We start from the raw sequence: 72,089 nt of genomic DNA, 5'->3' as shown, positions 1-72,089 counted from the left end.
AGATGAAGTGGCTCACAAAATGTAGGAAAATAAGTATCCAGTTAGCTCCAAATTTCTCTCCTAGGGTGGCACTCTAGGTTCACCGAAAGGGAGTTGGGATTCTCCGCTTGGAAATCTCTATGCTAAGCAACACTGGTTGATTTAGCTCAACAGCTTAAGCAAACCTTTCAATTCAAAAATGAAATGCCAAAACCAGAATGATCAAAATGAGGCTCTAACCTTCCTTTTATTTATTTTTCCCTTCCTCATACCGTGGTTCAATTTATTTCACACTATGATTTGATACCATGGTTTGATTCTTCCCATGGTTCGATTTCCATGCTTGTTTACTTGACTTCAATTTTTTCTTCTTTTCCTAAGTCCCAACCATTGCCTTTTCTTCAAAATTTATTAAATATCTCCGCAACTTATTTCTCCTAATTTTATTTATCTAAATATATATTAATCGCCAAAATTGCAAAATCGGGAATTTCCTTGTAAATTTTTTTAATTGGGGACATGACAGTCCTCCCATCACAAATGTTGGTTGTTCTCAAGCCACTGTAGTGCTGGACGCTGCAAGATTTGTTCGCCCTCCCAAGTGACATCTTCTTCAACTAAATACTTCCACCTGGCAAGGAATTCTCTAATGATCCTGCTCCTCAACTTCCTTTCCCTCTCCTGTAAGATGGCCTATGGTGTCAAAATCAAATGTCCCTCATCATCTAATGGTGGGAACTCAGTGGCAGTCGTGACTCGTCCCAAAGCCTTTTTCAGGCAAGAGACATGGAATACATTATGCACTGCTTCCTGGTGGAAGCTCGAAATCAGAAGCTACCTCTGCCACTCGTCAAATCACCCTGTATGGCCCATAAAAACGATGTTGAAGCTTCTCAACTCCCTTCTGCTTTAGTGTGGATTGCTTGTATGGTTGCAATCTCTGGAAAAACAAATCTCCCACCTCAAAATGTTGTTCTACTTTACCCTTGTTTGCATATAACTTCAATTGGTTATGTGTGAAAATTTGGAAACCCGAATCCTATTGCAACAACTGGAAATTACTGAATAACACACACTACAGCCTACACAAATAAAATTGCGGAAGAATAAACGCTAGAAGAAATGCTAGCACACACATAAATTTACACAATTATTTTTGGAACAGTGTCCCTGAAAAAACCCAACTTGGGAAAATCGGTGCAACAGTGAGTATTATGCAGCAATGAAATTTGAGTACATCTATGTATGCCCAAATAGCAATCCAAACAACAAGAAAATTTGAGTAAAAAACTGAAGGGAATTACCCTTCTCCCAGAGGAAATCTCTAGCTGGACTTTCCCTATCAAAAAAAGCGGCCTCGTGGAGCACTGTGTCAGCCTCTGCGCTGCTCTCTGTAGCTGGCTGGAGGACTTGCTTCGGACTAGGCTCAGATGAAGTCATTCTGCGTCTAGAAGCTGAGAAAATTGTCTCTTTGGCCCTCTGAGACTCCTTCTTGGCCTCTGAAACTGAGAACGAATTTCCTTCTCTCCAAATCGATCTTCTTGACTAAAGCACTATGTAGTGCCTCAGCGCTGCCTCTCTGAGTTAATTCTACTCACTTGCTGCTGCCTCTTCGAATCTTGAAGATCTCTCCTACGGATCACTATCACTGCTTCGATCTCATTGGCTTTCTCTTCGACAACTGACTGTTGCTACTCAGGAAATCGATCTGCCATGAAATCGAACTGCTCAAGTGTCTTCTCCAAGTGCCCATCGACTTCTTCTTATAATCCTCTGTTGAGACTTCAATGACCAAGATTAGATCTTAATCAATGGCTAGGATTAACTTGAATTTGATCCAAGTGAGTTTATAGAACATTCACACCTTGACTTAATTAATTTTGATTAATCAGTCATATTCCCTAAGTTTAACTTTAGACTTAGGAAATATTTAAAAATTGACTAATAATCTAATTAAGGCATTTCTATCAGAATTTCCAGAAACGATTTATGGGTTCTGGAGAGCTCATGCGTTCTAGCCTCTCCACAAAATTTCGTGGCTAGAACACATCTAATGCTACAAAACTAACACATCCTCTTAGCGAGGAATGTGTTCTAGTGCTCTACATCACATCCTGTATCAGCACCTTGTCCCTGCATCTGATGTCTGCCGTACTTCCCACCAACCACTACACAACTCTGATATATGCTGCATTTGTGTTGCTGCTGACCTTGCTGTACTGCTGTCAACACTGCATTTGCACTGCAACTCCCCTCTGCATCTGTTGCTGCTGCAACTGCAAAATCTGCAACTGAAAAGTATCCTAAATACTGAATCAACTGTGATCAGTATGATGCATCTGTCACCCGAGTCTCTGACTGCTGCTAGTATTTGCGTTCTCACTGAAGCATCTGCGTTGCTGCAGACTCTGTAGTGCTGCCAACTCTGCACCTCGCTCCCCAACATTTGACTGCTACTAGTCTCTGCAACTGTCACTCTGGCATCTAATTGTATCTACTGCCACTAATCCATCCTATTACTGAAAATTGTGGGCTCTTGTAGCAAGGTATTGATCCAAGAGGTGGACCTCCTCAAAAATCCTGCCTATCTGTAGCACTCTGGGGCTACAACACCAAGTTACCCCACTTTACTCCTGGGGGTATGTCAACAAACATGGCGAAGTCTTCCTCCAACCTGGAGGAAATTCTATCAATCTCTGCTGGTGCTGCTTCTCTTCCTTGTCATTTTTTCTGTGAGGACACTGGGTATTGAAGTGACCAAGCTCACCACATTTGAAGCACTTGACCTTTGACAGGTCCTTCTTCTTTTTACTCTGCTCCCTCTGTCCTTGTCTGGGAACCTTAGATGCGAGGGCCACATTCTCCTCCTCCTTCACCTACTTCGATCTGCTGTTGCTGCCACTGATGGAGCTCTTTAGAAGAGCTCACCTCAATTCCTCTTGCTGCAAGTTAGCCCACATCATGCCCCACTATAGTAGCTTGTCTCTGCCCAATATGATTTGGACAAAGACTTTCCAGTCCTTGGAGACACTATTGAGTGCTAATCTCACTAGCTTTGTAGGTTGAGGTGCTGCCCCAACTGCTGACAACTGGTCCTAGACCTCCTGAATCTTGGTGAGGAAGGGGTCTATGCCTTACCCCTTCTGCATCCCGGATGAGCCTCAGCTTGTCCTCTAAGTACATCTTCTGCTGCTCGGAAGTTCCCTGGTATAGTGTGGAGAGAGTCTCCCACATTTCTCTGGTAGTACCTTTTCCAACTATGTGTGAAACAATGTGATCCCGAACTCCGTATGCCTTGGGATTCCTATAGGGAGTGGTGATGATTGTGTGCACCCCCTGCTCTAGCTCAATGGTGTGATCAAATCCTCTATTTGGTGGCCTGTGTGGTGGAATCTCCCCAATACCTCTTGATGCCTCTCCAAGAGAGCCAATATGTCTGGATGTGTCTGCTGCTTTGTCCCCCTTGTCTCTGAGATCTTCAACTCTACAACCCAGTCTATGTCACCACTCCTCAAATTAGCCTCCATCCTGTGCGCAGAGACTGTTTGGGGTGGATATGAATGCATACCCCTCAACACTACTAGCTTTCCATCTGGCCCTATGAACTCCATCTCCAATTTCCTCCAATTATTAGTGACACGCCTAAGAGAATACAACCATTGAACTCCCATCACCACATTGGTGTCCGGAACGTCCACCATGAAGAAATGGTCTGTCACCAAATAGTTCCCCATGGTCACTGTCATGCTGGGAACATACCAGGTACACTGCATAGTCCTATCTCCTAGCACTTTTACTGAAATCCCTTGAAATCCTCTACAGTCCACCAACTTTGCAACAATAAAATAGTGGGTTGCCCCACTGTCCACAAACATGGATACACGTTGTCCTGCATTGTGCCTTTGACCCTCAGTGTCAAATACTTTGAAACTCCCTGAAGTGAAGAATAACTCCACCAGTGGGAAAGAAAGCAACTCCACTTGATGGGGGCAGTGGGCAACCTCCTCACGAGCTCTGAATTCCACCCTCACCTGCTTCTACCTCTTGATTTACATCCTCCTCCTCTGGCTCACTATCTTAAAATACCTCTATGTAGTGGGCCTTTCCCTTGGTACATTGATGTCCTGGTGCTCATGGCTCCTAACAAGTAAAGAAAATTTCCTTCGCCGGAGGTCCCTCCTAGTTGTATCATCCAACTTTCCCTTATGAGGGAAAGAGGGTTTAGTAGAAGCTAGAACCCTCGTCTATGGAACAATATCTAGCATGTCTCGTGCTCGGCTAATGGTATCCTTCAATGATACTGGCTTATAAGCTCGCACACAACTGTGAAAATTCCTAATCCTCAAGGAACCCCTACTGTAGCAAATTTGTATCTACTTCACCTACTTGATTTTTTAACATACATTATCAAGTTATTCTTTTGAATACTGAAGCAAATTACTTTTGCAACCTACACTAATTAAATGTTTGATCTCATGAAACAGAAAACAGAGCAAAGAACAAGATACATAGGACACACTTATTTTTGGACACAATATTCCTCGAAAAAACCCAATGGGGAAAATCGGTGCAGCAGCGCTAAGGGTTTATTATTATGCAGGAGAAATATATGAATACAAATATAGGATGCTCATCTAGCAATCTTTTACAGAGAAAACACTGGACAAAACGCTGGTGAAATGATCTCACCCTGTCACTGAAGAAATAGTGATAGATGAAGATCCTCAGTTCTAAGAGGCTCTGCGTCACCTTTTGATGGCCTCTACGTCAAAATGCGTCACAGTGGGCAGCTTTTGCGTCAAACTGCATCACTGTGGCCAGCTTCTGCGTCACCCCTACTGGGTAGTACGTTGCCTCTCTGCTCTGGATCTTTTGTTGGCTGAGAATTCGACTTTCTTGCCTCCAGTCTCACACCCTGGCTCCCAGCAACTGCAAATCGAATTCCTTCTGCAAAATTTCGAATTCCCCTCACTGACTGCATTGCCTTTACGTCAGCACTGCATAGGCCAACATCAACCCTCCTCTGGACGTCTTTCTGTCCTCTCTCTGCCTTGTATTCTTCGGAAAGTCCTCCCGGATTCTCACTGCGCTTTTGATGCTGAATGATCACCTAGTTCGAATTTCTCAGCTTCCTTGCCCTAGAAATCAAATTCCAGATCAATTCATTCTCTCCGTGTGTGTTTCCAAATAAACCCCAATCCTCCATCTTATACATTTCCTGTTGAGCCTTCAATGACCGAGATTAAGTCTCTAATCAACAACTAAGATTAAAACATGACTTGATCTGCCTTCTATTAGCGCTCGAATCTGGCCTCAGGCTGAAGAAGGCAAAATCCAAGGCAAGATCAAACCACTTAGCCTCGTAGCTAGCCCTACAAGGACAGGAGAGGGCTCTCTCCGGCTCTATCTCGGCAAAGATCTACAAAGGGCAGAGATGACCAATAAAGAACACTGATTTTAGGCTAGTAAACTGATAGAGAAGGTTTGATTTCAGATTCTTAGGGTTTTGGTGGAAAACAGGGGGAAAGCAATTTTCGGTGTGGGGATGGGACACAGCTTTTGCAGAGGTCTTTTTGGGGCAAGGTAGGAGACTGTCTTGATGCCTTTGAAAGAGTTGGGTGGATAGGAATGACTGGTGAGGAGCTAAGGAGAGCAAGAAATCACCATGAGTTCTCCTTAAACAGATGAAAACATTGATATTAAGCAAACTTACAGGCAGAGCATAGCAATCATGAGTTCTACCTTATCACTTCATTTGCCTAATTTGCAGAAGGAAAAGTGAGAAAATGATACACATAATAAAACTTACAAGTACATAAGAGAAGCACACCATCAACACAAGTAACCACAGGAATCCCAAAGAGGGCTGCAAAACCCTGGTCTTTCCTTTACCGAAATTGCAGAGATACAAAGTGTAATACAATAGAAGCTTATCCCTCAAGAGTCCAACCATGAAAATGACTAAGAAAGTACATAATATAGGCAAGCTAACACACTTCCTTGCCTCTAGGGGTCGAGCTCGTCATCCTAGGAGCTGTTTCAACCAATTCTAAACTGAGCACTACAATCTAGGCAGTCAAAACAACTTGCCTCTATAAGCTAGGAAACCAATTCATTCATTAATTTTTTGCCATTTTATGAATGAATCTTCTAGAATAGGTTAAAAAGTGTCATGCCAACATAAAATTACATCAATTACATCAAGGAGGATGAAAAATCACTCCAAAAAGTCAAAACTAGTCAAATCTACGTTTTGCTAAGCTGTAGGTGAAAATCTGGCAAATTTCCCTGATGCGTAGCGCCCCAATTCTCTACGCGTAGTGCGCCTTTGAGCCAACTTTTGAGGCACTTCCCAGCATCCAAATGAGGCAAAAGTAGGCTTGTTGGAAAGGTCTGGATGTCTACTTTCCAACCCAAGTGGAATTTCTCAATTTGGTGTCCATTTGCCCCTCCAAAATTGCAATCTCCCAAGACTGCTTCCTGTGTGTCCAAAAAGTGGCAGAAAGTCATTTTTTGCATGTTTTTTGACCTTCTGAGGGCTCAAAGCCTGATGAAATGTCTTGGCAATTGCTGAGCAAGTGTAATTTGTCATGACAAATCCAAAAATGCCGAGTTTTTGAGAAATGGACTTGCCCATCTTCAGTGTAGCGCGCGACGCGCTACGCGTTGAGGGCAAAAACCTGTTTTTTGACCAAAAAAATTCAAAAAGGACCAAAATTGCTCCAAATTCTCTGAAATTTGAGCTGAAGGTGTGTCATTTAGTGCCATGCTCCTTCAAGGAAGCCTCAGCCAAAATATGAAGGGGATCGGGCCTTTTTCTCCGTTTTAGTGCCTTGGCCAACCGTCCTTTGAGTACCTTCATTCTTGCTTTACACACATGCATTCGAGCCCAATAGTGATTCTTCATGTGTCGGAGCATGTCCTTTTCCCTGTTTGCCTTGGCCAGCAACTTCTCCAAATGAGTATTGACCCGGATGAGCATAGCCTCTCGCTCAATGGGTGTCAAATCACCGGGTCTCTTGCGAGCCAAGTTGCGGTCTTCATGGATCCTCCGCAACTCATCAAGAGTGTGCTCATCCTCTAGTTGCTTGTTGCGCTGCTCTAAGTAGGTGATTGTCCAATTTGCCATTTCCAACTTCTGCTGCAACAAGCGATTTTCAGCCTTTTGTTGCTGAATGATCTCCTTTAGCTCCGAGCTAAGAGAACTGATGTCAAGGTCAATAATGTCAATGCCTGGATCACCGGACAGTCCCTCCTCAATCATGGGCTGTTTGCCTCTCTCCGGTACCTGTGCTGCTATCGAAAGCGAGGCCCCTTCCACATGAGGTGGAGATAACACTCGCTGTGCTGATGAAGAAGGCGAGACCCTTTTCACCTGGTGTGAAGATAATACTCGCCGTGTAGATGCAAATAAGGCCCTGTGGCCTCTCTGATATGTAACAAATCGAGGGGAGCTGACATGCTCGGGCTCTGAAATGTCAAACTGATGTGAAGGCCCTCCCTCATCACGGACAACCTCAGGAGGTGGCTGTGGCACAGTGAACAAGTCACGAGAAATGAAATCCTCACCCTGTTGTGCCAACTGATGCATGACCACAATCTTGATCAGTGCATAATGATAGATGCTCTTGTGTTGCTGTGCTGGGCTCTTTCTTTGCACCAAGGGCACCATCCTCTCTATATTTCGACACATGAAGAATGGAATGTTCATCATTCGTACCCGTGTGAAATGCATCAACAAACGGATATGGTACGAATATAAACGTGAAAATCTGCCCTCGCAAGTGAAATAGCGAATGATGATCCTCATCAAAGGTGCATACTCGTCTCTTAAGAATCTGAAGGGAAAAACAGTAGTTAGGTGCCTCATATATACAGGTTTGATATATGGCTCATAATGAAATCTGTCGAACTGGTGGCGCTTGTTCCACTCTTCTCCAATATTGGGTATCCCTGTTGCTTGAGCAACAATCTCGGGTGACAATGTGAAGTCCACTCCTGCAAGATTCACATGCCCATTGTGCAAATGTAGGACAAACAAGCGGACCAATTCCCTGTGGTGTTGAATTTGGGAGATTCTCTCGCAATATTCATAACATGATTTGTATCGGGAACATGTCGCTACAAGTGGACAAGCTTGTAGATAAGCCAAAGAGGTGGGCTCCTCCCTGACATGCTGACCACCTTTACCACCCCTGTGATGCCTCCTTGGCACCTCTACCTCTGGTGTTGATTCACGGTCATCACTTTGCTCATAATCTGTTTCGGTTTCTGACATGGTTTTGGAGGCAAGTGACTGAAAAATAATGCTGACTGTGCACCCAATGAACTGCTGTTTTGACTTGTTTAAATGCTGTTACCAAGGGGACAAACACACATGGGAAATGTTAGGGAAAAGGGAACATTGAGGGGATTCTGGAAAACAAATGTGAAAGGAAATTTTAGGAAAGGAACATGGAACATATACAATCATAATTTGTGGGATTTTAATGGGAAGTAGGGTTTAGGAAATTTACATAGGGTTTTAGGAATTAGTAGGGTTTAGGGATTTTAATGATTTTTAATAGGGAAATTATATGATTGCATGGAAAAATGTCAAGGAAAATGGTGATGAAAATATGGGGAAAGAGGAATGGAAAATGGGTAACCTTGGGCAGCAAATTCCAATGAAACCCTAGCACATTTACATTTTTAAATTTTGACACAGAAAGGTAGGGTTTTTACTCCATATTAGCATGGCATTTTTTGCATGTTCATTGCTCATTCATCTTAGCCAAACCAAAATCACCATGGATTAGAGGCCTACCTGAAAAGATTTTGAGAGAGAAGTAGTTTTGGTGGCTTGCTGGCGATTTCCTGAGCAAGAAACCCTACGCGTAGCGCGCCCAGCCTGATGCGTAGCGCGCCTCCAACGCGTAGCGCCTGAGTTAATTTGCACTGGAAAATGCGCGCTGATGCGTAGCGCGCCTCCTCTGATGCGTAGCGCGCCGCTGTAATTGCCCAATTCGCCCAATGAACTTTGAAATCGACTTGACAAGTATTCTCTTGAAGTGTTGAGAGGCAAATGAGTTACCAATGAGGAGGGAGGGGCTTTTATAGGCTCACTTTTGAATTTAATTTGCCCAAAACCCACTTTAAAATGTTTTTGAAATGACACTTTTTTGAATAAACTGCTGTTGACTTCTGGTTTCCTTTTTTCAAAATAAATTGGTTGAAATGATGATTTCTCTTGAAATTTTTTGCAGGGATAGCTTCTGAGGTGTCTTGGCAAAGGAGACCAAGGCTGCATGCCATCTTTCGGAGAATTTGAACATTTTACAAATTTTTACAAAAATGAGATAATGACCTTTGTCTTCAAAAACAGGGTTTTTGAAAACAAGGTAAAACTTCGCTGTACAATGATAAGAGTTATTAAAATGATGCTTTATGATGGACATCCCTCTGGCCTGCTGGTCCTTTATGACATCTCAAGACAAAGCTTGACTCAACCCTAGACCTAAGACCTTGACATTTAAAACAGGGAAATGACCTTGTGAATATTTTATTTACTCAAGAAAACATGATCCAGCAGTGCCAAACAAGAGGGGAATAAAAGACATAAGCTTCTCCACCAGGGTTATGGCATGCCTAACGGGATGCAATATGATCACACTGATGAGACACCTAATTATGAAATGCAAAGAGTTTTGATCTCTGGTGGAGGGCTACTAGACCGACTCTAACACCTTCTAGATCATTCTCACCCATATTTTGATTAATACCCATTAATATTTTAATTTCCCCAAGTTTAGACTTAGGAACTCCATTAAAAATATTAATTATTTTAGTAAAAATACAATCCGGGTGGAATTTCACCAAACGCTTTCTGGGTTCTTTAGAAATCCGAACTTGATTTCTCTGTTTATGTGAAGTCCTTATGTTATTTATGCGAGCTTCTATATCCTGTTATAGCACCGAACCATGATCTCTGAAATCCGAACTTCTGAGATAATATGAAGCGAAGAGGTTAGACTTGTATATATAGTAGTTCGTCTGTCCTAAAAGAGCCGACATGACCATGTGAATAGGTGTGACATTGTATGAGGCCGACATGAAGATAATTTATATGAAGCTGACTTGAAGACTTTGATGTAGAGGCCGACTTGATGACTTTGCTTAAAGAGGACGACTTGATGGTGAAGTTTTTGGCCCAACAATAAATGACTTTGACAATAACCTAAAGCCTAAAATGAAGGCTTGACCTATAATTGAGCCAAGCATGAAACCCATGCTTTAATAACTCAATTCAATTTAATAATAAAATTCTTTTCATTTTCTTTTGACAAATAATGAAGACCGAACCTAGTTACATTTTCGAACACTCCCTTTAACTAGGGAGGTATTCATATTTACATATAATCAAAGAGATACATGGAAGATCTCAACACGTCATCTATGAAGAAGTTTAGGCGCGGCAATGTCATGGATTAGATTCCTGACCAGGGAAATCTATCCATTGGTCTCGCAACAATTTAGGCACCGCAATGCCATGGACTAGATTCCTAACTAGGGCAATCTATCTGGGTGGGAATAAGATGGACTCAAACTTTCAGCCTCTCTAGGCACACCATTAGGCTTACTTGGTAACCGTCAACCCTAGGATCTAGGTGCATGTCAGAGCTCAATGACCACCGCCACCCTTCCAACTTTGGGACCTAGACATCAACACAAAGTGCCTTCCAGATGTCTTCCCAGGCAATGCTTCACTCACAAAGCCTCAACACCCCTTGATATAGCAGATCAAGGACAAAAAAGACAAAAAATCTCTCCTGATCAAACTGATCGGTAACCAGCATGCTATCAAAACCTTCGAGAGATTTACTTGTACAAACACAACCCCAATCAATAATATACTTTCACATGTACATAATCAAATACAAACCTCCGGGGTCTTCCAAACAACTTGATGTTGCTTCTCAACTTTTCATAGTAGGACTATCAACTGAATTTTTGGCAGAAGATTCCTCAATCATACACTTTTCTTTTCCTACTTCATATGCAGAAACATATCCTTCAATCAGATCCTGCTTTCCTTCTTTCAACAACACCTCAAAATGTATTCTGTGATTTCCTTCTCTCACTCATGGCCTTCACTAAACTTACGATTGTTAGTCCTAGTCTAGTTCATGACACATGAAATAGAGAACCATATCTGTCACTCCCGCTTAATCAATTAGGATATATTCATTCCTATACAAGGAATATTCTCAATCATCCTCTTATCCTAGGGAGATTTTATCTAGGCTCCCTCTTAACCTAGGGAGATTTCTTCTGTCCAGACTCCCTCTTAACTCAGGGAGATCAACTTCTTCTTTTTGTCATCGGACAATATTTCATGGCTTCCAATCATCTTGTCAGAGTTATCACTTTTCACATCATGCTTATCATATCAACGAACATCTTCACCATCTTGATGATTGTGTACCTGTACCACTTAGAGAGCAAGTACAACCAACTCCATAGAAGCATGAAGTTCACCATGTCCAAATCTTACAATAATGGAAGCATTTACAAATATAATTAGCAAGACACAATACTTCAATACTTCAACTTCTTGTCCAGGGTTTGTTACAAACCCTAAATCACATCCACAACTCATCAAGATATTAAGTTCATTATGTCTAGGGTTTCAATATTCTTTCAACAATAAGTTCCTTCATATAGCAAACACTAGAAGCAAATCAAATCAATGAATCTAACAACTTTCAGAATTCATACATATCCTAGATTTCATACATGAGCTTCAATCAATCAATCAATCACAACTTAATTAGCATCATGAGTAGCATCTACTAGGGTTTTATGTAAACCCTAGATTTCCATCTTCAATTTCTCAGCGATTATTATATAGATTCATAAATTCCAGACAGTTATACATACTAGAGAATTTTAACTACTACTAGGGTTTTAGTTGCTAAACCCTAGATTTTCCAAAGTTCAAACATCATCCTAGACCGTCAAACTTTGACTAGGGCTTGTTCCAAACCCTAGGACTCATGACCATTAACACTTAGGTCACCACATATATATAGGAATTCATCAGCATATCATAAGCACATCATATGTCAGGCAATATTAATATGTTAGACATATACCAACCTAGAATAGGCTAGGGTTTCAATCAAATGGACACATACCTAGGGTTTCATTCCTAGGACTCTAAATACATAACAAGGATTTTGCTTTAGACGCAACCAAACCCTAAGGATCTAGGACTTCAATTCATCACATAACAAATCCTACTATTCCAAAATTTCAAAGGTTCAGGATCTCAGAGAAACATCATTCAACCTTACAAGTTAGGTTTTCATGATCATACTGAAATCCCAAACATGACATCATCAATATAAACTTCAAATAGCATTTCCCAATAACGTAAGAAATTTTAGGGTTTCAAACATTGTCATTAGCATACCCTTAGGTTAGGGTTTTCTAGAGAACCTGTCTAGGGTTCTATTAAAGCAATTAAGAATATGAGGAGGGGAAGATTTATTAATTGATGAATCACCCAAAACAAGAATCATTATGATTCAAGGCTAGATATAATGATGTTAGTCATGTAATGCAAAATTTCAAAAATAAGATAAAAAATAATTTTATAGTCTAAGATATACCTGGAGATGTTTCTTGACAAACCTTGTAGGAAGTGTAAGCCATGATCTTCTATACCTATAATGCGCACTTTCAAGCAGAACATGTGATACCAAGAGCATGATTTCATTCCTTGAGTTAGATTTCCTATATAGCTATGGAGGATGGAATTCTATGAAATGTTATTCTTTCTTTCAATCAAGGACTTTTGCCTTGAATCCTAGATTACTTGAAAGTCCTAAAGAGAGAGGATTAAGGTTCTAACAAGTTTTCTCGACTCTAGAGAGTACACTCCTAATCTTATTCTAGTTATAAACAAGGATTATATGAATCATTAGAAATAATAGAAATCTAAAAGCTTATAAATATACATACCTTGTGTTTACGTACCTTTGATTTAATAGCTTGATGGAAGAGCATCTTGACGGTACTTACTTGATTTCTTTTTCCATAGGCCAAACTTCAAATGCTTTCAGCAAATCCTCCTTTCGTTTCCTACAATTTCATATATTCATGACAAGTGTTGTTTGGTTAGGACTTCTATAATCTCAGAGTATGTTGAATCGGTTCTTAGACTATTGATAACTCAGTCCATTGTTTCTTCAACGAGTGGAAGAATGTACTTGATTCGACCTTGCGCATATCAATGACCATAGCGCTGAACTTTTTTTTATGACATGACTGTGATTAATACCAAACTTCATATTGAACTTGCTACACAAATTTATCACTGAAGTTGATCTGAAACAAAGATTGCATCTAGACTGTGTTATAGTGGTGTCATAGAAACGTGGGAGCACTGAACATAGCATCGAAGTCATCTCTGTTATATATAGCGAAATTATATCTTTACTGTGTTTTTACCAAAATGTCAATGTCTTCAAGAAGTGTTGAGACTGTGCCTTGTGCCATCACCGAAATACTGTGCCGAAATACTTTGCCTCCGCCGAAACACCAATACAGTCTCTTCACAAAATATCAAACTGTGCCTTTACAGAGATGTAGAGACTGTGCCATCAATGAAATGCAGACACTGTGCTGCCACCAAAAAAATTAGAACCTTTTCTCTGAAAAGACCGAACTGTGTCACTGTAGAAGTACTGAAAGTTTCTCTCTGTGGCAACATTGAAATATCACTGCGTTGTCACCTTGAGGGATCTTGACAGAACTGAGAATGCTTCAAGGATGTATACATGTTCTTTAAACTTCCCTTTGACTTTGACCATAACTCTAATACCATGTTGGGAAATCCATAGGTTTGGCAGTTAAATGATTTCCCTTTTAATGACATTGTCTTGTGAAGTTTTCGTCATTATTATTAGTTCTTATTAATTCTTTCTTATCATCAAGACTAATGCAAAGTGACAAATAAAAGAGAACACAAGATATAGACATGCTGCCAGGGAAAAACCCCCCTCTAGGGGAAAACCCAGTCACAAATTCTTCCTTCAGTAGATTCAAAAGATGAGATGACCAAGACCCTTACACTCTAGATTCAAGACTACCTCCATCAAGTCATCCTTCTTCCTTTCACTTGTCACTGCATTATAACCAAATTCTTGTCACTGTAATATCACTGAGACTTTCTCATTGTACGAGCACCGGGACCTTCTCACTGTGAGAATACCGAACCCTTCTTATTGTGATGACATCAAATCCATCACTGTAGTCATATCAAACCTTCATCACTGTGATAACATTGAGACTGTGGAATGATAACGCCGAAACTGTGGTAGATTGATCCTCCAACCACATTCTCTAACAGTGATAGCACTGAGAGCATTTCAGTGCCTAAACCGAGCTCCTAAACATTGCCTCTGAGATAGCCGAGATACATCTCTGAAATTTGAACTTGATTTCTCTGTTTATGCAAAGTCCTTATGTTATTTATGTGAGCTTCTTTATCCTGTTATAGCACTCAACCATGATCTCTGAAATTTGAACTTTTGAGTTAATATAATGCGTAGAGTTTAGGCTTGTATATATAGTAGTTCGTCCGTCCTAAAAGAGTTGACATGACCATGTGAATAGGTGTGACATCGTATAAGGCCGACATGAAGGTAATTTATATGAAGCCAACCTGAAGACTTTGATGTAGAGGTCGACTTGATGACTTTGCTTGAAGAGGATGACTTGATGGAGAAGTCTTTGACCCAACAATAAATGACTTTGACAATAACCTAAAGCATACAATGGAGGCTTGACCTATAATTGACCCAAGCATGAAACCCATGCTTTAGTAAGTCAATTCAATTTAATAATATTTTTTTTCATTTTCTTTTGACAAATATATTACATTTGTCTTCAAGTACAATAATGAAGACTGAGCCTAGTTACATTTTCCAATAGTAGTCTCTAGCGTTCTCGAACTCTATATCAGAAAGATGCTCAAGCTCATCTTCTCTATCACATCCCCTTCCTCTACCTTTGCCTCTGCTTCTAGGACTATAAATAGCTCCACCAAATGGCCCTGTCATTGTTGATTTCTGGTAGCATCGGATGTGCTCTAAGTCTCAAAATCTGCATGGAGGCTTAGACACATGCATTCTCCAATACCCAAAAATTGTTTTGGGAAATTCCACTCGGAGGCAATTTTATTAATATAATTATTTACTTTTAGTGGGACCCTAAGTCTAAACTTAGGAAATTAAAATAATTAATGGGTATTAATCTAAACTGTGGGTGGAAGAGGATCAAGCCAAAATGATCTACGCCATTGATTAGAAGTTAATCTGGGCCATTGGTTTTCCAACAGAAAGATATAAGAGGGGCACTTGGAGAACACACAGAAGGGAGATCAAAAGTTCGATTCTCTAAAGCAGAGCAGCTGCTGGAGAGATTTTCGATAGTGATCTTTTGCAGAGAGGGGCGGGGATAGTATCCAAAGGGAGATCTTTCCCGATTGGAGAATATTGAACAGAGAAGGCAGAGAGAGAGCTAACAGTGGCAACGCAGAGCTAGAGATGCTGATGCAGGGCCACATAGAGGCAACGTAGAAGCCAAGAGGGAATCCAAAAATTAGCCGAAGGAATCGATTGCAGAAGCCAGAAGTTGGGGTGTGAGTCTGGGAGGTGAAAATCGAGTTTCTTGAGCAACAGATTGATCAGCTGAAGGGGTGACACTTTCCCAGAGGGCGTGACGCTGCGCTGACATAGTGATTGCGCAGAAGCAGCCAACGACAGTTCATTCAGTGGCTGTATCAAGTAGGATTTCCAGTGATAGTGTGACGTAACCTCACTTATCTCTCTATCAGTGATATTCTTTGTAACTAGATTGTCGGGAAGGCATTCATAGGTTGTATTCAGAAATTACTACTACATAATAATAAAATCCTTAGTTGTTGCACTGATTTTCTCGCATTTGGTTTTTTTGGGGACATTTGTCCAAAAATCACTGTGTAGATGTGTTGTATCTCTTTCTTGTTCAGTTTCTTGTTTTCGTATTTTATTTAATTGGTGAAGGCTATAGTGTATTAGTTTCGGTGATTATTGTAGGAAACATTAAATAATTTTGTTAAGAAATTAACAAATAGAAGAAACATAATCATTTGCTGCAGTAGAAATTTGGGCATCCAAATTTTCACATGGTTTAAATTTTCACATGGTATCAAAGCGCAGGTGAAGCAAGAGAGCAGAGCCGGAAGACCCCAACGCTGAAGAGAAGGAGGGAAGTCGAAGTGCTGCGTAGGCAGCAAATCGAATCCCAAAAGGATTGCGTAGTCTAGGCCATGAGGGAAAAATTTTTCGTGGGAAAATCTCTCTGTTATGAAACCAACGCACAAAAAGATAGAAAAGATAGATCAACGCCTTAGAATTCAGCCTCTTCGAGGGGGCAACCTCTTTTACATTACACAAATGAATGATTCTTTGATGATTCAAGTGACAAAACCTTCTTTCTATATATAGGAGTCTAAGGAGTCACAATATAACCCAGCCGACCTAACAATAATAATATAAAGGCACAAAAATAACAATAGAGGGATTCTATGGGGCACAGTGATAACAATATGGGGACAATAGGGGCACAACAATAGCAATAAGGGATACAACTACAATAGTAATGGGGTAATCACTAGTATTATAGGGACCTAACATGCTCCTCTCCTTCCAAAAAGTGTTGTCCTTAACGCTTGAGTAGTTCTGGATGCTTCTGTATAAAATTCTCATCCTCCCATGTGGAATCTTTAGTGGATAAGTTCTTCCACTTGATGAGATGCTCCGAAATTGATCGATTTCGTAGCTGTCGAGTTCTTGTTTCTATGATTGCTTCCAGTTCCAATATAAGTTTTCCTTCCTCGTCAAGTTCTGGCAATATTGTTTGAATTGGGAGCTTGTCGCCTATAACCCTTTTTAAACATGAAACATGGAACACTGGGTGTACTCGAGAAGCTGCAGGAAGCTCCAATTTGTATGCCATAGTACCAATCTTTTGCAACACCTTGTATGGACCATAATACTTTGGTGATAATTTATTATCCTTCTTAGCTTGCTTGAGGGACATTTGTTTATATGGTTGTAGCCGTAGGAATACCCAATCACCTACATCAAAACTTCTTTCGCTGCGATGTTGATCTACCTGTTGTTTCATTCTATTCTGCGCCAACACGAGGTTATCCTTTAAGAGTTGGAGGACTTGTTGTTGATGCTCGATGTGATGTTCCACTGCTTCAACCTTAGAATTTTCTCTTAAATATGATGTGATGGATGGTGGCTGATATCCATAAAGTGCCATAAATGGGGTCATTTTTGTTGTTGTATGGAAGGAAGTGTTATACCACCATTCAGCTAGAGGCAACCATTTGACCCATTGTGTTTGTTTATTAGATACAAAGCAACGAAGATATCCTTCCAAACATTTGTTTACTATCTCAGTTTGCCCATCAGATTGAGGATGATAAGATGAGCTATGAGCTTTCAGGTTGCTTACTAGGTGTTTGCATTTTCTTTCCTCGGGGCATCAGTTACTCCAATGGCTACAATCCTTGGGTACAATAGCTCTGATACCAAATGTTATGAAACCAACTTACAAAAAGATAGAAAAGATAGATCAACGCCTTAGAATTCAGCCTCTTCGAGGAGGCAACCTCTTTTATATTACACAAATGAATGATTTTTTGATGATTCAAATGACAAAACCTCCTTTCTATATATAGGAGTCTAAGGAGTCACAATATAACCAGCCGTCGTAACAATAATAATATAAAGGCACAAAAATAACAATAGAGGGATTCTATGGGGCATAGTAATAATAATATGGGGGACAATAGGGGCACAACAATATTAATAAGGGATACAACTACAATAGTAATGGGGTAATCACTAGTATTATAGGGACCTAACATTCTCTCTGAGTGAGTTGACGGAGAGAAAGATTTCCATATCGAATTTTGCCAGTGTCAGAGGAGGCAGTGCAGAAGCTTCAGTACAGAGCAATTTTCTGGTGAGACGTCATTTTCTGTAGCAGTTGCTAGGGCAAAAAAGCGTCAGAAGGAGGAGACACTCTTGAGGGAATTTATTCCTCAGAGAATTTCTAGCCAGGGAATTCAATTTCTTTATTGTTGAGTAACAACAGAGGATCAGATCTGCTAACTATAGCAGAGAGTGTGTAGGCTAGCTTAGTGCTTTGTAGAGGAGAGAGGAGGCAATTTGACATTTCGATTTGCAGGGATGGCAGCTAGTGGACTAAGAGATCGAGTTAGGTTGGATGGGGCATCCAACTATGTGATCTGGAAGGAAAGGATGTCATGCCTTCTGGATAAACATTTTCTCAAAGTCTACGTCGACAGCGTGGTAGCTGAGCCTGCAGATCTAGATCCGCCCAAGAAGTACAAGCGAGAAATGGTGAAGACAAAGAGAATGATCCTCAACGGAGTAAAGGATCATATAGTCTGTCACATAGCTGGCAGAAACACTACCAAGGAGATGTGGGATGCATTATCGACGCTATATCAAGGATCTTCCGAGCAGCGGAAGATGTACTTGGAGGAGAAGATGAGATCTATGCAGATGCAGAAGGGCGAACGCATTGATCCGTTCCTCTCTAAGCTTCAGAAGACCCGAGATGAGCTAACAGCTGTGGGGTCAACACCTCAAGGTTCCGAGATGGTAAGACTGGCCCTAAATTCAGTTTCTGAGGAGTGGCAAGTCTTTGTCTAGAGCATCCTGGGCAGGGCAACTTTACCAAACTAGGATGAAATGTGGGCAGCTCTTAAGCAAGAGGAGCCTGTTGAAGTTTCTAAGTTTACTTAGTTTAGAAACCCTTCATGTGCTTTTTCTGATTTATTCCAACCTACTTGTTATTTTTCTTTAACAAGTTATTTACAAAGTAAATACTGAAAATAAACACTAGTGCATGCTCAACATAATACATATCAACAACTAAAATAAACAAGAACAAACACACCACATGACACCATCATTTTTGGACCAATGTCCTCGGAAAAACCCAATGTGGGAAAACCGGTGCAGCTATATGAGGGTTTTCTTATTAAGCAATATCAGAGTACAATCTGGGTGCCAAAACTGGCCTACCCAACAGAGTATTTCCTTGGCAGTAATACCTCTCAGTTCTGACAATTCTACTGGCTGAAACCGCGGATAATCCTTTCGGTAGCTACTTAGCACCAATCTGCCCCGGAAACCCCAGCGCCAGCCTCTCTGTGGACTGCGTCAGCCCCTCTCTGCCTCACGCTGGCACTGCGTCACCCCGGATGGGTCTGCATCAGCCTTAGGAGGCCCTGCGTCAGCCCTCTTGTAATATTCCTAATTAGCTATGGCTAATTGGAATATTCGATTTTGTTCAATTTTTGCCTTCTATAGTTATTTGTAAATGAAAAGTGAGGAAGGGGGAATATAACTCACTTTAGAATAAAAAGTCACTTCCTAGGTAGCACAACATTGTGACTTAAAGGGGAGCCAAGGGGGCCAATGGGGGACGCAGAAATGGAGCCCACGCAGACACATGGATGAACTGCGCAAGAGGAAAAGAACACGTGGCAAGAAGGGAATCATGCAGGAGGAGGCGAGCCTAAGGATTGTGAAAGGCAGAGGCTATAAAATAGAAAGGAGGCCCCTCATTTTGGATCATTCAGTTATGTGCATTTTGAGCTAGTCGTTTCGACTTCTGAGCACGTTGGCTGTTTAGCTAGTCTGCAGCGCTGTTTAGTGCATTGAGTGTCTACATTGGGAGATCTCACGCTTAGCTTCGGGGGACTTCGAGTGCCTGCTCGGGCAAAGTATTTCCTTTGGTGTTTCAGCAGTAGTTTCATCAGCATTCCAATAGCAGTTTTAGCAGCGTTTTGGAGGATTGCGGAGTGTTGGGAAAGGGATGCAGTTCTGTTGGGTTGTTGTGTTGGATTGGGGTCTTGCAGGTGGATTTTTACGGGGAGATTGAGTAGGCGTCCAGCTCTTGTCTCATTGGAGGCTTTTGGCAGGGTTCCAGGCAGTGTTTTAGGCAGATTTTAGAGGGGTTTCCTTCAGTGGCAGCGCAGGGCATCGAGGAATTGCACAGAACCCCAAGGGGTGTTTTTCGGGGGTCAGCCATTCCATGAAAGCTTTTTGGGTTTTTCTGGGTTTCTTGAGTAGAGCCCGAATCTAGAGTTTCAGCTTTTTCCGAGGAGGGGAGCAGCCCCAAATCATCACTTGTTTCCTAGCAGTAGCAACAGCCACGCAGAGAGGTCATTTTTGTCATTCTGAGAGTATTTCTTCACTTGCCTTGTGCAAGTCGAGGTGTCATCTGCCTGCTCACCTCTTGTACTTAGTTTATTGCTCAGTGTAATAAAATGGCTTAGCATTTTCTCGCTGCATTTCTCGTGTATCTGCTTATATTTCTAGTTTACATTATTATATGCTGTTCCACTGTTATTTTATCATTTCTGGGTTATTATATCACTTGCACATTTCTGGGTTATTATATCATTTGCACATATTTGGTTGGGAATTTTTCTGGGGTTTGAGTAATATTCCGGGTTAGGGATATTACAGTGGTATCAGAACATAGATCTGGCTCAGCCTGTGGAGCTAGCAATTTATGACACTAAGGGAAAAACCCTACATATGTTACAGAGGTAGGAGGTACAGAGACACTGGTCATAGGTTGGAGAATGCCTACGGGGAGGGACACTGTGTTCCTATAGTGGACACTGAACAGGAGGAGCCTGTGGCAGACGTAGAACAGAGAGAGCTAGTAGTGGACGCAGAACAGATGGCCGACGAGGACGGGAAGAGATTTGCGGATATGCTCCTCAAATCAGTGCAGGATCTGTCGAGGTAGATTGAGGTGATGGGGCATAGATTCACGGCAGTAGAGGCCAGACAGCGGGAGAGCCCATGAGTTTTTCAGATTGGTGAGGGATGAGGTGCATCCCATCACTAGCCAAAACAGCGTGATACTGCGCAGCAGGTGGCCTCACATGCCCCTACACGCTCTACCATGCCCACTTTCTTAGGAGCAGACACGGGAGCCGTAGCCCAGCAGGAGGCAGAGCCTGGACATATGGGCGATTATTTTGCAGAGTACCAGGCCTATGGGCAGGAGTTCAGGGAAGCCATCTCATTCAGAGATTTTGTCCAGCTCTTGCGGGATAGCAGACCCCATGACCAACACAGAGGGTACCGACATTACCATGATGGCGATACCCACCGTGCAGCGAGTAGGTTCCACTTGCCTACGTTTGATGGCTCATTGAATAGTTCGGTAAAGTCTTGGGTGGAAAAGCTGGACATTTATTTCCAGCTTAACCAGATGTCGGAGGCAGAGGCCATCAAGGTGGCAACATTGCATTTGGATGGCGAGGCCCAGGATTGGTGGTTTCATGGGATGGTTACATTGGGGCACTCCACAGTGACGACATATGCCGAGTTTACCAGGCGACTGATGGAGCGATTTGATCAGAGGGATCCAGAGCAGCATTTCATTGAGCTGACGAGGCTCAAACAGATAGGGAGCCCAGAGACCTACATTGCAGATTTCTTGAGGGTCTCCGTGATGGTGCCAGACCTATCCACGGCACGGAGGGTCTATATGTATGTTGAGGGGTTAGCAGAGCCACTTTGGGGTTTAGTCCGATCCACTAAACCAGCCACACTCAAGGACGCTATCAGCAGGACCTGGGACTTACAGGATGTCTTACCCAAGACCTGGACACCTTACCCCCGGAGACCGATTTTTCAGTCTAAGGGGAAGGATGTGAGGATTCCTCCTCCAAAGGGAAATCTAGGACGAGCACAACTTGACGACGATGCCAGGAGAGAGCTGAAGAAGAAGCGGTTGTGCTTCACCTGTCAGGAGCCATGGGCACCAGGACATAGATGTGCTGCCGGCAAAGCACATTTTATTGAGGTCTTCTCCGAGAGCAGTGGAGAAGAGGATGACGAGGAGGACGTGGAGGCAGGAGATAGCCATGCCATACAGGGACCTTTGCCACCTTCACCACCACCAGCAAGCGGTGCATCTTTTGCACCCACCGGAGGGGCCCTTGCAGTGTTGCGGGGACTTCCCAAGTATCTGACGCTGCGTGTACGAGGGACAGTACGTGGCCAGCGCGTATCAGTTTTGGTTGATAGTGGGGCAACCCACAACTTCATCGATGCACAGATGGTTGAGCGGAGAGGTATTCAGACAGAGAGCTTCGATGGGTTTTCAGTATTGGTCCCAGGAGATCAGACCATGACGTGTGCTCGTTATGTTCCAGAGCTTTCAGTGACGATGGGCACCTACACATTGACTGACCACTTTTTCGTGGTCGATATTCCGGACACCAACATGATACTGGGTGTTCAGTGGCTTATTACTCTAGGGAAGGTCATGACGGATTGGAAGACCCTAGAGATGGAGTGGGATGATGAGAAGACAGGGAGGCATGAGAAGATACGAGGACAACACACATATCCGCCTCAGACTGTGTCGGCTCATCGGATGGAGGTAGTCTTCCGAAAGGGAGACATAGAGTGGGCAGTGGAGCTGCGTGCATCAGAGGAAGGGCCTACAGGGCAGACGGTACATCCAGAGATCCAGTCCATCCTTGATCGGTATGCCATAGTGTTTGGAGAGATTCGACCAGGACAACGACTGGATCGGGGGTTTGAGCACACTATCGAGCTTGAGCAGGGCATTCAGGCAGTGATCACCACCCCCTATAGGCACCCCAAGGCCTATCGGGTTGAGATTGAGCGGGCTATCCAGGAGTTGCTGGCACTTGGGCACATTCGTCCGAGCACGAGTCCTTTTGCTTCTTCTGTGGTGTTGGTGAAGAAGGACGGTACATTGAGGATGTGCATTGACTACAGGACCCTGAACAAGAAGACCCTGAAGAACAGGTACCCCATACCCAGGATCGATGAGTTGATGGACGAGTTGAGGGGAGCACGATTCTTCTCAAAGATTGATTTGAGATCGCAGTACCATCAGATTCGCGTGAGGGAGCAGGATATTGCCAAGACTGCCTTTAGGTGTCACTATGGGCACTTTGAGTTCTTGGTGATGCCTTTTGTGCTAACCAACGCCCTAGCTACATTTCAATCCTGCATGAATGATATCTTCCGTAGTCATTTGAGGAAGTTTGTGTTGGTATTCTTCGATGATATTCTCATTTACAACAGAACTTGGAAGGAGCATCTCCAGCACATTGAGACAGTATTGCGTATCTTACAGGAGCAGCAGTTCTATGCCAAACTCTCCAAGTGTGAGTTTGGGTTGACAGAGATGTTGTATCTGGGACACGTCATAGGGGTGGACGGAGTGAGGGTCCATGAGGAGAAGATCAGGGCCATCAGGGAATGGCCAGAGCCGAAAAACATGACGGAACTTCAAGGATTCATTGGCATTTGCACTTACTACCGGAAGTTCGTCAAAGGTTTCTCATAGCTTGCTGAACCCTTGACGGATTTGATGAAGAAGGGGGCATTCAGTTGGTCGGATACAACGTAGCGAGCCTTTGACAGGCTCAAGGAGGTTATGAGCAGCTGCCCAGTGCTTGCATTGCCAGATTTTACGCAGCCATTTGTCTTGGAGTGTGATGCGTCGGGGGAGGGGATCGACGCAGTATTGATGCAGGGAGGTCACCCTATAGCATTTGAGAGCCGGAAACTCCTTCCGCACGAGAGGTTGTATTCCATATACGACAAGGAGATGCTGGCCATCATGCATGCATTGGCTAAGTACCGACAGTATTTGGTAGGCAACAGGTTCAGGGTGAGGACTGATCACAACAGCCTTAGGTTCTTTCTGGAGCAGAAGCAGCGACAGGAGAGGCAGCAGAAGTGGATCAGTGAGATTCAGGCATATGAATTTGACATTGAGTATGTCAAGGGTAGGAACAACGTGGTATTAGATGCCCTTTCACGTAGATCAGTCACGTTGTCTGTTATGAGCTTGGATACAGATTGGAGGGCTCGACTCTTAGTAGAGTATTCCTAGGACAGGTTTGCATGTGAGGTTCTGGATGGGCAAGTGACAGATGACAGGTACAGGGTGATCGATGAGATCCTCTATTACAGGGACCGGATCTTCTTGACTGAGGGGTCTTAGCTCAAGAAGAAGGTACTACAGGCATCACACGATTCACCTTTGGCAGGACATCAGGGGTTTACCAAAACTTACAGGGCCATTAGAGAGAGGTTCTCATGGAAGGGCCTCAAGGAGGATGTGCTCTAGCACATCCAGGAGTGCAATGTTTGCAAGACGAACAAGGGAGAGATGAGCCATCCCGCGGGTTTATTATAGCCTCTTACCATTCTGGAGGGAAAGTGGGAGAGCATTTTGATGGACTTCATCACAGGGTTACCCACGGTACAGGGCAAGGATTGTATCTTTGTTGTCGTTGATCGACTGACGAAGTACGCACATTTCTTTGCCATATCCGCACACTATACGGCATCATAGGTGGCCGAGTTGTTCTTCAGGGAGATCTTCAGGCTACATGGTCTTCCTAAGACCATCATCAGTGACAGGGACAGCCGTTTCATGGGCGGGTTCTGGCAGGAGCTTTTCCGATTGGTGGGGACGGAGTTGACACTGAGTACTAGCGATCACCCACAGACAGATGGGCAGACGGAGATAGTTAACAAGTGGCTAGAGGGCTACTTGTGTAACTATGTCAGTGGGCAGCAGCGAGCATGGCTGAAGTGGCTGCATCTGGGGTAGTACTGCTACAATATTTCACATCACATGTCCATTGGTATGTCACCATTCTATGCCTTATATGGGTATCATCCTTTATCTTTTGTCGACGTGATGTTTGGTGATAGCAGGGCTCCTAGAGCCAAGATTTGGATCCAAGAGAGTCAGGATATCCTCCGAGCTCTCAAGGATAACATGGCTACAACGCAGAACCAGCAGAAGCTGTATGCCGACAAGGGTCGGGTGGAGAGGCAGTTCGAGGTAGGGGACATGGTCTACCTACGATTACAGCCATACCGACAGTCATCACTGAAGCAGAAGGGGGCTGAGAAGCTCAAGCCCCGCTTTTATGGGCCATACAGGGTGATACGCAGGATTGGACAGGTTGCATATGAGTTGGAGCTGCTCCAAAGCAACAAGATTCATAACATTTTGCATGTATCCTGCCTGAAGAAGGCATTGGGGCAGCAGGTGACCGTGACAGATGAGCTACCACCCATGGATGATGACGGGCATTTGGTATTGCAGTCGGAGGCTATCATTGACACTAGGGAGAGGCAGCTGCAGAGCAGGACAATCCGGGAATTCTTGGTGAGGTGGAAGAATTTGTCGGATGAGGATGCCACTTGGGAGAGTGAGAAGATCTTATATCATCCATCACATCAGTTGCTTGAGGACAAGCAACATTTTGCTGGGGGAGACTGTAATATTCCTAATTAGCTATGGCTAATTGGAATATTCGATTTTGTTCAATTTTTTCCTTCTATGGTTATTTGTAAATAAAAAGTGAGGAAGGGGGAACATAACTCACTTTATAATAAAAAGTCACTTCCTAGGTAGCACAACATTGTGACTTGAAGGGGAGCCAAGGGGGCCAAAGGGGGATGCAGAAATGGAGCCCACGTAGACACATGGATGAACTGCGCAGGAGGAAAAGAACACGTGGCGAGAAGGGAATCACGTAGGAGGAGGTGAGCTTAGGGATTGTGAGAGGCAAAGGCTATAAAATAGAAAAGATACCCCTCATTTTGGATCGTTCAGTTATGTGCATTTTGAGCTAGTCGTTTCGACTTATGAGCACGCTGACTGTTTAGTTAGTCTGCAACACTGTTTAGTGCATTGAGTGTCTCCGTTCAGAGATCTCACCCTTAGTCCCGGGGGTCTTCGAGTGCCTGCTCGGGCAACGTATTTCCTTTGGTGTTTCAGTAGTAGTTTCATCAGCATTCCAGCAGTAGTTTTAGCAGCGTTTTGGAGGACTGCGCAACACTGGGAGAGGGACGCAGTTCTGTTGGGTTGTTGTGTTGGATTGGGGTCTTGCAGGTGGATTTTTACGGGGAGATTGAGTAGGGGTTCAGCTCTTGTCTCATTGGAGGATTTTTGCAGGGATTCAGGCAGTGTTTTAGGCAGAGTTTAGAGGGGTTTCCTTCAGTGGTAGTGCAGGGCATCTAGGAACTGCGCAGAACCCCAAGGGGGTGTTTTTCGGGGGTCAGCCATTCCATGAAAGCTTTCTAGGTTTTTCTGGGTTTCTTGAGTAGAGCCCGAATCCAGAGTTTCAGCTTTTTCCAAGGAGGGGAGCAGCCCCAAATCATCACTTGTTTCCTAGCAGCAGCAGTAGCCACGCAGAGAGGCCATTTTGTCATTCTGAGAGTATTTCTTCTCTTGCCTTGTGCAAGTCGAGGTGCCATCTGTTTGCTCACCTCTTGTACTCAGTTTATTGCTCAGTATAATAAAATGGCTTAACATTTTCTCGCTGCATTTCTTGTGTATCTGCTTATATTTCCGGTTTACGTTATTATATGCTGTTCCACTATTATTTTATCATTTCTGGGTTATTATATCATTTGCACATATTTGGTTGGGATTTTTGCTAGGGTTTGGGGAATATTCCGGGTTAGGGATATTACACCTCTAGCCCTCTATGTCAGCAACGCTAGCCTCTCTGAGGCTCTGCGCAACTCCCAACTGCCTCTGTGTGGCCCTGCGTGATCCCTGGCTGGCTCTGCATCACTCTCCTTGGCTACTGCGCTGCTCTCCCGACACTATCTCTGTCTCTCTGTTTCTCAGTACTCAAATACCCCTCAGCTGCATCTCCGATCACTGATTCTATCTCTCTTAGCAAGCTCCGCTCTAAAGAATAGAATCACTGATCATCTGGTGTATTCTCCAAATGACCCTCAAGCCTCCTCTTATACTTTTCTTGTTGACATATCAACGGCCGAGATTAAGTCCCTAATCAATGGCTAAGATTAGATCTGGGTTGATCCATGTCTTTTGGACCATTCTAACACAGTTTCATATTAATCCACATTAATATTTTATCTTCCCTAAGTTTAGACTTAGGGATTCCATTAAAAATATTAATTATTTTAATATCTCCTGAACTGTTTAGAATCTGTTCAAACCCTTTCTAGGTATTGGAGATCGCATGTGCCCCAACCTCTCCACCAAATTTCGTGGTTAGAGCACATCCGATGCTACCCCAAATCAACACTCCCTCTTAGCGAGGACTGTGCTCTATCAATACTCCTCACTGAGTATGACTTTGATCATCTGGCATTGCTACCTGTGCAAAGATGCTAGGCCTTCCTTCCCAACATTCTCTGCACTGCTGTATCCTGTATTGCTGCCCATGGTTCTGCCACTGCCACTGCTACATTTGTACGACAACTCCCTCTGCATCTGTGCTGCTGCTGGTTCTTTCTGCTAGCACTGCATCCGCATTGCGTCTCCTCTCATCATGTTGCATCGTGCTACCCACTGTTGCACTGCAACTCAGTTACTAAGAAGTAAGTAATTGATCTCCCAATTTGACCTCCCTGTTGGGCTAAAGACACCCACTGATGCTGAAGTTCCCTCTGCCGTTGACAAGTGCTCCCTCTCTGACCTCTGCGATGCTGCAACAACTGCCTGCATCTCGCATCGTTACACACCTCTTTGTGCCATCCTGCACTGGTGCAACACTCCTGTGCCTCTCGCACTGCTGCAGCCTGCTATCCTTGCGCTGTCTCGGGACTCCTGCACTGTAGCTCTCTTTGCCGCTCCACCCGCATCCATCTCTACCCGACACAACCAGTCTTGCTACTCGTCATCAGGGCTCTCGTAGCAAGGTCTAATCCAAGAGGCTGAATACCTCGAGGATCCTGTTCCTCATCGCTTGTAGTCCGCCTGACTACAGCTCGATGTCTCCCCACTTCTTCTCAAGTGGTGCGTGTGCACTCATGGCACAGTCATCGTCTGTGAGAACTTCCTTCTCTGGCCGTGCTGGCACTACCTTAGTCTCAGAAGCCTCTACCTTAATCTTCTTCCTTGGACAATAGGTCGCATAATGACCCAGCTCCCCACAGTGGAAGCACTTGATCTTGGAGAGATCCTTCTTCTTCCTCTTCTCCTGCCTTCCCTCAGATGCTAGGGCAAGATCTTCCTCCTCCTGCTTGACTTTGATCCCCTTGCTGCTGCTACCCGTCTTTGACTGTCGTCTGGTCTCTTCTTGGCGAAGAGCCATTCACATCTCGTCCCAAGGTGGGAGAGTCCCTCTGCCCAGTATACTCTGGACAAATACCTCCTAGTCTTCTGAGACAACATTCAGGGCTGTCCTCACCATCAACTCCTGATCCGGCGTGGCTTCTATAGCAGTCAATTGATCTCGGATCTCATTCAGTCCTCCGAGGAAGGTGTCAATCAGTTCTCCCTTCTTCATCTGATACGACCTCAACTGATTCTCAAGTAGCAGTCTTCTCTGCCCAGAAGTATGCTGGTACAATTTCTTGAGAATCTCCCACATCTCATATGTCGTTTCCTTCTCGGCATTATGTGGTACTACATGATCCTTGACCTCGTCAAGGATGATGCTCTTGGCCCTTGCCATTGCCTCCTCGTACTTGTCGTTATCATTGGGGTCGACTGGGATAGCTATTACCTTCAAGGCGAAGTTCTTGACACGATTTTTGTCAAGTACGGATAAGATTTTGGCCTTCGAGACTGCGAAGTTCGACGCTCCGTCTAGTCTATCCTGGTCTCTTACTTCATGTAGTGCATGATGCTCTTCTACTTCCCTCCTAGAAGTTCTCTATTCGACTCCTCTCAGTCTCTACTTCCTGTCTGGAAGTTCTCTTCTGAACTCCCTTTGAGTCCCGATTTCCATCCTGGAAATCCTTCTGTTGCTGTCAAGATGCCCCCTACTCTAATCGTCTTGTGCAACTGCACCACTGATCTGTGTTCCTCGGCTAGAAACTCTTGGTAGCAACTCCTCTGGCCTTGCTCTGTCAGGTACTGTTCTGACTACAGTACCTCACCAGCTCCACTCTGCAATATTCCCGCAGCCTTCTAAACCCCAGCGACTTGAAGGTGAGAGCTCCTAAGCTCTGCACAATCCTGGCACTGCAACTCGGCCTCCTCAGCCAACTGTGTCAGCCCTCCCAGCTACTGCGTGGCTCTGTGTGAGGCTTCTCTTGCCTTCCTTCACCTCTGCGCTGCCTCTTCCTGGCTCACCCTTGATGACGTAGGCATTGCATCACCCTTCCTTGTTGTTACTCTACTAGAAACAACTTCTGTCACCTTGGCTGCTATTGCTCTGCTCGGCTGATGTCTTTTAGTCCTCCTGTGTTCTGCAATCTCGCTTTGATGCTATGTTGAAGTTTCTAAGTTCACTTAGTTTAGAAACCCTTCATGCACTTTTTCTGATTTATTCCTACCTACTTGTTATTTTTGTTTAACAAGTTATTTATAAAGTAAATACTGAAAATAAACACCAGTGCATGCTCAACATATTACAGATCAACAACTAAAAGAAACAAGAACAAACACACCACATGACACCATTATTTTTGGACCAATGTCCCCAGAAAAACCCAATGTGGGAAAATCGGTGCAACTATTTGAGGGTTTTCTTATTAAGCAATATCAGAGTACAATCTAGGTGTCAAAATTGGCCTACCCAACAGAGAATTTGCTAGGCAGTAATACCTCTAAGTTTCTAACAAATCTATTGGCTGAAACCCCGGATAATCCTTCTAGTAGCTACTCAGCACCAATCTGACCCAGAAACCCCAGCGTCAACCTCTCTTTGGACTGTGTCAGCCGATCTCTGCCTCACGCTGCCGCTGTGTCACCCCGGATGGGTCTGCATCGGCCTTAGGAGGCCTTGCGTCAGCCCTCTAGCCCTATGTGTCAGCAACACTGGCCTCTCTGAGGCTCTGCACAACTCCCGACTGCCTCTACGTGGCCCTGCGTGATCCTTGGCTGGCTCTGTGTCACTTTCCTTGGCTACTGCACTGCTCTTCTGACACTATCTCTGCTTCTCTGTTCTCAAATGCCCCGCAGTTGCATCTCCGATCACTGATTCTATTTCTCTTAGCAAACCCCGCTCTACAGAATAGAATGACTGATCATCTGGTGTATTCTCCAAGTGACCCTCAAGCCTCCTCTTATACTTTTCTTGTTGACATATCAACGACCGAGATTAAGTCCCTAATCAACGGCTAAGATTAGATTTGGCTTGATCCATGTCTTTTGGACCATTCTAACAGAGTTTCATATTAATCCACATTAATATTTTATTTTCCCTAAGTTTAGATTTAGGGACTCCATTAAAAATATTATTTTAATATCTCTTGAACTGTTTAGAATCTGGCCAAACCCTTTCTGGGTATTGGAGATCTCATGTGCCCCAACCTCTCCAGCAAAGTTCGTGGCTATAGCACATTCGATGCTACCCCAAATCAACAGAGCGGAGGAGGGACTTGGTCAAGTGTAAACTTGACGGAACCAATAGCAGTGGGTCGAAGCCCAAGGAGGAGGAAGAAAATGCAGCCCTCACATCCAAGGGGTAGCAGGGCAGTGGAAAAAGAAGAAATATGTTTCGAGGATCAAATGCTTCAGGTGTAGTGAATTCAGTCACTACGCAACATAGTGTCCTCTCAGGAAGAAGGACAAAGATGAGAAGCATGATCCAAAATCTGCACCTGCGAAGATCGAGGAGGAGTTTGCCATGATAGCCGAGATACCTCCAGGAGGAAGGTGGGATGATTTAGAGCTGTAGTTTGAAAGGATTGCAGATGGGCAGGATCCTTGAGGAGTCCACCTCTTGGATCAATTCCTTGCTACGGGAGCCTAGATCAGAAGTAGTGGGATGGACTAGTGTCAGTTGATGCAGAGGAGTACTAGGAGAGATAGTTGTAGTGGCTAGGAGTGCCAGAGACTAAGCAACGCAGAGCAGAGTTGGCACAGAGGAGAGGTCAACAACGACGCAGAGTCTTCAGTGGGTCAGTGCAGAGACTAGTAGTAGTCAGAACTCCAACAACGAGATGCATCATTTTGAACACCAGTTTAGTAATTTGGGATGCTTTTTTGTTGTTGATGCAGTAATAGCCGCAATTGGAGAAGGTTGCAGTGCTGATGCAGAGTTGGCAGTGGTAGGGCCAACAGCAGCGTAAATGCATAATTAAGAGGAATTTGGAGTACGGATGCAGTGTTGACAATGGCAGGGTTAGCAGTGGTACAGATGCAAAATTTGCGCAGTAGTTGGTGGGAAGAGATGTTAGACATCAACAACGCAAAAGGAGATGTTACAGAATAGGGTGATGCTTCAATAGGGTGCATTGCTAGAGCACATTCCTCGTTAAGAGGGAGTGTTTATTTCTAGTAGCATCGGATGTGCTCTAATTCTCAAAATTTGAAGGGAGGCTTAGACACATGTATTCTCCAATACCCATAAATCATTTTGGGAAATTCCACCTAGAGATAGATTTATTAAAATAATTAATTATTTTTAATGGAACCCTAGTCTAAACATGGGTATTAATCTAAACTGTGGGTGGACAAGGATCAAGCCAAAATGATCTAAGCCATTGATTAGAAGTTAATCTGGGCCGTTGGTTGTCCAACAAAAAGATATAAGAAGAGGCTTGAGGGGCACTTGGAGAACACATAGAGGGGAGATCAGAAGTTTGATTTTCTGAAGCAGAGTAGCTGCCGGAGAGATTTTCGATAGTGATCTTTTGCAAAGAGGGGTAGGGATAGTATCTGTAGGGAGATCTTTCCTGGTCGAAGAATACTCAGCAGAGGAGGCAGAGAGAGATCTAGCAATAGTAGTGCAAAAGCCAAGAGGGAATCAAAAATCAGCTGAAGGAATCAATCGCAGAAGCCGAAAGCTGGGGTGTGAGTCCGGGAGGTGAAAATCGAATTTCCTGAGCAACAGATTGATCAGCTGAAGGGGTGACGTTGTGCCCAGGAGGTGTGATGTTGATTTTTTGGGGTAGCATCAGATGTGCTCTAGTCATGAAAATTGGTGGAGAGGCTAAAACACATGAGATCGCCAAGTCCTAGAAATGGTTTGGGGAAATTCCACCCGGTTAAGGAGATATTAAAATAATTAATATTTTTAATGGGTTCCTAAGTCTAAACTTAGGAAAATAAAAATATTAATGGGTATTAATATAAAAATGGGTGAGACGGTTCTAAATGACATGGATCAAGCCAAATCTAATCTTAGTCATTGTTTAGAGATGTAATCTCGGCCGTTGAAGACTCAACATAAAAAGTATAAGAGGAGGCTTGAGGGTTAGTTGGAGATACACCAAGATTAATCAGTCAGTTCAATTTTCTAGAGCGGGGTTTGCTAAGAGAAATCGAACCAGTGATCATAGTTGCAGCGAGGGGCAGTGAGTGCATAGCAGAGAGGTAGAGATACTGCCAGAAGACCAATGAGAGGTAGAGAGGCAGACGCAGAGCCAACAGAAGCTACGCAGAGGGCCATAGTGACTGCGTAGAGGGCCTGCATGAGTGACGCAGAGGCTGCAGAAGTGACGCAGAGGGCCAGAGAGCCTGTGCAGAGCATCAGAGGGCTGACGCAGAGGGTTTCATGTTGACGCATAGGCTAGGAGGGCTTACGCAGTGCCTCAGAGAGGCATTGGAGAGATTTCGTGGAGCAGACTTTCCGAATATCTGCTTCCGAAGAGAGGTATTACTGCCAGATTGATTTCTCTGTCGAGTGAGCTAGTTTGGCACCTAGTTGTACTCAAGAAAAGCTGTTTAATAATAAAACCCTTAGAATTGCTTCACCGGTTTCCCAAGTTGGGTTTTTCTGGGGACAATTGTCCAAAAATAACGGTGTCCCTTGCATGTTTGCCAATTTCTTTCAATTGATGATATGTAGATGGTTGAGATTGCATTGTGTTTATTTTAGTATTTATATGGTTAAATAACTTGTTCAGTAATTAAAGAAGTAGGTGAAATAAACTAGATAGTGCAGGAGAATTTCTAACGGGTTAGACTTAGAAATTTTAACATGTGATGCTGGGTTGACACAGTGACTGCGTAGAGGCAGCCAGGGGAAGTTCATTCAATGGTTGGATCAGCCAGGATTTCCAGTGATAGTGTGAGGTAACCTCACTTATCTCTTTGTCAATGATATTCTCTGTAACTAGATTGTCGGGAAGGCATCCAAAGATTGTATTCAGAAATTACTACTGCATAATAATAAAACCCTTAGCTGTTGCACCAGATTTTCCGCATTGGGTTTTTCCATGGACATTTGTCCAAAAATAACTGTGTAGATGTGTTGTATCTCTTTCTTGTTTCCATATTTTATTTTTATTGGCGAAGGTTGTGGTGTATTAGTTTCGGTGTTTATTGTAGGAAACATTAAATAATTTTGTTCAGTAATTAACAAATAGAAGAAACATAATCTGTTGCTGCAGTATAAATTTGGGCATCCAAATTTTCACATGACATGCTCTCGAGCCCACAACTTGTGAAAATTCCTATACTCAAGGAACCCCTACTGCAGTAAAACTGAATTTACTTCTGCTACTTGATTTTAATATACATTATCAAGTTATTTTTTGAAAAATACTGAAGTAAATTACTTTTGTAGCCTACACCAATTTAATTTGATTACATGAAACAAGAAACTAAGCAAAGAACAAGATACATAGGACACCATTATTTTTGGACAAAATAGTCCCTGGAAAAACCCAATGCGGGAAAACTGGTGCAGCAGCTCTAAGGGTTTTATATTATTAAGCAGTAGTTCTGAAGACAATTCTGGATGCCCTCCCAAAAGTCCAGTTATAGAAAAAAAGATGCTAGCGGAAAACTAAGTGAGATTACCTCACTTCACCCGGCAGATTCTGATTGATCCGGCAGCAGAACTGGCTAACCCTGGCTATCTCTGGGTTGGCCCTGCGTCAGCCTTAAAGGCTCTGCGTTAGTGTTGCACTGTCTCTTCTGTCTCCTGGAGCTTCTGCGTCAACCTTCCCGGCTGTTCTGGCAGCTCCCTAGTAGTTCCAGATTTCTACGTGAAGGCAACTTACCTTTTGCGCTGGACCTTCTTGCTCTACGTCAAGTCTGCGTGGGCCCAGAATGGCCCAGCGTCAGTCCCTCTAGGTTCTACGCTGCCTCCACTGGTGGCTCTCCGCCTCTCTGCCCACTATTCCTAAATTATCCCTGCTCCTCTACTGTAGAATGATCACTTAGTTCGAATTTCTCAGCTTCCTAGCCCCAAAAATTTCGAACTCTAGAGCAATTCGTTCTCTCGGTGTGTTCTTGAATGAACCCCAAGCCTCCTTCTTATACTTTTCTCGTTGAAACTTCAATGGCCGAGATTAAGTCTCTAATCAACGGCTAGGATTAAAAACTTGACTTGATCCGCTTTCTAGAACATTCTCACCCATATTTAGATTAATACCCATTAATACTTTAATTTTCCTAAGTTTAGACTTAGGAACCCCATTAAAAATATTAATTATTTTAATAAAATACAATCCGGGTGGAATTTCACCAAACAGTTTCTGGGTTCTTTAGAACTCATGTGCGTTAGCCTCTCCACCAATTTTCATGGCTAGAGCACATCCGATGCTACCAAAAACTAACACAACTTACCAAGAACATGCTCTGATACCACTGTAATATTCTAACTAGAAAAATACATTGAAATATCAAAACATGAACTAGCTACAACAAACAAATAAACATGCAATTTGAAAACTCCACAAGAACAACAAATTTAGAACATTGTTGAACAAAAATAATAAAGTTGAGCCATTTTATTGAATATAGATTGAGAAGCTGAGTACAAGGTATAGTGGAATGTGTGCACCCGGGCTTGCTAAAGCAAGCACGGAAAATCCATGTAAGAATGAGGAATACTCCATGCTGAAATGGCTCACTGGTTGTACGCTCTGCTCAAAAAATTATTGTTGTTGTTGCTGGAGGCAAATTGATATTTGAGGCCTCAAATCTGGTCCGAAAATTTTGAAAAATTAGGACAATGCTCTCCAACCCCGGACCAAAAAAACCCATAAAGTTTTTGTGTTAATTCCAACCTCTCGGAATTACACAAAAATCAAGTTAAATCACCTATTTCCCAACGCCGCGTCCCACCAGAAAGTCTATAGCTAATCCACCTAAAATCCTTCACAAGAATAATTGGGAAACCACTAGAAGATAACGCTGAAATGATAGAGTGAAATTCCAGCTATTTCCCGACACAAGGTTGCAACAATTGCTTCAGCGAAATTTCGCTAGACCCTTGTGCAAGCCCTAAGGAAGAATAGTACGACCCACACAAATGCAACAATCTCGGGCTTTGAATCTCCACAAGGAAATTTGTCCTCCTGCAAGTAAAATTCCTGCAAATACTCAAGGCAAATCTCCCTGACAATCTCTTCCTCCAAGCAACTCTACTTCTGCTACCGCATCCACAATCTCTTTCTCCAGGCAACTCTACTTCTGCTACTACATCCCCTTGAAAAATTTGTTCCACCTGTTGTAAAGATGAATGGATCACAAAATGTAGGAAAAGTAGTATCCAATCAGCTCCAAATTTTTCTCCTAGGGTGACACTCTAGGTTCATTGAAAGAGAGTTGGGATTCTACGCTTGGAAATCCCCGTGCTAAGTAACACTTGTTGACTTAGCTCAACAACTTAGGTAAACCTTCCAATTCATAAATGAAATGCCAAAACTAGAATGATCAAAATGTGGCTCTAACCTTCCTTTTATTTTTTCTTTCCCTTCCTCATACCATGGTTCAATTTATTTCATGCTATGATTTGATACCATAGTTTGATTCTTCCCATGGTTCAATTTCCATGCTTGGTAATCTCCAAAAGTTGACTTCACTTTAATTTTTCTTCTTCTTTTCCTAAGTTCCAACCATTGCCTGTTCTTCAAAATTTATTAAATATCTCCACAACTTATTTCTCCTAATTTTATTTATCTAAATATATATATTAATCACCAAATTTGGGAATTTCCTTATCAAAATTTTTAATTGGGGACATGACAGGGGGCACTACTTTGCACCATAGGGGGGGGCTATCTTTATCATCGTTAATCACAATGAATGTATTAATGCAAAGTTTGATGATGTCCTTTTGGGAATACTTGCTACTAAGAGGACTTGGTTGGGGATACATGGGTGTCTAGATAACTGTTAAAGCTCTCCTAGTATCTAAGGCGAAAGAGAAAAATCTCGTTGGATGCTTGACCACACAAACTCACACTTCTTGAGATTAATTCCAAACTCACAAAAACTAAGAGGGGGCGATTGTCGCCTCACCAATCCTCTTTTTCTTTTCAAACTGGGTCTCCTTTGACTCAAGGGGGGCTCCCATAGGTTAAGGTTGCTAGGATTTAGGGAATGAAGCTCAAGGTGATGAAGAGTAAATCCAAGAAAAATGGTTTTGGCAAAATTTAGGGTATGAAAGATGATGGGAGGACTAGAGAGTTCTTTTCATTGGGCTTATGGGGTGAACTAGGTTTTTGTCAAAGAAGGTTAAGAATGGCTATTGGATAAACCCGAAAGTTGTCCACTACAAACCTTAGGGGTCTTTCTATACGGTGACAATGAGGGTAGTCCACTACAAACCCTAGAAAATCCTCCTATGTTGTTTCACAAGCTTTCAAGACAATATCAAAGGAAGGTTTTCCACTAGAATCCTTATTAGGGTTTACATGATAGGATCTATTCAAGAATAATACGAGGGAAAAATGCACCTTCACCACTTGATAAGCACATTTGCACTTAATGCCTTCAATAAACAAATCCACAAAGAATTAAAAGAACACTTGCTAGGTAAATCAATGCTTATCCATAACCCCTAGTCGTGAATCATCCATCAAACGTGAGAAATTGTCCACAATTAGTGTTCTCAGTGAGACGCTTTAGTCTTCCATCAATAACACCAAATAAATGACAAAAGAACTCCAACAAATTTTAGAAATTTTAGACTTGCTAAGGGATTTTTTCTTGTATCCTACCAAGAGAGAATGAGAGGAAGTGTACCTCTATTTATAGAGGAGGTGCTCAACTTTCTTTACAATCAAAATATTAATTTCTAAGCTAAAATCCTCTATTCTGACCTATGGAGGGCATAAAATCCTTATTCACTAATTTAATAATTTAAAAATATGAAATACGGGGCTTTTCAAAGCCATACGTACACAATTTTAGGGGCAGAAGTCCCGAAGGCTGAAACACATCATAAAAATGCCCTGTTCCTTGTAGCATCCAGCATCTGGCATTCCACAATGTAGCATTCTACAGGTAACCTGTCAAGCATGGGAACATGGGGCTTCGAAGAGACAACTTAGAACCAAAACACCCTCAAGTTAGCCCAATTCCACCAATACAAATATGAACTCCAAATATTCAATGAGTGGATATGGGCTTCCAAGTGGACCATCCAGCCTTCAAGGGCTTGACACATATGGAAGTCATACCTCCAGATCCTCTGTCACTTGTGGATAAATAGGCATTGAATGAACATTAAGCCGCAAAACCTCCAAGTGTCTGGTCTCGTTCTAATGTGGATGCCCAGCACTCCAAAAACTATCAACAAATGATATCTCCCAAAACATGTCAGTGAAGTTCTCAAAGTGTGGACATGTGGGGATCAGGTTTAAATGCCTATCCTTCAAATGGAACAACTCCTCCAGCACTTGTGCGAACAAATAAATAAATCTCCAATCAACAATGCGTGAGGGTGACTGACCATATCAAAACAGGTCAGCCTCAAGTCGTATGTGTATATTTAGGTTGTACTAGTAAAAAAGTTTTGTTTTACACTCATAGACACACACAACACCATCATTACTTTCCATGGGTGTGCTTGAACTACTCTGTCTACGACATTTTGCTGAAGTAATGCCTTTGTAATTAAAGTACTACTTAGCATGCTACCTTTTCCATAGATGAACCTTTTTTGTATGACTCTGTGCTTCACATTGGATAAGGAAATGCTCCTTCATTTCTTCCTCATTTGATTCACAAACTAGCCCCATGATCACATTGCTTCATCTTCCCATTTTGCACCTTGACCTGTGAGAGCTTGTTCTCAGTTGGGCTATGGTGTATTTTCTCCTCCAGGATACACTAAGCATAGGGTACTCCTGTATCTTTATTTTGCATGCAGGATTGAAACATTCCATGAGGTATTGTTGTTTTTTGCTGCAGTTTTCTCCTCCATTTTCCTTCCTGTAGCACCTTTTTGTATGTCCGATTTGTAACATTTTAGGTTCATATGGAATGACAACTTGACCCATTATAGCATAACCTCTGTTTCAGACCTTACTGGAGATACCAATTAAAAAGGTAACCTCTTGCTGCTGTAATATATTAACACGCTCTTTACATGCTGATGACTGTTACAGGCTTGAAATCCTATGAGTTCAAGTATTATTTCCAACTCCTTCATGATTTTGCCATTTGTATTTGGCACTATATTGTGCTGCTGATATTTGTCCAAAATGACTCTTGCTTGGGCTTGTACATACAGCAGTCCTCTTCTTTTCCTCTATTGACAATCCTCTGATTTTGAAATGTACATTGGAGAGACAACTCGTGTCAAATCCCATATAAAAGGACAATGGATCCTTGTTGATGGGTATGTCTCCACATTGCATCGCATGGGTAGCAATTCCATATGCTTGATGGTTGGAAGTCATCGTATTATGCACTATACTGTCTTCAGAATGGTTCATTACAATATACTCATCTTTCAGTCCGCCTCTTTAAGGAATTGATATGCATGGAAAACTTTAGTCGGAGGTCTGTAGTTTAAATATCTAACAGATTCAGTGAAGAGAACGGTTCATCGAGTTCCAAGATTTTCATCTTCATCCTCTGGCGATATTAGAACCTTGCTATTAGAACCACCTTCAAGATATGTGATTTTGGTGTAAAAGGTAGATTTCTTCATTTGTGATGAACTTAATTCACTGTGAAGGATCTGAGGACCGGACTTCAGTTGTATGCCTTAAGAAAACTCCTCGAATATCTCAATATCAGTCATGTCTTCAAGCTTCAATTCATTACTAGTAACAGAATTCCGTTGCTTACCATGTGTGTCTATGGATTGATGATTTATCATGGCATAGAGAGCTGTAAAAGCACAATCTGCCATTACTTCAATCTGATATTGATCAGACAAACCATTCTCATCAATAATACCCGTGCTGACATGCTTGTAAAAGGACACTTCCGCTATCTCTGAAAATTGTTCATGCTGAAATTCAGTGATTGCTCCCTTGATTGGTCTTTTAAACTGGTAATATTGTCCATTTTCTTATAGCTGCCCGTGATCAGAATTACCAAAAACAACACACATACCTGCTACTGATTGTGAGAAAAGGTGATCATCACCTTGATCACTTAATTCTGTGACTTGTTTAACTATAGAAAAATGCTGAATACTGCCCTTGTTAATGATCTCTTTGGCACAGTTAGGCATGAAATAATTATCTATATCAAATCTAGCTAAAAATGATCTATGAGCCAAACCCATGTGATACCCATCGATACAATAAGCAACAATACCATCCTCATGGCCGATGTTTATAAGGAGACAATTTTCTTTATGGATTTGAGAGAAATGTGGCACTAAAACATGTTCTGCATCCCTTTTGTCAGAGTCATTTTCAGCATTGAAATTTTGAGAACTGTCAAAACCAATCCCATTGCAACTGATATTGTAGTGTTCATTCTCCATTCAGACATGATCATGATTAGGATCTTCTACATTCATGAATTCATCTTGTTTGGCCACTGACCATTTTTTTAAAACACCAGACTGAGTGAGAGGATGAGAGCATCTTTCTGCCTGCACCTCATGTTCTATCTTAAAAACAGAGGTACCAATTCTTGTTACATGAGCATCCTCAGAATGCAATCCTAAATCTCTTTTTTGTTGACCATTGGGTTGCAAATAAGGACTGCATTTATAGCACCAACTTTCTTCATCTAAATGTAGAACACCCTTGTTCTAAATCTAGAATATCTTCTTGATTCTCTTCATTGGCTTCATAATCTTCAACAGAGTTATGAGAATCTGCATTCTATTTTTTGGCACTATTCTTTGTAAGAACAGGGACACCATTTTTGTTCTTATCTTCATTATTTTGGAAAAGGTTTCCCTGAAAAATGATATTGCCTTCATCTCCATCATCTGGTTGAATGCTTTAACTGTCATCCTTCCTATCATTGGTCTGATTTTCAAAAGTATCCAATGTCTGGAAATGTGGCATTTTCATTTTATCACAACCCATCACACCACAAGGCTCCAAATTTGCACTGTATTCCTCTTCTTTACTCTCTCTGTGATATTCAGGGAGGCCATGGTCATCCACTGCCCAGCCATCATTCTTCATCAAAATTTTGGTCAAAACTTGTCACAAAGACAACACTGCACTCCTCTTCATTGTGACTGTCAAAGTGCTGTGAACATAGTGTAATGTTGGAAGCATTTACAAGGCTGGCAGTTGCTCTATTTTCTAAAAAGAAAATCAAACCCATAAGCATGACCACTTTTTCCTTGTCCATATATTCATAATTAGGGCTTCCATCAAGATGTACCACCCAAAGTCCTTCGTTAGAATCAATATTCAAGCCTACTCCCGGGATGCCAACTGTCCTACTAGATTCCTCTTCTGCGGGACTAGAGTTGCCTACTATCACATGAAGTTTGTTAAAGCATACTCTGTCGTCATAATGTTCATTGTCAAAGACTGGTGACCCGTCAAAATACCATATGTATGACCTGCCACTGTTCTGCTCTAAGAATGAATCTTCAATGATGCTGCCATTATCATAGTTCTTAAGGTGGTATTCAGTGATGTGTGCAGTTGGTTATGGCTATTCCTTGAAATTCAAAGTTCTGTTCATTAGGAACACATTCAGCTTTCAGTTCAAGCATCTGATTATCAACATTATAACCTTCATCATCTGATATTTGGTGGCAGCATGGCTTGTTAGAGGGTTGAAAATGCTCCTAGACATGTCAAAAAACTTTATATTGGTATGAACACCACGGCACTTTATATTGGTGTGAACATTAAGGTTTGGAAATACCATTTCACCAATATTGAAACTAGGGTTATATTGTTCAACAACTTCATTGTAAAGTGCTAATTTCGAGGAAAGTTGATTATTCCTTCAACCTTGGGCAACCCTCTGCATTCCTGCACAATGCTTTGGATGTTTTCATGGTCGGAGGAAACCTTACTCCGATTATACGTACCCGAGTCTTCAAACTGAAGATCACAAGGTCCCCTTCTGCCAATTGTGAGCCTTTGCCTATGAATGGCATTATGTGACTGGAAATACATGTTCTCCTTATTTGTATTTCTGAAACCCTAGACAGCTGGGTCATGTATTGCAGCCACAGGCAATGCACGCAGCAGCAAAAGAGTTCGCTTGAAACTTTGGAAGGTCTCTGCCAAAGTTAGGAAGCTGCCTATTTGGTTATCCTAGAAGCCTAGGATATATAGTTTTAAAGTTTCTGTTGTTTGGATTGCAGATCAATGGTCTACAGATTTGGGAGTTTTTGTCAATTTTTCGGAACCACCAACCAGGTCCATTGTCAAAACATGAGTAAAGATGAAGAGGTGGAAGAGAAGAAATAGTATAAGCAGAGTACAAACGTCATCAAGAGGTGCACCATTGGAAACCCTGGAAGCCAACTTGAAAATAGAAATGAGAAAAGTGCAAAGGTGAAATAAATATAATGTAAGTGACTATGATATATAATTATATATAATAAAGTATATCAGGTTATAAGTAGACTATATATATATATATGAATCATGTTATGAGTATAAAGTAGGTTATATATATATGTTAAGTAAAATGTGAATAAACTATATAACTTGAAATTTAACTTAATCATAAAGCTAAAATTAAATAAAATCTATAAAGAAGCAGACACGTAAAGGCTAGAACAAGGTGAGGGAGAATGAGAGAAAAATAGAGAAAGGAGGGAGGGAGGGAGAGGGGAAATGGAGTAGGGAAGGGAACACAGAGAGAGTAAACATGGTAAAGATAAAAGAGAACAAAAGGTATCATAGTCACTTACATTATATTACATTATATTTAGTTCACCTTTGCGCTTTCTCATTTTTCTATTGCTTGGATCATTTTCTGGTCGGCTTCTAGGGTTTCCAATGGTGCACCTCTTGATGGCATTTGTACTTTGCTTATACCATTTATTGTTTTCCAACTCTTAATCTTTACTCATGTCATGACAATGGACCTTGTTGGTGGGTCTGAAACGTCGACAAAACTCCTAAATCCGTGGATCTTATTCCTATGATATTTTCCATATCTAGTGTGGGAAACTATACATGCAAATCCCAAGGAGCCATCCTGTATACGTGCATATTCGACAATGGTGTTTATGCGACCCCACAAGTATCAAGGCTTTAGAAGATGTAAGAACAAGGCCTTTGTTTTTCCAGTGGAGTCACCTAGATGGAAATTTCTTCAAGCTTGGACTTCGTCCAATATCATCTTTTGAGAAATAGACTTTCTTCTCAACAATGGCACAAAAAATGTTACAACAAAATCTTCCACTTCTTGAGATAACGTTCGAAAGCTTGATTGCGTAACCCACTACATCTTAGAGGGTGCAATTGTCACTTCATCAACCCTCTTCTCCCTTTTGGCTAGCTCTCCTTTGGCTCATGGGGGGTCTCCTTGGGATAGGAATGCTAGGGATTGGTATTTCCAACGTTTGAGTTCAAAGGTTTCTATGGCTTAATCTAAAGGATTAGATCAAGCAATAGAGGTTGAAATAGGTTCCCAAACATATAGAATCAAAGGTTTACTAGATTACAAAATCAAATGGGTGATTCAAGGGGAATATTAATGCCTTAGCTTGCCTATATATATATATATATATATTGTTGGACACAGATTGTCATTGATGTCAATATGGAAATATTCATGAGGAGGAGACAGAGCATATCGGAGCCAAGAGGAGCAGACCACATCGGAGGAGCCACATATATCAGAGCAAGAGGAGCCATATCGGAGGAGTGCCAGAGCAAGAGGAGCCATCGGAGGAGCTATCGGAGCATATCGGAGCAAGAGGAGCCATCGGAGGAGCAAATGAATCAAACAGAGCCATATATGCCTCAGTAACATTATCGGGAGCTGTTCGGGCGATCAAAACCCATATATGCCTTCATTAATACTATCGGGAGTTGTTCGGGCAATGCAAACCCACATATGCATGTATTAATGTTATCGGGAGTGTTTGAGTGCCCAAAATCTACATATATGCATTTACAATAATCAAAGGTTTTTTTTTTCTTTTTTGGCGGAAACAACACAAGTTAAATGTGTTTTGGCACATATGGACCCGATGGCATATATATATATATATATCGCCATATCGGCGCATCGGGGTTTCGGCTAAGTGACCCGATGGCATATCGCAATGGACCCGATTACAATGGACCCGATGGCATTTCATATTTGGTTTATAATATATCGCATCCGCAGCATAAAGGGTCGTCCACCCCAATCCTCCGATTGCGATAAGTGGTGGCGGACCCGATGGAAGCTTTAAAGGGAATATATATTAACATCGCATCCGCGGAGGACTTGTATCATTTCGGAGGTAGCAATCAGCGAAATCGCCGAAGGACCCGGAGCCGAAATCTTATAGAGCAGAATATATAGCCACATCGGGTCCGCAGAACCCTTACAGTGCATCGGAGCAGCGGAGGTAGCGATTAGCGAAATCGCCGAAATCATCCGGAGCCGAAATTATATAGAGGATGGTTGAATGGGAGATCGGGTCCGCGTTACATCGGAGGAATGGGTCTATTGTTTACAGCGAACGCCGATGTTCATCGGACCCGAAACAATATTAAAGGGAGTCTAAAAGAGCATCGGGTCCGCTCCTCATCGGAGGTCAGGCCTTAAGAGTTTTATTGTGATCGCCGAAATCCGGACCCGCCGATAACTATAAAGGCGGGCGGATAAGATTTGAAATCCGCGAATGTTCAATTGAGCGGATTTACATGGGTTTGTGTATAGTAACGTATATGTGATCGAAATCTTTATAAAGGGGTTTTATAATGGTTCCCATATATTATATGTGGCTGTGGGTTTAAGCCTTAAGACATATATTGAAATGCTTGTGTTAATTGTATGTGTGGACACGGTTGGGCGGTGGCTTCCGATAGACATAAAAGCGGCAATAAAAGGGTGGCTCTGATTCTATAAGTGTGGCGGGTTGATTAAAGCGCTCGGTGATGGTTGATTAAAGGCTCGGTTGGTGGCTTCCGATGGTTGATTATTGATAGAAAGCGCCGAATAAAAGGTGGCTTCCGATGGTCGATTAAAGCGCTCGGTGATGGTTGATAAAGCCTGTGTGATGGTTGATTAATGGCTCGGGTGGTGGCTTCCGATGGGTGATAAAACGCTCGGGTGGTGGCTTCCGATAGTACTAAAGCGCCAATAAAAGGTGGCTTTTGATGGGTGATTAAAGTGCTTGAGCGGTGGTCTCTGATAAACATAAAAGCAGCGCTGTTACAGTCTTATAAATATAGTCCTCTGCGTTGACTCAATGCTTGCCATTGATACAACGCGTCCTTCGAATATTGGAACACTTGTATAGACAGAAGAAGCAAAGAAATGGGAAGCCGAAGTGCCAAGCGATCAAGTGAGTCAGAGGAAACGATAGCCACTGAGGAGGAAGCCAAAGAGCCAGCATGTAAGAGGAAACGAATGGACAGGGGCATGGAGCATATAAAAGCAGCAAAAACAGAGAACTGAAGGAGTTGTTGGCAGATGGGATAACCTGAGTATGAGATAGTGGAAGCAGCAGAAGCAAAGGGGGCATCAGATGCAGTGGAAGCTGAAAAGAGTGCAGTAGCACACCAGTGTATACCAAAGAGGTTGGAGCCTTTGAATTAAACAGGATTGAAGTCCTTGGGAGTTGGTGCTCCTAAGTCCAAGATTGGTGTCTTGGCAAAATAGAGTTGCTGCTCTGGAGGTTGGAGCCTCACCAAAGTACAAGTTGGAGCTTGGCAACAGATTGTGAACATCTATTTATTGTATTTATTTTACAGCACAATTATATGAATAAAAGCATTTATTCCTGCTGTTCATTTTGTGTTCTGAACATATATGTTTTAACTAGTAAAACAATAGTGAAAAGTATGAAATACTGATTCACCCCCCCTCTCAGTATTTCCAACATATATATGCCTTTGGGGCATATGGGGTGAAGGAACATACAATCTTGAATGGATTTTACAGAGTAGATACAAAATACAAGAAAGGGTTAATTTCAATAAACTCGGCCTTTCAATATGAAACTTAGCCTCCTCAAAGAGATTCAACTTCTCCTACAATTTTGCCTCCCCAAGATAATTCCTTCAATGAAATTTGGCATCCAAAGTTGCTAACAAATAGATGAATCCATTCTCCCTGAAACTCCCTCGATCTCCAACACAAATGTAATTTTTCCTTTAATATGAGAACCTATGAGGAATATGGATGCTTCCTCCTTCTTGACTAGCTAGAGTGGATATGTCTCACCATCGAAACCAATCTTGACTAACTAGGGCAGATCTGTTGCACTACTGAAACAAATCTTCAATAGGATATTCGCCCTTTTTCTTGAAGCTTTGAGAGCTCACTAAATCAATTTAGAAAAATAATCAATGCATGCCAAAAGTAAGCTCCAATTTTTTCCTTTTTATTTTTTTAACTTTTATCATTAGAATACCATGGGACGTCAAAATACCATGGGTCCCTCCTTTATATTAAATAATATAAGGTGACTTTATAAAGTATCCTCCTAATTTCTTCATAATCAGTTAATAACACCTTTCTAATTTAATTACTCAACATTGCTTTAGAAATGTTGCCTTTCACCCCATTTGTGAAAATTTGACAACTGAAATCCTATTGCAGCAATTGGAATTTATTTTTCTAATTGTTAATTATTTTAACAATTTATCTACTACGACAATATCAAATAAATCACACTGTAGCATTCACAAACAAAACTGTGTAAATACTGGAAACTGAGAAAATACTAGCACACTCACAATAAAAATGACACCGTTATTTTTGGACAATTGTCCCTAGAAAAATCCAACTTGGGAAAATCGGTGCAGCAACTGAGGGTTTTTATTATTAAGCAGCAGTGAAATTATGAGTACAACCTATGGATGCCCAACTGCCAATCCAAACAACAAGAAAATCTGGGAAAAATTATTTAAGGGAATTTCCCTTCTTCCACAAGCAACCCCAACACAACTTTCCTTCAGAAAACTCGTCCTCCTAGACCCTCTACATCAACCTCTTCGTAGTGCTTACATAGAGCCTTGAAAGTCTAAGCCCGTAACTACCTCTGATGAAGTAGTTATGCCTATCTCTGTTGAGGAAACTAATTCTCCGGCCCTATGGAAAACTTTCCCGGCCGCTGGAAGCTAAAACATTTTCTTTCTCCAGCCAAATCGAATTGCTTTTCTGAAGCAACTGCACTGTCCTCTGCACGGCCTCACTGGGATTAACTCGACCCCCTTGCTGTTGCCTCTCTAGATCTGGAAAACTTCCTCTGGATCACTATCTCTATCCCTCACTAACTTTGCTTCCTCATTGAAGCTCGATCTCTACGGAAACTAATTGCTACTACTCTGGAAAATCGAATTCTCCAAGTGACTCTGGTGTATTCCCTATCACCACATCAATCCCTTCTTATATCTCCCTGTTGGGACTCCAACGACTAAGATTAAATCTTAATCAACGGTTTAGATAATTTCTGGATCGATCTGTGTGAGTTTCTAGAAAATTCTCACATTGACTTAATTAATTTTGATTAATTAACCAGTTTTCCTAAGTTTAGACTTCAGAAATATTAAAAAAATTGGTTAATAATCTAATCAAGTTATCTCTAAGCGGAATTTACAGAAAACAATTTATGGGTTTTGGAGATCTCATGTATTCTAGCCCTTCCACCAAATTTCGTGTCTAGAAAACATCCGATGCTACATAAACTAACACTCCCTCTTAGCGAGGATCGCGTTCTCTCTAGTGCTGCACACCCTGCCACAACACCCTGTCTTTGTATCACCTCTTGTCACGCTTCTGATGTTTGGCTGCTCACTAAATCAATTTACAAAAATAATCAATGCATGCGAAAAGTAAGCACCAATTCTCTTTTTTTTTTCAACTTTTATCATTAGAATACCATGGGACAGTATGACGTCAAAATACCGTGGGTCCCTCCTTTATATTAAATAATTTAAAGTGATTTTATAAGGTTTCCTCCTTATTTCTGCATAATCACTTGTTGATTTGGGGTAGTATCGGATGTCCTCTAGCCATGAAATTTGGTGGAGAGGCTAAAGCACATGAGATCTCCAAGACTCAGAAAGGGTTTGGGTAGATTTAACCGGTTTGGGAGATATTAAAATAATTAATATTTTAAATGGAGTTGACTTAGGAAAAATAAGATATTAATGGGTATTAATATAAAACTGGGTTAGAATGTTCCAAAAGTCACAGATCAAGCCAAATCTAATCTTAGCTGTTGATTAGAGATTTAATCTCGGCTGTTGAAGGACCAACGAGAGAAGTATAAGAGGAGGCTTTTAGGGTCAGTTGGAGAACACACCAGAGTGATCAGTCATTCATTTTGCTAGAGCAGGGTTGCTAAGCTCTCAGACCAACTTGCTGGAAATGCCCTTATCTTTAGAGTTGACTGAAGCTGAATTATATTCATAACATGCTCACTGCCCCTCGCTGCTGATCACTGATTCAACTTTTCTGAACAACCCTGCTCTAGCAAAATGAATGACTGATCACTCTAGTGTGTTCTCCAACTGACCCTCAAGCCTCCTCTTATAATTTTCTCGTTGGTCCTTCTACGGTCGAGATTAAATCTCTAATCAACGGGTAAGATTAGATTTAGCTTGATCCATGACTTTTGGAACATTCTAACCCAGTTTTATATTAATACCCATTAATATTTTATTTTTCCTATGTTTAGACTTAGGAACTCCATTAAAAATATTAATTATTTTTATATCTCCCAAACTGGTTAGAATCTGCCCAAACCCTTTCTGGGTCTTGGAGATATCATGTGCTTTAGCCTCTCCACCAAACTTCATGGCTAGAGCACATCCGATGCCACCCCAAATCATCACTCCCTCTTAGCGAGGACTGTGCTCTAGTAATACTCCTGACTGAGTATCACCCTGATTATCCGGCATCGGTCCTTGTGTTGATGCTAGGTCTCCCTGCCCAACATCCACTACACCGCTGCATCCTGTACTGGCCCATGGCTATGCCACTACTGCATCCGTACGACAACTCCCTCTGCATTCATGTTGTTGTTGGTCCATACTCCCAGCACTGCATCTGCACTGCATCCCCCTCTCATCATGCTGCATCGTGCTACTGCATATTGCTACTACACTGCAACTCAGTTACTAAGAAGTAAGTAACTAATCCACCCAACTTTTGACATCCCTGTCAAGCTAGAGACACTCCCGATGCTGAAGCTCCCTCTGCCGCTAACAAGTGCTCCCTCTACTGAACTTTGCGCTGCTGCAACAACTCCTTGCATCTTGCATCGCTGCAACCCTTTGTGCCATCCTGCACTGGTGCAACACTCCCGTGCCTCTCGCACTGTTGCAGCCTGCTAGCCTCGCGCTATCCAAGGACTCCTGCACTGTAGCACTCTCTGCCGCTTCATCCGCATCTGTCTCTACCGACATTCGCTAGTCCTGCTACTCCTCTTCGGGGCTTCTGTAGTAAGATATAATCCAAGAGGTTGGGTACCTCAAGGATCCTGACCCTTATCACCTGTAATCCGTCTGACTATAGCTCGATGTCTCCCCACTTCTTCTCAAATGGCACATGAGTATTCATGGCATAATCGTCATCTTTGACTTCTTTCTCTGCCCTCGCTGGTACTGCCTTCAAGTAAGAAGCCTCTCCCTTACTCTTCTTCCTTGGACACTGGTTCGCAAAATGACCCAATTCCCCATAGTGGAAGCACTTGACCTTGGAGAGGTCCTTTTTCTTCCTCTTCTCCTGCTTTTCCGCAGATGCTAGAACTGCATCCTCTTCTTCCTCCTTGATTCTGACCCCTTTGTCACTACTCCCTGCCTTGGTCAACCATCTAATCTCTTCTTGATGAAGAGTTGCCCACAGTTCCTCCCAATTCAGAAGGCTCGTCCTGCCCAGTATGCTCTAGACAAATACCTCCCAATCCTCTTAGACTGCGTTCAGTGTGGTCCTCACCATCAATTCTTCATCCGGCATGGCCCCTATGGAAGTTAGTTGGTCACGGATCTCCTTCAATCGACTGAGGAAGACATCTGTCTACTCTCCCTTCTGTATCTGGTATGCCCTTAGCTGATTCTCCAAGAGCATCTTCCTCTGCACAAAAGTATGCTGGTACATTGTCTTCAAGGCGTCCCACATCTCCTCTATCGTTTCCTTCTCGGAAATATGTGGTACCACATGATCCTTTATCCCATCATGGATGATGCACTTAGCTGTAGTCATTGCCTCCTCATACCTTTCATTAGTTGTCGGGTCAACTAGGATAGCTATCACTCTCGAGACGAAGGCCTTGATGCAATGTCTGTCTAGAATGGACAAGATCCTCGCCTTCCAGACCACAGAATTGGACGCTCCGTCCAGCCTATCCTAATCTCTCAACCCATTCACGACCATCTTGCTGCTCTTCTTTCGATTCCTCCGTGTCTCTCTACTTCCCTCCTGGAAGTCTTCTATTTGACTCCTGCTGAGTCTCTCAACTTCCCGTCTTGAAGTTCTCAGTTTGACACCCTCTGAGGCTCGATTTCCCTTCTGGAAATCCTTCTGCCAACGTCAAGTTGCCCCACTCCGATTGTCTGACATTGATCCGGATTCCTTGGCTAGAAATCCACCTCGGCAACAACTCTCTCGACCTTGGTCTTGCCCTGTTAGGTACTTTTCTGACCATAGTACCCCACCAGCTTCGCTCCGCAAACTGCCCACAACCTTCTATGCCCCAACAACTGAAGGATTGAGTCACTTGGCTCTGTGCAATACCAGCACCAGCAAATCAGCTCCCTCAGCCAACTGCGTCAGCCCTCTTGGCCTCTGTGTGGCTCTGCGTGAGCCTGGTTCTGCTTCCCTCACCCTTTGCGCTGGCCTCTCTTTGGCCCAGACTGATGATGCAATCCCTCTACGTCACTCCTTCCTCTGTTGCCTTCTACAAGGATCAGCGCTGTCACTCAGGACAGCTGAATCTGTTGGAAATGCTCTGCTTGGCTGATGCCTTTAGTTTCCTTGTGATATGCAACCACGCTTTGGTACCATGTTGAATTTTCTAAGTCTATCCGTTAGAAAATTATTCTGTATTCTGCTAATTTATTTCTACTACTTGTCTAAATTCTTACAAGTTATTTAACACAGTTAAATACCAAAATAAACACAACACAGTCACAACATCTACAGATCATCAACTGAAAGAAAACAAGCACACAAGTGACACCATTGTTTTTGGACCAATGTCCCTAGAAAAACCCAATGCGGGAAAACCGGTGTAACTATTCAAAGAGTTATATTATTATGCAGTCTATCGAGTACATCTGGGTGCCTAAACCGACTCACTCGACAGAGAAAAATATACGGTAGCAATGCGTCTATATCCGGAAATAGGTATTCAGAAAACATGTGCTATGGCACAACTAAAGCTCAGCGCTGGCCCTTCTAGACACTGCGTCGGCCTCCTGCTGACCTGCGTCAGCCCCAGGACCCTCTATGTCAACCCTCTGAGACGTTGCGCAGCCTCTAGGAGCCTTTGTGTCACTCCCTCTGCCTTCTGCGTGGATGACGCAGTCTCTCTCCGCTTTGCGCTGCCTCTGTTGGGCTCTAGGTAGCCTGGATTGGCTGCTGCTCTCGCTCTTCGGCTTCTATGTTGGTCTCCCAGTATTGTCCCTGCCTCTCTGCCTCATATTCACTACCCCTCGCTGCTGATCACTGATTCAACTTTGCTTAGCAACCCTCCTTCAGCAAAATGAATGACTGATCACTTTGGTGTGTTCTCCAATTGACCCTCAAGCCTCCTCTTATACTTTTCTCGTTGGTCCTTCAACGGCCGAGATTAAATCTCTAATCAATGGCTAAGATTAGATTTGGCTTGATCTGTGACTTTTGGAACATTCTAACTGAGTTTTATATTAATACACATTAATATTTTATTTTTCCTAAGTTTAGACTTAGGAACTCCATTTAAAATATTAATTATTTTAATATCTCCCAAACCGGTTAAAATCTACCCAAACCCTTTCTGAGTCTTGGAGACCTCATGTGCTTTAGCCTCTCCACCAAATTTCATGGCTAGAGCGCATCCGATGCTACCCCAAATCAACAAGTGATTATGCAGAAATAAGGGGGAAACTTTATAAAATCACTTTATATTATTTAATATAAAGGAGGGACCCACGATATTTTGACGTCCCATGGTATTCTAATGATAAAAGTTAAAAAAAAAGAGAGTTGGTGCTTACTTTTGGCATGCATTGATTATTTTTGTAAATTGATTTAGTGAGCAGCCAGACATCAGAAGCATGGCAAGAGGTGATACAGAGACAGGGTCTTGTGGTAGGGTGTGCAACACTAAAGAGAACGCGATCCTCACTAAGAGGGAGTGTTATTTTATGTAGCATCGAATGTGTTCTAGACACGAAATTTGGTGGAAAGGCTAGAATATATGAGATCTCCAAAACCCATAAATTGTTTTCTAGAAATTACGCTTAGAGATAACTTGATTAGATTATTAACCAATTTTTTTAATATTTCTGAAATCTAAACTTAGGAAAAGTGGTTAATTAATCAAAATTAATTAAGTCAATGTGAGAATTTTCTAGAAACTCACACAGATCGATCGAGAAATTATCTGAACCATTGATTAAGATTTAATCTTAGTCGTTGGAGTCCCAACAGAGAGATATAAGAAGGGATCGATGTGGTGATAGAGAATACACCAGAGTCACTTGGAGAATTAGATTTTCCAGAGTAGCAACAATTAGCTGCTGGAGAGATCGAGCTTCAGTGAGGAAGCAGAGTTAGTGAGGGATAGAGATAGTGATCAGGACGAAGCTTTCTAGATCTAGAGAGGCAACAACAAGGAGGTCGAATTATTCCAAGTGAGGCCGTGCAGAGGACAGTGCAGTTGCTTCAGAAAAGCAATTCGATTTGGCTGGAGGAAAAAAATGTTTTAGCTTCCAGAGGCCGGGAAAGTCTTCCATAGGGCTGGAGAATCAGTTTCCTCAGCAGAGATAGGCATAACTACTTCATTGGAGGTAGTTACGGGCTTAGACTTTCAAAGGTCTACGCAAGCACTACGAAGAGGTTGATGTAGAGGGTCTAGGAGGACGAGTTTTTTGAAGGAAAGTTGTGTCGGGGTTGCTTGTGGAAGAAGGGAAATTCCCTTAAATAATTTTTCCCAGATTTTCTTGTTGTTTGGATTGGCAGTTGGGCATCCATAGGTTGTACTCATAATTTCACTGCTGCTTAATAATAAAAACCCTCAGTTGCTGCACCGATTTTCCCAAGTTGGGTTTTTCCAGGGACAATTGTCCAAAAATAACGGTGTCATTTTTATTGTGAGTGTGCTAGTATTTTCTTAGTTTCCAGTGTTTCCGCAGTTTTGTTTATGAATGCTGCAGTGTGATTTATTTGATATTGTCGTAGTAGATAAATTGTTAAAATAATTAACAATTAGAAAAATAAATTCCAATTGTTGCAATAGGATTTCAGTTGTCAAACTTTCACAAATGGGGTGAAAGGCAACATTTCTAAAGCAATGTTGAGTAATCAAATTAGAAAGGTGTTATTAAATGATTATGAAGAAATTAGGAGGAAACTTTGTAAAGTCACTTTATGTTATTTAATATAAAGGAGGGACCCATGGTATTTTGACGTCCCATGGTATTCTAATGATAAAAGTTAAAAATAAAAATAAAAATTGGAGCTTATTTTTGGCATGCATTGATTATTTTTCTAAATTGATTTAGTGAGCTCTCAAAGCTTCAAGAAAAAGGGTGAAGATCTTATTGAAGATTAGTTTCAGTAGTGCAACAGATCTCCCCTAGTTTGTCAAGATTGGTTTCGATGGTGAGACATATCCACTCTAGCTAGTCAAGAAGGAGGAAGCATCCATATTCCTCATAGGTACTCATATTAAAGGAAAAATTACATTTGTGTTGGAGATCGAGGGAGTTTTAGGGAGAATGGATTCATCTATTTGTTAGCAGCTTTGGATGCCAAATTTCATTGAGGGAACTATCTTGGGGAGGCAAAATTGTAGGAGAAGTTGAATCTCTTTGAGGAGGCTTAGTTTCATATTGAAAGGCCGAGTTTATTGAAATTAACCCTTTCTTGTATTTTGTATCTACTCTGTAAAATCCATTCAAGATTGTATGTTCCTTCACCCCATATGCCCCAAAGGCATATATATATATATATATATATATATATATAGATATATATATGTATATATATATATAGGCAATCTAAGGCATTAATATTCCTCCTTAATCACCCACTTGATTTTGTAATCTAGTAAACCTTTGATTCTATATGTTTGGGAACCTATTTCAAACTCTATTGCATAGGTTTTCTGAATACCTGTTTTCGGATATAGTAGCACCTAGATGGGAATCTAGTAGCACAGGTTTTCTGAATATCTGTTTCCGGATATAGAGGTATTGCTTCCGTATATTTTCTCTGTCGGGCGAGCCGATTTAGGCACCTAGATGTACTCAATATACTGCATAATAATATAACTCTTTGAATAGCTGCACCAGTTTTCGCGCATTGGGTTTTTCTGGGGACATTGGTCCAAAAACAACACTGCTACTCTCGTGCTTGTTTTCTTTCAGTTGATGATCTGTAGATGTTGTGATTGTATTGTGTTCATTTCGGTATTTAACTGTGTTAAAAAACTTGTAAGAATTTAGACAAGTAGTAGAAATAAATTAGCAGAATACAAATAGCCAATATGGATTTTGCCCAAATGCTGAATGTGTATGTCTCGACCATCTTTTGCATTTTGTGGTACAATGTCCTGTTGATAGTGGTCAAATATGCTTCTTCTTTTCCTTTTAGTTGCATCAACCTCTGGGGCATCGTTTCAAGCTCGACCCAAGGTGCTTACAGGGGATGGGGAGGCTAACTCCTTGTGGACCCAATGGAAAAATGTGGAGCTAGACGAGAAAGATGATGAATGGGTCATAATGAGCAGAAGGGGGTGATATATATGGTGTCGGGGAGCGGGACCACTCAACCAAAGTCAGGGTTTCCCATGTAGTGTCATCCCTAAAGCCTAGTAGCCAATAAAGGAGACAATAGTTACAAACCTAGTCCACTCTTTTCGCCGAATCTCCCCCACTAATCCATGCCCAAAAGTGTCCATGATAAGTAAACAAAAATACCCAATCACACAATGATAAGCCACTCCTTCGGGGTTGAAAGGCCCACCTTCAAACATATGATCATAACAGAGGGGTGAGGGATCACATGGTTGGCTTAGGTGGCGGAGGAAATGGCATATTGAGCTATCTGGTGGCTGCAAGGTGTTGTCGGCTGTTGGATGAGGACCACCTAGGAGAATTTTTTTGGGTAATAGGCCCCTAATCGAGTCTCAAGCTAGTTCATTATTTTAGTGGTTCCTCGTCTAGGTTAAACCCAATATCTTTGAGTTGGATTCACTCTTCTTTAGGTCAGATTCCTTCCTCCCCCTTATTCTTTTCCATTTGTAGCATATGTCTCCCCCTCACAATCCTCCATTCCTTTCCCTTCCTTGTTTCTTTACTTGCACTTTTCAACAAAGGGTTCTCCTTGTCTCTTGGCAAGGCATTTTTCATTGATGAACCCTTTGGTATCTCTTGAAGGCTATGTGTATTATGCTTTGCATTATTGTTGGATTATCATCAGGAAGAGGCCTTATTGTTCATTGTCATTTAGGAACCATGTCACTTTCCACCTCCCTTGTGTGTGCCACATTTGTAATGGCCTTCCTCTATTTTAAATGGCATTGTTGTTACTTAAATATTTTCCATGCTTTTTGTTTCATTGTTGGTGCAATTTTCATTTTCACGATAGCCCTTTATCCTCACTTGGCCTTTCCCTTGCGAGTGTTTCTTCTCTCCCCTCAATTTTCTCTCTTGTTGGCATTTTTAATTTTCATAGGGAACCCCTTGTGACAACCTTTTGCCCATTTATTTTTTTCTTATCCTACACATCTTTTGGGAAATGGAGCAATTTGGTAGATTTGTTCCTGTAGCCTTGTTCCTATAGGAAATATTACATCATCTGATCACTATTAATAGCATGGGCCACTGTATAACTTTATTTTGCCACATTACCTTCATTTATCCTTTCGTTTTGCCTTGCTCCCTTCTTTCCCCTTTTGTTTTTTCTCTTTAGCAAGTTGTTGAGTAATGGAGTAGCTTGACATTCTTTGCCATCCCGTATCAAAACAATTGCACACTCCCTTGAGGAAGGTGTATTGGTACATAAGATATGATAATTGTATGAATGTCCACAAGCAACGAATGTATGTCAATGGAACGAGAGACTACATGTCAGAATAGTGATGTGGGGGTATTAGGGATACTTTTAACTGACATTGGAAATCATATAAAAATGATGAGTAGATAGAGATAAACACATACGAAAAATAAATACATTTTTGCAAAAGGACAAGGATAAAAGAAGGGGGGCACTACTTTGCACCATAGGGGGGGGCTATCTTTATCATCATTAATCATAGTGAATATATTAATGCAAAGCTTGATGAAATCCTTTTTGGGATACTTGTTGCTAAGAGGTCTTTGTTGGGGATTCTTGGGGTGTCTAGATAGTTTGTTGAAGCTCTCCTTGTATCTATGGCCAAAGAGAGAAACCTTATTAGATGTTTGACCACTTTATTTCTGTTGAGAGACGTGATCATATTGAGACCAGTATGGCCAACTATGGCTTTATGTAGGTAGATCATTGTTTCTTGACATAACAAAAGGACGTGGATTGCCTTATCAATTTACTGGCCTTTGTATCCATGGTTGGTGTGTGTACATGACATCTCACACCTCCAAACATTGATATAGGATGGACAAAAGAGGTGACCAATCGGGTAATGCTTTCCCTACAAAAGTCTAATGAGGGCTATTCTCTAACATTTGTAAGCAATCACCTCTCAAATATAGAGAGCCAAATGTTTTTGATTTGCATAGCAAAAAAGGTAGTTAGGGATCCTTGTGAATCTTGGTACAAGCAACTACATCTCCCTACGATGTTGTAATATATGGGGAATTGGCAGATGAAGTGTTTCTCCATTTGAGTCCATGTGAATGACACCATTGATATATCCTATCCATCCACATAATGTGTTGATTAGACTTTACATGTAAGTAGCGAGAAGGTACCCTTAATTTGCCTGGTGAGATCCTAAGGTTATGTGACTTGTTGCCACAAAATCTAGCATGCCTTGGAGAGTGAAACCCTACAAGGTATAAACTAGATCTATTAGCATCAATGGGGTAGTGGCCCATTGTCACCGCAGCCAAACTCGCTTGCTCTTTATGGACTCACACAAATGGGAGGAGTCTCGGTAGAAAAGAGGTCACTATTAATAAGTTTTCTAAGGTTAATGTATCAAATGATCTCACAAGGAGGTCTTCTAGAAAGAAATAATTTTGGTACAAGGCTTCACAAGGAAGCAATTCACTTTTCAAGAATATTCCTAGAAATGGAGGCTCAAGACCTAGGTTTTGATTGATTTGACGAGTGTTGGATCAAGGTCAAGGAGAGGAGAAAAGGTTTCTTACAATGTATATTAGCTAGGGCAAGGCTCATGAGACCTTCAAGATAGCCCTGAAGTTGAGGGAACAAAAACAAGGGTCGAGAAAATTTATGGATGAAATTGAAGTGGATGCCCACCAAATTGATAGATTTTGTGGCAAAGCCTATCTACTTGATGTTTAGGCTCTTCAACCACCAAAAGTCCCTCTCCCTAGAAATCGCACCAAGCCTTAGTACTTCTCTAGCTTCGAAAGGAGTGAAATTTTAGAGGTAAAAAATTTGGAGAAAATTGAGAATGATCACCAACATTTTGGACTAGTGCCTTGTCCTTTGAGTATATGGAGTCAATGTCTTAGATTAGCTGACCTTGCTTCTAAGGAGGCCGAAATTTGATGCACTAGCAACAAACTTCAAGTATTTACCCACTCAAAGGAATAATGGAAATTTATGTACTAGGAGTTCACCACTATGATAATTCTTACATGTAGCAATGCATTCAATATTCATCTAGCCTAACATTTAATTAATCGTCAATAAAATTAGGGCACAATTCATCGAAGATCCAATATAATCCACAAAAGAGTTAGTCCGAGTTTCCTTTATGAGGCTGAATTCCAAGTGTGATGATGATGAGAGATCAAATGAGGTCACTCCAATATATATGTGCTCTAACATGATCTATTTTAGCCTACAAGCTACTTTAGTAATAAAATAATGTGGAAGAAAACACTTAGGTCACAAGTCAACCTAATGGCTTTTTCAAAATTAAATTTATCTCCACAAATGCTAGCTGAAATGTTGACGTCATGCTTGTGCCATGACAAGTGTAGAAGGCCTCTTAAATCAAGATCTAGGAGTTGGACCCTCCATCTCAGTGCCAATCATCATGTGGCCCCTAAATGTGTGTTTGGGGTAGAAAACTGGGTCTCATGGGTCTCCAAGTGGTAAAATATTTGTCTCTGCTCCTATGTTGAGGGCGCTGAAGATGGTCCTAGCCCTGCCATGGCTCAAGGAACGAGACAAAGCTCATTTTCTCCCGGAATCAATTGCCACAAAATAAATATATGTTAATTGCCATGGGGGCAAACTGGTTCAAGTGAATCATCACTTGAGTAATACAGGGCAAAGTGCAGACGCTGTGGGTGTTGAAGTTGCCCATGGTTATGAATGATTCTCTACATTTCTTTGGAGTCCCATAGCCTTCAGTACATCTCCTATGGGTGTAATGTACCAAAGCTAGAATAATTCCACAATTATATAAATTTTCTTTTAGGACTTTTAAAAACAATTAATGCACAATACTTTTGTCAAGCAATTTGTAGACAAAGTAGAAACAAGTATAACAATAGTAAATATTAGGGGAAAATAATGATTCTATTGACATTTTGGAAGAGTTACAATACTCAATGAGGTTGAAGAATGTAGTACAACTTCAACAATCCAATTTGATCTGCAGAAATAATAATATCCTCTCCCATAATAATCTCGGAATTCTCTGCTACAGTAATTTGGCACATCTGGTCTGATGATAAATCTTAGTAAGAGATGAATTTGACCTATCTATATGCTGAGTAACTCATTCCAGATGAATCTGGAACTTAGCCTCTGAAGGATGAGTGCATTGACAGAATTTGGCCTCTTTCCAATGAAAGGGAACTCAATTCAGGAGAATAAGAGAAGTCGACCTTTGAAGGATGAATACAATGCCCATAATTTGGCCTCTTTCTCTTGAAGTGAACTTGATTCAAGAGAATAAGAGAATGCGACCTCTGGTACAGAGACTGGACACTTCGATACACTGTGTAAACTCATCACAGAATAGGATGAGATAATGAACTCAAACTACTAACCAACTGTAGCTATGGCCGCTTACCTCAATGCCTTCAAAGGGAGGTTGGTCTTCGATGTTCGAAACAAAAATCCCTCTAGCCTCTTCCAAGATCAAAACATGTGATTGACCTTGACGAAGCCAGGAGACATAATTCAATCAACATGCTACAAATTGAAGATGAGCGTCACCCCCCCCCCCCTCTCAAGTGAAAGTATTCCACATCATGAAGGAATTATGTCACAAGAAATCAGCGACAAGGCAAAGGAACGTCTTGACCCCACTACAAGAATTACACTAAGATTGGTTTTAAGCTCGACTGACCCTTTCTATGTGACTCTGGGAATAAACAGGCATACTTTGAAGAATTGCATCCTAAATTCAGGGAGCCCTATCCATATCATGCCTTTGAGTATTATGAAAATTATTGGGATTACTTTTTCAAAGAAATGTCAAGGCAAGGTGATTCTAAGTTGTGAAAATTTAGGGTATGTGAGTTGGTAGAAGGTAAACATATTTTTTTCCAAACATACCCTAAGAAATAATTCTCCATAAACATTCTCATTATCAAAACAAATCTAACATGGGTATGATTCTATCAAAACAATTCATTGAAAACCTTAACCTATCCATCAGTGAAGATAGTTCCACTATATACCTCCCATGGAAAGAAAACTCCTATGTGTCCATCCCTAGGAAGGAATTCTCTGCCCCAACTATTGCCACCTCTCAAGAATCTGATAATGAATAGAAGAAGAAGATAATAAACTTGGGGAATGGAGAATTTTCAAAAGTGAGAATGGGTTATGTATTTTGATGGGGCTCAGTCTAAAGACTGAATCAGGGGTTGGAATTGTCATCATATCCCCTTTTGAGGAATACTTGTTATTCTCTTTAAGACTCCAATTTACTTGCAGCAATAACATAGTTGAGTATGAGGCCCTCCTACTAGGACTTGAGGCAGCCCGATCTATGGAGATCCAACAATTAATCATAATTAGAGATTTTGGCATTGTCATCTCACAAATAAAGGGGACTTTCAAAACAAAGGATGAAAAATTGAAACCCTATAGGGAAATAATCACTAGCATGATCAAGGGGTTCAAAGAGCTACAATTCTTGGCCCTGGATGTAATATCCCCAATTTTGATTTTCAGCATTAGAGATGAGTTTGGGGAGAGGACGCAATTTTGACACCAGTACTTAGGAGGAAAAGAGAATACTGCGGCTTTAGTGGAAAGTGGGGACCTCAAGAAAGAGAAATTTGACCCAGGGAGGGAACTTGCAATCTTGGAAGAGAGAGGAAAGAGAAGGGAGTGCAAATTAGGAGAGAGAGAGTGGGGACCACAAGGAGAGAAGGAGCCACGAATTATAATTAGAGCAAGAGGCACTCATTTTGGTCATTCATTTATCTATTCATAAACTTGTCTTTGACATGGCACACTTGAGAAAAAGTTAATTCTGCAAGTCTTGTTTAGCACACGAGTGTCTCTGAGCAGAGATCTCAAGCCTTGCTTTAGTGGAATTTGAGTGCCAGCCCAAAGAGGGAGTTCCATCCTTTTCTGATTGTTCCAGGAGTGGGAGTGCGAGTTTGTGTGGAAGAGACACTAGCAGTAGCGCAGGGACTGCGCAACGCTTGGAGGATACACACTTGGGAGTGTGGTGTGCAGAGAATTTGGACCTTAAACTTGAGGTGGAGTCCAAGGAAGTGTTGTGGGTGCTTTTCCAGCATTTTTGAGGAGAAACAAACACAACATCTACTACAAGCTACATCTTTTGCTTGTGAAGGACGGCCAAGCATTTGGGGTCAATTTTGGAGGGTCAAAACTAGGACAAACTCGTTCTGGGTTTATGACAAGGACTCGGGATATAATTTCGCAGAATTTTCTGGGCAGATTTGAGGGTTAGACTAGGGGTCCCAATCCAGGTAGCAACTAGAGGAGCTAGGGAAAATTTGGGCTGAAATTCCGAGGTCAACATTTGGCCAATTCCGTTGTGGGTTTTTGTTGGTTATTGGTTGAGAGGTTGTGGTTAATTTCCTGGAATTTTATGAGCATCGGAGGAGGTCCTAGTAGTAGATCTTCACACCAAGCAACGTATTTCTGGGTTGTTCAGCGCAGAGCCAGGAGATAGAGCAACAACATATTTGAGGGGGACTTCTTATTATTCATTTGGGGTTGGCTAGCTTGCCTTGAGCAAGCCTAGGTGCACTCTTTTGAGCACCTCATTGTACCCTCTTCATATTTTTTGGCTTTAAAATGGTGTTGTGATGCTTGAGTATTTTTCTGTGTGTTTTTGGCTATGTTTGTTTTGTTTATCATTGTATATTTCCATTAGGAATTTTACAATGGTATCAGAGCCATAATCTTGGCTCGGCCTGTGGGAAACCCTTCATTCTATGACAAGACTAGTATAAAAAGCTAAGAAATCAAGGGATCCAAAGCAAGGTTAGAATCAAACAACATGGTAGTAACCTTGAATGAGGCGATTAGGATGCAGCAAATGATGATTGATGTGGGGGACAAGTTGATTCATTTCGCAATTGGGAATCTGAACATGATCTCCATTGATGTGGAGTTATTGGGAGCAAACTGGAGGGCATACCAATCATTGGGTCATGGCATTCAGGCGTCCCTCTCTTTTTGGGAGTTTTGTGAACTAAGAGGCATGCACAAACCAATGGAGATTCAATGGAATTTTGCTGGGATGATGAGGAGGATTAAGGAAGAAGACGAGAGAGTAGTTCAAGGAGCCATGGTTGGCAGGGAGATTGTTGAACATATATCCGTTAATGAGATGCCATCCATTGTTGAGGTATCCCGGGTTGTGACCAAGTTCTTAGGGGATAGTAGCGCACCACAAGTTGATGACGTGTCGGGAGACATCTCCACTATTTACGAGGAGCCAATAGGTCCAGGGGCATCCAGATCTCTTACAGAGTTGTCGGATGACAATCTCCTACAACTGACTGGTGAGCATGTATTGCATGTTGGGTTGTCTATGGAGGAGGAATTGGAGTTGGAGGCTCATTTCGAGCCCATGATGGAGGAGGATGTGCAACTATCCTTTGGGCTAGCCATTGATGAGGGGCAACATAGAGAGCACAAGTTGGGATTTCAGCACAGTTCGCTTCAAAGGCGCATTGACAGGATCTACAGTGTTATTAGCCAATCCCTACGCATTGGATTGAGAGAGGCGGAGTTGTCTAGACACATTAGAGGGGATGACCAGGTTAGCAACACTGTTGGGTTATCTTTGTCCATTGGAGAGAGAGAGCTACCTAGTCAGATCTCATGCGTTGACCTAGGTAACGGGAAAAGACGATCAGAGTTGCACATGGTGCAACATACGCATTATGGAGTTGTTCTATGTGCAAGAGTTCGTGCATTTGATCCCTCTCTTGGGGTTGGATGGCGAGAGATTCTGAGTTGGTACCCTATGGAGTGGGCTATGGAGATGGTGGTGGACTTGGGTGTAGCTCAGCAGGAGCTTCCAGGCATTGGTGATATCGACAGTACAGACTGGCATTGGGTTCCAGGTGGGGCTACCTATCATTTCTCATGTATGCGAGGTGGCTACAACCTGCATGGTATAGTTGACCAAGCAGTTGAGTGTGCGCATTCGCTAGGGGAGTCTCGGCTAGCACCAGTGGCCAACCAGTTTATGGACAGACTCCTTTGGCTGTGTTGGTAAGACGTCTATACATGGGACCATAGGGTGATCAACATATGTTGGTAGGAGTTTGTCAGAGGAGGTGGCATTGGCAGGCCACCAGACGGTGCCTTGTATGGAGCTAGGGATTCTTCACTTTTGTATGGGGCACGAAGGATGCAGAGGAGAAGCGCATTGGTAGCATCACTGCTAACAGATAGGGAGATTCACTTCTCGGATCCTTCGGGGGGGATTTGCAGTGAAGATCCATTCATCGGCGGGTATAGTGATGCGATGGTGGAGGTGATGATACTGATCAAGTGTGGGCCAACATGTAGAGACACAACTCTAGGCCATCACATCCAGGGATGTGTGAGAGCATATAGTATTGAGTAGTGGACTGTAGGTGGACATGGAGATGCGTGGTGGTGTACAGTAGTGCATTCGATTGCGTTGTGGAGTAGGAGTTCCTTACATCACATTGAGTACACACTGGGAGCGACTGTTGCCTTGACGTAGACAGGATGCGGGGCGGTACAAGATGGTATAGCCTTAGCTGGGGATATCAGGTTGCGGCTTACAGTGGCATGACGAAGAGTACAACGATACTTGGTGGTATGCGGTGACACATAATGCAGCGCAACAGACTCTTGGAGTGTCGCCCCCAAGGAGACTTATAGACTGAGGCATTGGGTGTAACATTGGATGCAACTCACCTAGGATCAATGAGGACATTGTTGAGCATCTGGGGACACCGTGTTTAATGGAGACAGGGTTTCGAGGGAGTTACCAGTAGATCCGAGGCGGAGAGAGTGTCGTCCATAGGATCATTCTTGCGCATTCCAGCATACTTTTGATCATACCTTTCGGGACATACCCGCCCATCATCCTCTAGTGTTGCTTATAGTCACAAAGCGTTTGGTTGTTTCCCTGACACTCTCCTTTTGGGGAACAAGACATGGGAGGCTCACCCTAGACCTTTGGATGAGACACTGCGTGTCATGAGCTCGGAGGAGACTCTCTAGTTGAGACCCTTGGTAGGTGCATGAGTTGTCGGATACAGGCTTGGGATGGTATGGTTGATAGCCAAATTAGCATATGTTCCACCCCTGAGCTCACACTTGAGGGATGGTGGATGGTAAACTTCGTCTTCAGGAAGGTACCAAGACTCCAAAAAGTGTCCAGGTGTATCGTCAAGTGTTGGGATAACGGATTTCTCTGCATGGTCTGGCAGGAGCAGGGCAGGTTTGCATGCGTGGTACATACTCCTGATACTTGGAGTCCACCTAGGGGATGCATACAAGGGTCAGAGATGAGGGCTAGATGGGTTCTAGCAGATAAGAGCGCTATGCAACGACATCCTGTGAAGAGAGGGAGTTACGAGCTCCCAGTATGTTTGGGAGATCCAGAGAACCAGTTGGCGGGTGGGTCACTCCCCTTTGTGATGAGGAGGGTCATGGTAGAGGGTGATCCAATTCACTTTAGGTTTGCCACATGGGGGATCATTGAGACATCCACGGCATGGTGAAGCAGACTTATCTTGTTATGGCTCAGGGTCGAGATTGGCAGTGGAGGAGTAGATATTTGCATCATGGAGATGCTTGGGCAGGATGAGCTTGGATCTCATAGATGTTTCGCCACTATGCCTCATGAGAAGAGGATATAGTCTGCACAAGGTGGGGAGTATGTCATATTCAGAGTAGCCCAACTTCAACATGATGGCACCACTCTGAGATTAGCAGGGGACATGATGGATTGAGATCCTGGTATTGAGGGATTCTTTCATGTCAGGACAGTGCAGAGACCTGGGATGACTTAGTGGCACGTTTAGGACCCCGATATTACTGATGGTGATAGGGGTGATCAACAGATAGAGGAGGCATTGGTTCAGGCTTTGCTTGAGGAAAAGAAATTTTTGACAGGGAGGACTGCAATATCCACAATTTAGATTTTCAGCATTAGAGATGAGTTTGCGGAGAGAACACAATTCTGGCACCAAGACTTAGGAGGAAAAGAGAATATTGCAGCTCTAGTGGAAAGTGGGGACCACAAGAAAGAGAAATTCGACCCAAGGAGGGAACTCACACTCTTGGAAGAGAGAGGAAAGAGAAGGGAGCGCGATTTAGGGGAGAGGAGCCACAGATTATAAATAGAGCAAGAGGCACTCATTTTGGTCATTCATTCATCTATTCAAAAACTTGTCTTTGATATAGCATGCTTGAGCGGAAGCCAAGCCTGCAAGTGTTGTTTAGCACACGAGTGTCTTTGAGTGGAGATCTCAACCCTTGCTTCGGTGGACTTCGAGTGCCATCCCAAGGAGGGAGTTCCATCCTTTTCAGATTGTTCTTGCAGTGCGAGTGAGTTTGCGTGGAGACATCAGCAGCAGCGCAGGGACTGAGAAACGCTTGGAGGAGACACAGTTGTGAGTGTGGAGTGAAGGGAGTTTGGGCCTAAAACTTGAGGTGGAGTCCAGGGAGGCGTTGTGGGGGATTTTCTAGCATTTTTGCGGAGCAGCAAACACAACATCTGCTACAGGCTACATCTTTTTCTTATGGAGGAGGGCCAAGCATTTGGGGTCAATTTTGGAGCGTTAAAACTAGGACAAACCCTTTCTGGGTTTTTTCTAGGTTTTTGACAAGAACCTTAGAAGTAATTTGGCAAAATATTCTGGGAAAATTTGAGGGGTCAAACATAGGTCCCAATCCAGGCAGCAACTAGAGCAAATAGGGGAAATTTGGGTCGAAATTCCGAGGTCAACATTTGGCCAATTCCTTCGTGGGTTTTTGAGGGTTGTAAGTGGAGAGGTCGAAGTTAATTTCCGGGATTTTTCTGAGCATCAGAGGAGGCCCTAGCAACAGATATTCAGACCCAACAACGTATTTCTGGACAGTGCAGCGCAGAGCAAGGAGATAGAGAAACAACATATTTGAGGGGGAGTTCTTATTATTCATTTGGGCTTAGCTAGCTTGCCTTGAGCAAGCCCAGTTGCACTCTTTCGAGCACCTCATTTAACCCTCTTCATATTATAATAAAATTGCCCAACAACGTAGGTTTTGGTTTTAACATGGTTTTCTGATGCTTGAATATTTTTCTTTGTGTTTTTGGCTATGTTTGCTTTGTTTATCATTGTATCTTTCCATTAGGGATATTACACTAGATCGATGTCTTAATGACATGGGCCATGGCCAATTCCCCAGCCATAGTTGGATCCACATCCTTAATCCTTCGCATTGATATCGCTAAAAGAGGAAAGTGTGTAGTTGACAGAATCCACCGGTCCTCATTCCTCGACTATGAGGACCACTGGCATGTTTTGGAAGATGATCAAGATATAGCCAACTTCCTTCAAGACCATGAAGGTCCCGATAGAAAAGGTAATGACTTAATAAATGAACAACACTTTGATAGGAATGGAAACCAACGTTGCACGAAGCGGGGACTTTTTTTGGAAGTGGGGATCCAGAAGCGTCATTTTTCAAAAATCTAGGAAGCGAAGTGTCTCGGAAGCGTCTACTATATATATATATATATACATTTATATTTTTTTTGCATTTATATTCAAAACAAACATCCCAAATACCAAATTAGTTGTAGAAGACATGAAAACATGCATATTTTAACGTAAATCAAGATAGATATGGCATCCATTATTCCATTGTACATAAATGATTAATTATTCGAGCATCAACGATCTATATTCTAGCAACTACAAGCATATATTAAATTTTTAAGCATATTATAAAACATAAAACATTTAAGCATATTATAAAACATAGAACGTAAAGTAGATTATCTAGCAAGTGAGCAACTGTTAACATTACTCGTGTCCAAAATTCAAATAATAATGCTTACAAAATAGGCCACTTGGCCACCACAAAGGCAAAAAAGTTCAAATTTACAACAAGCCTACAAGTCTAATCTATGGCAAAAGTAGTAGATGTGAATATATCTGCTAATCTCTCCTTCCACAACGAAGAGTGTGGCGGTGGGCCTCCACGTGGTGGCAATGAAGAAGATGGTGGTCATGGAAATCGTGGCATTGAAACTAATGAAGACGAAGCCCTTGTTGTTGGTGTTGAACCATGGAACCTGGGAACCAAGGGACCAGATGGGGGTGGCATCTCAACTCAATCATCATCATCCTAGATAAGAGCATCCTCTAATTTCTCTAATCGCAACACTCCATCCATCAAATTGGGATTCTTTGGATTCTTGTCCCAAACCTTAAGGTCTTTATTAGTCTTTGCATCATCACAGTGATGGGACAACAATCGCAAGTTGTAATGAACATAAACCAAGCTCTCTGCCTTGTCTAAACTCAACTTGTTCCTTTTAACACTATGGATGAAAGAACAAGATCTCCAACACCTCTCTGCAGAAGAAGTGTTTACCACCTGTGATAGCACTCGCAATGCCAAATTTTGTAGAATTGGAGTAGCACATCCATGCATGTTCCACCACTCAAGAGAAGAAAAAGTTTCTCGATCTCTAATTGCATGCATGCTCCCAAATGGACTAGTGCTAAGCGTATAGTTGCTCAACTGTTTCCATACCATGGCAGCCTCCTCCTTATCAGGGACTAATTTATCCAATGCAATCATATATTTTTCTAGAACCTCTGGATCTAGTTGTGGTTTTCTCCTGCTCCCTCCCCCGAGGTGATGGTGTTGAAAGCCATGATGGATGATAATATTTAGGTGTCAAAACATATGCTAATGCATGCAATGGAACATTTAGCATATCTCATCGTTTTTCCACCTCTGCACGTATATAATTGTTCAAGGTGATATCTCTAGGCTCAACAATGTCTTTAATCTGCCCCAAAATGCTATCCATTTGCTCGTACACGTCCCCAATTATTGGCCGATCTGAATCTACAAACTTGATCATGTAATAAATTGGTTTGGCGAATTGCAAAACATATTTAACCTGTGACCAAAAGAACATGTCAAGAATAGTGTCCTTGGCTACATTAGCACCATCTCTATTAGTGTTAATTTCTTGCCATGATTCAGAGGTCATGATATTAGTTAAAGCTTGTCTCACCTTCACTAAAGGTGAGGTGATAACTTGCAGATCTTGTTTTTGCAAGTTTAAGTCACTTTAACTTGGAGTGAGCTCCATAGAAGTAGTTTACCCTTGTATGCCATGTGATAAATTTAATGAGTTCCTTCCCTCTCTTGTAAAGCTCATTAATCCACCCACGTTGGTTATGCTTCACAATATCATGCATGAAAAGGTTCAATGTGTGCACCAAACACCCAAACCAAAATATGTGTAGATGAATACGATCAATAACTTTTCCCCGTTCCCTTACAATTTGCTGCATTATCTGTGATCACTTGAACCACATTATTAGGACCAACATTTTTGATTGATTGCAATAGGAGATCTGCAATGTTTTGGGAAGTTGCACTGATGGAGGAGGAGTCATGACATGTAATAAATACTGTAGCACTAGCAGATAGGCCAAGAACATTTATCAAATGTTGGTTTCTAATTTTTGTCCACCCATATGATACAATGGATACCCGACAATCCACCCACTCATTTGTAAAATGTGTCAAAGCTCTTTGAACCTTTGTTTTTTCTCTTTCTAATAACATTGTTCTAGCTTTCTCATAGTTGGGGGCCTTGTATCATTTTGGGGCTTCATTGACGGCCTTTACCATTTCATAACAATAGGGAGAACGAAGCACATTGAATGGTACACCGCAAGCACAAAGAAATCAAACTATCTTTCCATCCACAACATCCCTCCTAGCAACATTAAGGAAATCCCCTATTGTTCTTTTACCTCCAGAGCTTACAGATGTACCATGAGGAGATGAGCTACCAAATCTAGAGGTTGCACTTGATTCAGAATTAGTCTTTTGTTTCTTGCTTTTTTGTTGTGCAACCTCCTCTATTTGGACGTATTTTCTTCTTTGTTTAGTTGAAATGTTTGGGCAAATTTGTATCCCCACAACACCATTTTTCTCATCACTGTCCATTACCCCACAAAGATGCCTCCTCACACTGGTATATGAACCACTAAATGGTTTTCCTCCATGACAACCATGAGGGCACAAAAATTTGTAGCTTCCACCACCTTTTCCCCCTTCAAGTTTGGTCACATATTTCCACAAGGGTGTCAATGCAGTTTTCCCCTCTAGTGTTTCAGTGTTCCCTTCAGGTTCATCCCCTTCCTCCTCATCATACATTGGGTCACTCATATGGGGACCACTATCCTCTTGTTGTTCTTCCCCTCTATTCCTACTCCTCCTTGCCATCATGAAAACCAAAAGTGGAATGATACATAGAAGCCAAAAGAACACCATCTTGGAATATGAATATAGGTAGTGGACGACTTGCAATTAAATGAGAAAGAAGAAAGAATGGGAAAGAGTAGGAGAGGGAGAAGAAAAATACAAAAAAATATGACAAGAAAATGAGGGAGTTTGGGATTTGCACTTACCTCTTTAGATCCTGTAGATGGAAGCCCTTCTTTACTTCTCCAAGCTTCCTCCTCCTTCTCCCAACTCCTCCTTCTTCACTCCTCCAAGCTCTCCCCAAGTCTCTCCTCTGTTCTCAAAGCTCTCTTCTCCAAGCTCCCAAAAAATACAAGTGAGCAAATGAGAGGTGAAAGAGCCTTTTAATCCCTTCATTACCGTCCCTAACCCAACTTAGACCCATCCCCAACCTCTAGTTAACAAAAAAAAAAAAAAAATATTGCATTAGTGGTGTTGCACGATGGAATTGGCTGACTTCCCACGGAGTCAGTCGCGATCTGTATGTAATCGGCCCCGATCCGTGGCGTTTCGGCTGGGTGATCTGGCCCCCGAAATGCGTCCTAACAATTCCAAAACGTGGATTGGGCCCGACGGTTCCCACAGGCCAGGAAGTAGCTTTTCCGGCCCGATCTGCATTTCGGAATTTTCGAGACACGTTTCGGTGGGTGGATCAACCACTGATCTGTATGGGTCGCGTTTCAGTGTTTGATCAAGGGGGGACGTTTCGTGCAACACAGTTTGAAACCTCTCCTCCAACGGTCAAAATCGGGAAGAACTTGTCCAAAGAAGAAAGGGAGGAACTCGAGAAATTATTAAGGGAATTCAAGGATGTGTTTGCTTGGTCCTATGACGATTTGAAAGCCTATAGCCCTAAGGTCATCTAGTATACTATTCTTTTCAAAGAAGGTCCCAAGCCTGTTAAGCAAAAATTGAGAAGAATAAACCCCAAGCTTGCACCTGCGGTCAAGGAAGAGCTCCAAAGGATGGTCAAAGCGGTGATAATAGCCCCTATACGGCACTCGTCATGGATCTTTAACGCTGTGATCACCCATAAAAACACTGTTAACATTAGGATGTCTATTGTATTCAGGGAGATCAATCGTGTGTCTAAAAGACAATTACCCCTTGCCCAATATGGAGAATCTCCTGTAAAGAATAATGGGTTCCCAAATGATGTCATTCCTTGATGGTTTTTCAGGCTATAACCAAGTCATTGTAAAGGAAGAGGATCACTTGAAAACTGCCTTCACCACACCGTGGGGAACATACATGTACTTAGGATGTCGTGTAACCTCCTCAATGCTGGATCCACTTTCCAAAGGGCCATGGATTTTGCCTTTAGAGAGACCTCATTGAGAATTCAAGGATTTGTTTGCTTGGTCTTGTGACGATTTGAAAGCCTATAGCCCTGAGGTCATCCTGTATACTATTCCTTTCAAGGAAGGTGCCAACGGCCTCCTCAATGTTGGATCAACTTTCCAAAGGGCCATGGATTTTTCCTTTAGAGACCTTATTGGGAATTCAAGAATGTGTTTGCTTGGTCTTATGACGATTTGATAGCCTATAGCCCTGAGTTCATCCAGTATACTATTCCTTTCAAGGAAGGTGCCAAGCTTGTTAAGCAAAAATCGAGAAGAATAAACCCCAAGCTTGGACCTTTGTTCAAGGAAGAGCTCTAAAGGATGGTTGATGCGGGGATAATAGCCCCTAGACACTTGTCTTGGATCTCTAAGCCTGTGATCACCCATAAAAAGACTGGTAACATTAAGATGTGTATTGACTTCAGGGATCTCAATCACGTGTCTAAAAGACAATTACCCCTTGCCCAGTATGGAGAATATCCTGCAAAGAATAACAGGTTCCCAATTGATATCATTCCTTGATGGTTTTACAGGGTATAACCAAGTAATTTTGAAGGAAGAGTATCGCTTGAAAACTTCCTTCACCACACCATAGGGAAGATACATGTACCTTAAGATGTCATTTGGCCTCCTCAATGCTAGATCCACTTTCCAAAGGGCCATGAATTTTGCCTTTAGACACCTCATTGGGAAGATCATGGAGATCTACCAAGATGATTTGACTGTTGCCTCTAAACAAAGACATGATCATTGCAAACACTTGAGAAAGGTATTTGAGAAATGTAGGGAATACAACATCTCCCTGAATCTTAAGAAGTCAATATTCAATGTTGACAAGGGTAAATTGTTAGGGCACGTGGTCTCTAAGGATGGGATTAGCATTGACCCTGAAAGAATTCAAGCCATCAAAAGCATTCCCCCTCCTAAATACCATGTTGATTTTGGGTAGCATCGGATGTGCTCTAGCTTCGAAATTTTGTGGAGGGGCTAGAACACATGAGATCTTGAAGACCCAGAAATCGTTTGGAGAAATTCCATTCGGATGAAACTTCTAATAAGAATATGGGCGAGAAACTTCCAAGTGACGAGGATCATGTCTGTTTTAATCTTGTTCGTTGATTAAGGAGTTAAAAACAAGTATGAGATGATAAAATAATGATTCCAGTAGGATTTCTGATGTGTAGATTCAGAAATTTTCATATATCAAAGTGCCTTACGATCCTTTTTCGGCAAAATAAACTTCGTTAGAAAATTTGTGCCAAATTTTGCTGAAATTGTGAAGCCTATGAATGACCTCCTAAAGAAAGATACTCCCTACTTGTGAAACCAAACCACAAAAGAGGCCTTTCAAGAAATTAAAGAAATAATTGCCTCTGCTCCTGTCCTTATCAGCATTGATTACACCAAGGACTTTATAATATATTCCTTCGCATCCAAGGACACTGTCGTTGGTATTCTCATGCAAAAGGATGAGGAAGGAGGGGAAAGACTGATGGTGTTCATGAGCAAGCCCCTCAGGGATGCCGAGACAAGATACACCATCATTGAAAAGCAAGCTTACGCTCTTGTCAAATCCCTTAAGTTCTTTAGAGCCTATGTAGGGTACAACAAGATATATGCATATGTCCCTTACCCTACTGTGAAGGATGTGCTGTCACAATCGGATTGTCTCGGGTCTAGGGGCAAATGGATATCCAAAATCCAAGAATACGACCTTGATATCCATCCTAAAAGGGTCATCAAGGGATAAGGATTGGTTGAAATGCTTATTGAAAGTAATATTCTGTTGAAAATTCGGCTAACCCTGAATCCTATTGCAGCAAGTGATGTTAATTCTTCTAATTGTTTATTCAATTAAATAATTTACTTGTTGTGTGCTACGACAAATATCGAATTAAATACACTACAACCTTCACATAACAAATATTGTGGAAGAAATAAAAACGCTGGAAGAAATAGATGTACACAGACAATATACACTGTTATTTTTGGACTAAGTCCCCGGAAAAACCCAACTCGGGAAAACCGGTGCAGCAGCTGAGGGTTTTAATATTATGCAGTAGTGAAAATTTGAGTACAATCTATGGATGCTTAATCTATTAATCCAAATAAAGAAATAACTAGTGAGAAAAATTTCTCACTCCA

The sequence above is a fragment of the Pinus tabuliformis genome, chromosome 3_1 (assembly GCF_031772625.1).
Source record: "Pinus tabuliformis cultivar Carrire ecotype Pingquan chromosome 3_1, CPIR1, whole genome shotgun sequence".
Classification (NCBI taxonomy): Eukaryota; Viridiplantae; Streptophyta; class Pinopsida; order Pinales; family Pinaceae; genus Pinus; species Pinus tabuliformis.
This window is presented reverse-complemented; position numbering follows the sequence as displayed.